The following is a 72,089-nucleotide window of genomic DNA, read 5'->3' as shown; positions in this document are numbered from 1 at the left end:
TACTATTCGTTGAATCAGGCTTTCCAAGCTGGCTCAAAGATCTGCCTTATCTTAATTAGTGTGATGGAACTTGCTTCTTTGCAAACAATACCATTTGCTGTTGCAGAAGTCGGTAGGGCTGAACTGAAAGTGGGGGCTGGAATTGTCAGCTGCCTCACCATCCAAAAGGCTAGGCTGGTGAAATTGCTGAAATGGATTCTCTAGGGTTTGTAATAAACAATGTTAACAAGCTTATTTTTATTCATAGCAACGAGTTCATCATGGTATAGTCAAGTGGTTTGTATTCGATATCTTTTAAAAACACACACATGAAGAAATACACATATGACAATATATTGCTTTACAAAGTAACATGTTAAGAGCAGAGATTTGCGACAAAAAAGTAAATAATGAAGGGAAACACTCTTATTTAGAATAAGCAAGAATCTGTTTTCTCCCCGCGCCCCGCAATCAGGCATTTCAAAGAAGGGGAGGGCAGATCTGGAAGAACACTGTTGCCAATTGCAGCACCATAGCTGTATATTTGCTTATTCTTCCTGCCTCAGAAGTATATGTATGTCATGGCCAAGAGTCAAAGTGCTCTTGGCCATTAACTCTTATTCTGCTGCAACATCATGGCACAAACCTACTTACATATGTATATATTGTCTTTTCACTTGTAGGTTGCTTCATGTCCCTTTGGGGAGAAAAGTACCCTTATAATCTTGTGTAGATTAAAATAGCGCATAATACAGATTTTTTTAGATGGAACTAGGAACTTTTAAACTGCTTCAAAACAACCTGAAACAACTCAAAAATTTCATACAGCTGTTGCCGCTCTGGCCTGGTTGAGAGGAGAAGGACTGGAGCAGATGCAGTGTGGTCATGCGAGGCTGCCCGTGCTGTGGGTGGAGAGGGGTGTCGAGCTGTTGGCTGGGGATGCTTGGGCCCGGTGGGGAGCATTGCCCTGAGTGGGGGTTTGACCTCACCTGTAATTAGGCTTTGTGCTGACTTACAGAGCTGATGCAACCTCTGGTGAGCTTGCATGATTGGTACGTGTATTTAGGGAAGCTCAGTGAGCTTGCTCTGTCTGCCTGTAAGGATTGTGGGTACTGTGAGACTCACCGTCCGGGTGGCAGCGAACACTGCTGGTGTTGATCCTGTGCTACTGTGCTTGGATCGTGCTGTGTATACTTACTGGTGTATACTGTTATCTACTGAAGTGTGTACTGATTACTGTGTATGACCTTGGCCTGGCAACAACTCTGAATATTGGATACTGTCCTGGTAAATATATTCTTCCATTGCATACAGTTGTCTCTCTTGTCTATTAATTCCTGTGTTTGCCTGTACCTCTCCTTCGGTGTCTTCTGCTGCGTGAAAAATTCTCTAACAGGTTTGCCGGGCACTGCCCTGGTCAGGACGTGGAAGACTGGAGCTGATCTCTACCGCGAGTGGAAAGAGAGGCGGGGAGCCGCTGTGCTGGGAACAGCGCTGGTTGGGGTGCCTGAACATTGTGGTGACAGGAGGTCTGCCCTGTGGGGATATTTACCAGATGTGCCCCAGCGCCAGCCACAAATGCCACCCTGAAGATCATTTGAACTGTCCCTTACCATTCTGCTTCTAGCCTCTATTCAAATGGCAAGGCTGGAAAGTTCCTGCCACCCCCTCCCCCCGGCTTCGTCAGATGTTCACACAAGGGTCTTGCAATACTTCAAATAATCGTGGTCAATATATTAAACATTCCGAGTCAAGATTGCTGGCTCTTCTCGGGATGTCCTGCTCTGTTGGATGCTGTATTGACCTGAGCACTGAACTTCCCCAGGCTTTTAGTCCTGGGGGATTTCAATGTCCATGTTGACGATGCAGCATCCTTGCAGACTCAAGACCTAGTGTCATCTATGGAGACACTAGGACTTGGCCAAATTGTATCGGTTCCCACTCACCAGGCTGGTCACCCGCTAGATCTGATTTTTGGCACTGGGAGAACAGCAGATTTTTTTTTCATTGTCTTTTCTAAATTAAGCTTTTTATTAAAAAAAATATACAAGAAGTGCCGTCAAATATTCACAAAATCTTAACCCTTTAATTGCCCCCTCCCCCAGACAAAAACCTATAATAACACATCTAAACCATGATACTAGGATCAGATTCAGACAGGCAAAGTTCAAGAAGTAGATACAATATGATCAACATAAAGCTGCAAAATCAACTCCTTACACAGAGAATACATACTGACACATTCAAAAGAGGCTCAGTTTACAGAATGCATGGAAGGCACAGGGTGAACTAACTTCCCAGAAAAGGAGAGTGAAGGGGAAAGGGGGAAAAACAAACCAAAAAAAAATATACACAATAAAGACAAAATGCAGTAAAGGAGTGTCACTGATTTTAGAAAAATATCGGATTATGATAAAATTGGTTTTTGGCAAAATGTCAAGGTCAGAGAGGTATGTAATAATAGGAAACCGTAGCTTAACGAAGGCTTCCTGGGACTGAGGTGTGTGTGTGCTGGAGAACAGTAAGAGGATATTTTCCCAAGTATAAAACAGTCCCAGAGTCGGATTCTCCGGTCATTAACTGAGGGCATTGTGTGGCTTTTCCAATGTTCTGCAAGGGCCAACCTTGCCACTGTTAATAATAGCGCAAATCTTTCCATTAAGATTTTATTTTGCGGCTTTCCCAGTCACCAACCTAGGAGAATGGCTTTAGGCAACAATGGGAGTGACTCTTCAGTAATCTTGTTAATTTCATGAACAATATCTCTCCAGAATTTATTAACTGTGGGGACAAGACCACCAAGTATGTATGAAATCCCCAATCTTTCCATGCTCTTTCCAGCAACTCTGCTGTGCAATTGAGAGAGCTTGGCAAATCAAACTCTCCCTCCCCCCCTTCCTCCCCAAGGGAGGAGCCTCAGCCAATGGAGAAAACAGAGACTTTGTTCTGTAGCTCCTGTGCTATTGAGCAAGCCTTGCAAAGCAAGCTGTTATGCATAAGGAAGCAAGAGAGAGGGCAAAGGAAGCAGATGACAGCCAGTTGTTTGGGGGCCTGATAGCAGCCTTTCGAGGGCTTGATTCAGCCCTCGGGCTCCATGTTTGACACGCCTCTTCTATCTTGTCTTTGAAAAAAGCATGGTAGAAAAAAATACTGGCAGGTATTATAAAGACCATAATCCATTTCCTTCTATATGTGTTGTCAAATTATGAGTCCTTTTCAGATGTTACATTTGGAGGTATCCAGCTGCACATATTAGGAGTGCATGCTACCCATAATCCTTTGATGTATGAAGCTGCCATTTTTATTAAACAAAAAACAGACTGAAAAACCCCAAGACGACAAGAATTCCAGTAAATTCAACCAATATTTCAGTAAGTAATGTTCATAATCTCTTCAAAAAGCACAATGTCGCGATATAAACCTCAGAAACCATTCACAATATTAAGTACGTACTAAACAGCTCCACAAGCAATCCTCTGCTGTACAAAAATACATCCATGTGGTCTCACAAAAGTTGCTCTGTCAAAGAAAACAGTCCAAATTAGTCCAAAATATGCCTATGTTCCAGAAGACTCCTCCCGCCACTCCAGACTTCGAAAGTGTAACAACAGCTGAGCTGAACTGGTGACTGGTAACATCTGGTTTGGAATATCTTAGTCTTCAACTAGCATCAATCCCAGAGCAATATTCCCACACCTGGAAACATCCTCAAAGGGGAATAACATTTAAAGAATGGAACACCTCCAGCCTTCCATCGGACAATAATAACTTCAGTTCCTTCTTCTCCTAGGCTTAGCGATTGTGGATATTTAATATGTTTGGAGTGAAGGCAGCATAGTATAGCCGGATCTCATCAGATCTTGGAAACTAAGGAGGGTCAGTACTTGGATGGGAGACCATGAAAGAAAACTCTGAAGAGGAAGGTAATGGTAGCCCATCTCTGCTTCTCACTTGTCTTGGCTCTTTCTATGTTCAATTTAAGGTGGTACTTAAATAGTATTTTGAGATTTAATCCTTTAAAGCTCCTTTTTAAAAAAATGATATATGAAGCGTTCTTGAAGTATTACAGTGGTTTAGTTGTCAAAGAGGAGAAAAACATGTACACATCAGTGGGGCTATTTTATCATGTGGCAACATGGTAGCACAGGTTGCACAAGTAGCACATGTTGCCAGGCTGGCATTTTGTCAGCTTTGCCTGGTCAGGCAACTTGCTCCCTACCTCTCCAGTGGTGGCCTTGCCACAGTGGTCCACACAATGGTCACCACAAGGCTGGATTACTGTAACACGCTCTATGTAGGGCTACCCTTGAGGCTACGCCACCCTGAGCCAGTTTGGTGTAGTGGTGAAGTGTGCGGACTCTTATCTGGGAGAACCAGGTTTGATCCCCCACTCCTCCACTTGCACCTGCTGGAATGGCCTTGGGTCAGCCATAGCTCCGGCAGAGGTTGTCCTTGAAAGGGCAGCTGCTGTGAGAGCCCTCTCCAGCCCCACCCACCTCACAGGGTGTCTGTTGTGGGGGAGGAAGGGAAAGGAGATTGTGAGCCGCTCTGAGACTCTTCGGAGTGGAGGGCGGGATATAAATCCAATATCTTCTTCATCAGGGGAGGGTGGGATATAAATATAATAAATAAATAAATAAATAATCTGGAAATTACAGCTTGTCCAAAATACAGCAGCGATTATATACCATTGACACATCGCCATACTGTACTTTGCATATTGTTTTATCTGCTTAACTATTATTAATTTATTTCCTGTTTTCAACCTGTTGCTATGCTTAATACAATGTGCACTGCCCTGAGCCCTTTGGGGGAGGACAGTTCAGAAATTTGATTAATAATAACAACATGGAGATATGCAGCTTAGGACAGTTCCAAGAAAGCAGCTAATCATTTTCAGTCCACTATATTTGTTGTTCTTATTGGCACATCAAACTTGGAAGTCAAATTCCCTGCTTTGGAATTTGATATTTGTATCTTCTCAGGAAGAACTTCTCCTAGCATTTGGTAGAAGTGAAGAGGAAGAAAACCGGGGGGGGGGGGGGGGGGACCTAATGCATGGTTTGTTGCTATTTAAATAATTTTACATTTATTAAACAAATAAACAGTTACTTCAGATTGGCCCTTATATCTGCCACAGAACTTTTAGAGGACAGATAATGAAGATCTGAGATGAACTTTACTTGCTTGCTTTTATTAGGAACAATTATAGTGTGCTACTATTACACTTGGAATGTGTGGGGGAGCACTATACCAATGCCCTCCCTGACAGATGAATAAAACTTTGTGCTACTCAGGATGTTTTCTGTGCGCTTTTTCCCCATTATCAGCTCAAACAACATGGCACATGCATCACTGGACCCCTGGCTTCTGACTAAAAGCAAAGATAAAACACCTGAGAAGAAAAGGTCAAACATTATAATGTTGTATTTGTAAAACGGGGTTCTTTTTGTTTGGAAGTGAATGTCATCCTCACAAGAAGTTAGAAAAATGAAATGTACTGGTTTGTATTGTCATCATTATATGGTTAGTGGCTCACAGGAGAAGCCTGGTGAACGTGCAGGACAATTGGTCCTCAGTTCACCAAAGCTTAAGTTAATGACAAAATGGCTACCATGAGGGGGCAATTACATAATGGTGGGAGGTTCTGAGCTAAGTGTTTCTGAATACGCACAACGCACTCCCTACAGCAGGAGCCACATGCAGCTCTTTCACACATGTTGTATGGCTCCCGGAGATTGAGGAGGAACTTAATGCAGGCTTACTCTCAAATAAGCATGTGCAGCATCACGACCTCAGTCAGTCTCTGAGTGCCGACTCATAGGCAGGCAACTATTTCTGCCATGTGTGAAGCAGGGAAAGAGGTGGAAATAGGCAGGGTTGCAAGTTCTTCTGCTTCACCACAGAGGTTGCCTGGAGACCTAGAAGGGAAGGAGAGTGCAAGAACCAAGGGTACTACTGGAAGGAGGGAGGGAATTAAATAGGGCAGACACAGGGTTGCACCTTACTTTCATAGCTCTTGTAGGAGCTGTATTTACTAACCCTGGTGTCAAGGCAAAGAGAGCTGCATAACGATGCAAATGGTAGTCAGTGGTACATTTGTTTCCTTCTCCCAACGGTGCCAAAAAATAATTCCCTAACCTTTCCCTATGCTGGTCTTATGGGGACTGTTATTTCTAACTTTCTTTTAAAGAAAAGTCTCCTTCTAGCATGACCGTGTTGTAAAGTGCACACATACTGAAGTATCTTTCTGCGCAAAGGAAGTATTAAGAGTTTTAATAAAGACATGTGTAATATTTCTTCATGTCTTGTGGCTCTCAAACATTTAATTGAGAGCCACAAGGCATGTATTTTATGTGGGTCTTATGTCTGGCAATTGACCTCTTTCCTGTAGTGCCGTGACCTAGCCACAGTAACCCATGCAATGGTTACCTCCAGGCCAAACTACTGTAACTTGCTTTACACTGGCCTGCCCTTGAGACTGACCCAGATGCTCCAGCTGATCCAGAATGTGGTGGCACAAGCCCTGATGGGAACGTCATGGATGTCACCTATACACTGGCTTCCAATGGAGCACTGAGTCAAGTTCAAGGCTTTGGTGCTGACCTTTAAGGCCTTACGCCAACTCATTTCTTATGAGGGCCGGATCTGACATAAATGAGACCTTGTCAGGCCGGGCCATTCAGATTTTCGTTTTGTTTCTCTAGTCATATGAAACAGGAGCATGTGTGATAACCATGGTTCTCCATACATGTGTGCTCACCGTTGCATGTGAACACACGCATGCGTGTACAGATTCCATACATGCAAATAGAACCCTAGATTTTTTGGGAAGGAGGAAGTATATGCTTGTTGCTCCTTTGTACACAAAGCAGTGATGGCCTGACTAGGGCTTAAGAAAGCTACAAATGAAGAAGCCTCTAGTTTGAATTTGGCTTCTGCTTTGAACTCCCAATGGGTGATCTTAGGCACACCATTCACTCCCTACCTGCAAAATGGGAATAAAAAATAAAGACCTACTTTACAGAATTGTTGTAAAGATTAACAAAATATTATATATGTGAAGGGCTCTGAATGCTCTAAAAAGCTATTTAATTGTGAGCTATTATTAAAGGTCGGTTGGGGTACGCCACAGACTTGAGATTTTTCCTGGCACATTGCCCAGATCCCACTCAATGCACATTGACAAGTCATGTATACTTGTGTTTTTTTATACCATGAAATTGAATTGTGTTTTCACAATCAATTTCACTGAATCAATTCACAAGGTGCATAAACCCAGCAGGGAGCCTGTATCTGTTTAGTACCTGGGCGGTGACCTCTTCTCCATCATTTCAAAAGTGCTTGTGCCGAGTTGACTGCTTCAATTACATCTTATAGAACAAAAGCACATGTGGTCTCCTATAAGCAGGTGCAACATAAATATAAACTTATTGTGCTGCCTTTCCGATAAGGAAGTAAATGCCCGTTTCCTGATCTATTATTCCCAGCATCAACTGGAATTTAAGAACACAATGCAACTGATATTGTCTACAGCCATTCACTGCTACTTCAGGCTGGGGCCTCTGTGTTTGTGTTTTTCCCCATACCTAGCAACAATCATGAAAATGCCATGAACCTTATTTTGTAGCAAACAACAGGTGACATTTTTTTCCCACTGCAGCTACAATTTAATACTTGGTCAGATGTCAAATATATAAAAGTATCTATTTGCATTCAGCCATCTGAAGTTAAAAATAGTATACTATTTCAATATCTTTAGTATTCATATGTTTCTCATATACATTCTCATATACATCTTTCTGGAAAAGACACAACACATACTTGGATGATTTGGTGCACTACTAGTGATGTCATAGTCCAGTGGCAGAGCATCCACTTGGCATACAGAATGTCTCAGGTTCGACTTCCTGTTCCGGCATTGATTCAGCAAGGTGGGGGGTATAGCTGCTCTTGCAAACTCCCTGAATTGAGCAGATTGAAGAGTATCCGAATGTTTGGATACCAGAGGAGACTCCTGGGAGGGGGGGAACCCTGACAGCATGGGATGCGACATTCCCAGGGATTTTGCCGGCGGGTGAAGCCTGGTTCTTTGTCTATCCTAAAGCCTCACTGCCACAATCACCATTTTGTATGGCACTAGCTGTGTCCACCGGTAACAAAATACTTTCTTCTAATCGTCTTTCTACTTCAACTAACCAACTATACCTTGCAAGTAAGTCCTATTATAGAACTAAATTTGACTGTTCAAAAAAAAAAGGGGGGGGGGAGGCTAAAAGATGCCCCCCCCCACAGAGAGGCTTCCAAAATTAAAATAACAAGCTTATAACTACTGTCTATTTCAAGTAAAGGGAATTGGGCTGAATATATAGTATATTGTTGTGGACAGATCTGGTTGAAAATTAAATAAGTGATAATTGGACTATCAAAATACTATATAAAATTTGATCAAAGGTGGAAGGTGACTTTATATGAGAAGACCTGGATTTCTGGATTTTCAGTCTGGCACTCTGAACCTATTTTCTGATTTCTACTATCGTACTTATTATAACTGCAGGGAAGATGATTCACCAAACAGAAATGAATAAGTCAAAAGATTTTATGGTTAATAAACTTTCCATATGGCAGGGAATTGGTCTTTTAGCAGAATTGGTTAAGGAGCACTTGGGAAAACTCCTGGAGAAAGGTGAAGAAATGGAAAATATGGAAAATTTAAAGCAGAACTATGATATTTTAATTCCAAATTGAATGGGTAGCTTGTTTTGGCTTGGTGTGATTTTCTGCAAATCTCAAAACCATAATGAAGTTTTACAATTTATTGTTAAAAATGAGGATTTTTAATTACTCTAACAATTTGTAAAACTTTTTAAAATTTAAATACATGCTAATATAAGTCTAAAAAGTTAAGCTGTTTAATTAGAATTTGAAGTATTGTAGTTAGAATTACAATGCATGATTCCAAAAGTCCTATTTGTCTGTCTTGGCTGAATCATTGGATAAATGATTTGCAGTGTGTGAGGTGTGGGTTCAAGTCCCGCCTCTTCTTCCTTTTTTCATAGAAAGGTAGCAATGATGTAGCTGTGTGTTCTGGTGGTAGTGGTGGTAGTGTGTGTCCCCTTTGCCTCTTTGCTTCTCAGAGCATTTTTTAATTCCTGTGGTCTGAATCTCTGCCTGGAGGAAGCCCTGGAGGTGTCTTGGTGTTATAGTTGAAATAGCACCCTGACCTGGATAGCCCAGGCTAGACTGATCATCAGATCCTGGAAGCTAAGAAGGGTCAGCCTTGGCTAGTATTTGGATGGGCACCCTCCAAGAAAAGCCAGGGCTGTGATGCAGAGTCAGGCAACGGCAAAGCGCCTCTGAAACCTCTCTTGCCTTTAAAAAAGTCCAGCTTGCTACCTAGTGGTTCATAATGCTAAAAAGAATTAGAACTTCTGGCTGCCAGACAATCTTAGGATCCCCTAACTATTCTACACCCATTGCCGTATGATAATTATTAATTAATAATAATAATAATAATAATAATTTTTTTTAATTTTGAAAAGCTTTATTAATATAAAGTTCAAGGTACAATAGTGATGAGACATCAACAGATGTGTAGCATGTACCAATATAAAATAGGGAAATGGAAACATACAACGTTAGCTATTAAAGGCTAATTACAACATTAGTTGACATGACATCAAAATAGCATGGTGTGAGTCATTAGGGTTCCTGCTGTCCTTCGAGACTTTATCAATAAAGGGACACCATCTGCACATAAAGTCTAGGGAAGCGGTTTGGGAGGAGCAACGATGATCCAAATAAAAGGTAAACTTATCTAAGACAAAATAATCCCACAATTTCAGCCACCATGCCTGTCTCGAAGGAGGAGTTTGTTGCTTCCAAACCAGGGCAATTGCGAATTTAGCTGCTACGAACATGTGTGAAACTAGTTCTTCTGTGTGGTCAGGAGCGCGTGAGGCGCCTACAAGGTTCAGAAGAGCGTACTCTGGCGTGAATGGTGGAGAGTATGAGGTGAGGGCATGCACTTCTTGGTAAATTAGCCTCCAAAAGCTTTGTATGACGGGGCAGAGCCACCAGGAGTGGAAAAATGTGCCTCTCTGGCCGCAGTTCTTAAAACAGAGAGGTGAAGTAGAGGAAGAGTGTGATAATTGTGCTGGAGTCATATACCAGCGTGTGAGAACTTTAATGGCTTGAAGTTGCACATTTAGTGCCTTCGTTTTATATATGGAGGAGCCCCAAATAACCTGTCACTGCTCCTTAGTTAGCTCGGTGCCCAGATCTCGGAATAATAATAATAATAATAATAATAATAATAATAATAATAATAATAATAATAATAATAATAATAATAATAATTTTTATTTATATCCCACCTAGGCAGGCTCAGGGCGGCTAACAACAGGTTCAATAAAATCATACAATATACATTAAGTTTAAAATAGCATATGAATTATACAATAATTTAAACAACACTTATTTGAATTATACAATAATTTAAAACAACAATATCTAAAACCATCCCAATTGTCTGATCATTCCATAATTAATTTAATTTAATAGCAGCGGTGATGTTCTTGTTCTTCGTGTTATTTTATTCATTCACATAATGGCAGAGGCCACTAAGCAGGATCAATTTGGCGGATTGAGCAGCCATCTCTTTGTCAATCGTCTACGAAGGCCTGCCTAAAAAGAATGGTCTTGCAGGCCCTGCGGAATTGGTCTAGATTCCGCAGGGCCCACACCTCCTCCGGGAGCTGATTCCAAAGGCACGGAGCTATAACAGAGAAGGCCTGTGCTCGGGTGCTCTGTAGTTTTACCTCATTTGGCCCAGGGATAGTCAGCTTGTTCTTCCCTGCTGACCTCAGTGCTCTTTGGGGCTCATATGGGGAGAGACGGTCCCTCAGGTAGTTACTAGTTATCATTACTAGTTGAAGTGGCTGCATTTCTTTTCTTTTGGGTCCCTACGTCAAAAGGGAGAGAGATTTTGAACTCTCTCTCCACAGACACTTACTACTAATCTCAATTAATGGAATTGATTCATCTAGCAACAAAATTCTAACACTATTTAGCTGTGAAGCCTTCCATACATGGGGATTTATTAAGCTTCAAATCCTTGAACATTCACCCCAAATTGTTCCTCTGTCACTAAGTCGACACGTTCCAAGGATCTTGAGATGTGGCATCAATTGAGGCAGCTGCTGGTGTATCATAAAGACCAAGAACAACCAAATAATGTATCTGAAGCCCTTTGAACGTTCTTGCTAATTTGTGAAATGTGCCACAGGATTGTGATTCCCTTCTGGCACCATGCCCAGGCTGCTATGTTGCCAAATCATTCATACTTGTATTTTTACACACTGTGAAATCAAATTGTCTTTACACAATCAGATTCACTGTATCCAGTCAAAGGCCCAATGAGAAGACTGTATCTATTTACTACTCAGAAAGTGACTCCTCTGTCATTCCCCTGAAGACAGAGTTGCCTGTCTTAGTTACAGTTTATGGAACAACAAAAAAGAAATGTGTGTGTTCTTCTACCATCCACCAAAACATAAATACAAACGTGCTGGATTACCTTTCTGATAAGTATATAAATGCTAGTTGCTCAGTCTATAATTTCCACTGTCATACTTTTTGTAAGTAAAAGCAAAGGTTTCATTCAGAAACACAATGAAAGTGATGCTGCCTGGATTAATTCATTGCTACTTCAGGCTGCAATTGTTAGTGTTTGCATTTTTTAATATCTGGCAACAATCTATCTCTTTGTGAATACCCTAACACCCTGCTTCATGGCAAATAATATGTGACATTCATAATATTATCAATGCAGTTCAGCCATCAGTCAGATGCCATTTTTGTACAATCTATTTGCATACTACTATTTTTTTTTATCAAAGAACAAGGGAACACACTGTATTATGCAGGCATTGGTTGGAACTTCAGACAAAATTCTAATTTTGCATTGTTAAATCATGCTTCAGAATATATGTTGGCTTGGGTGGCCAATCTATTGCCTTAATATATTTTACTGTATTTGTAAAGTGAGATTTTAAAACTTAAAAATCAAACAGAACATAGCCATTTAAATCCTATTTAAATTTTTTTAATGATCTTAGAGCCCAATATGCATCATGTGACTCTCAACATGTTGTCCCAGGGTTCTTCTGATCTGCTTTTGACTCAGACAGAAATATGGCAGATGAGGGGGAAATAAATCCCATTTGTCTGGATTGGAATCAGGGTGTAGAGGGAGAAGGGATTTAATTGTTGTCCCCAAACAGCCCAGAAGGTGTTAGTCACTCGGGGGGGGGGGCACTTGGAACACACATGCAGCACCACAACAGCGAAAATACCTCCCTGGTTAATTTCAAGTCTGAAAAACCACACCAGGGTAAGGCTGAAGCCCCTTCTTCCCTCGGAGAATGTCTTCCACCATTCTCCGAAGTCTGCTCAAATTCATGTTTGCTACATCAGTAACACTGTCCAGCCATCTCATCTTTTGCCGTCCCGTTCTTCTTTTGCCTTCTGTCTTTCCTAGCATCAGGATCTTCTCCAGGGAGTGCTTCCTTCTCATTTGGTGGCCAAAATATTTTGAGTTTCAGCTTCAGCATCTGACCTTCCAGGGAACAGTCTGGGTTGATTTCCCTTAGGACTGACTGATTTGATCTTCTTGCAGTCCAAGGGACTCTCAAGAGTCTTCTCCAGCACCACAGCTCGAAAGCATCTATTCTTCTGCGCTTGGCCTTCCTTATGGTCCAACTCTCACAGCCATACATTACCACTGGGAATACCATTGCTTTGACTATACGGACTTTTGTTGGCAGGGTGATGTCTCTACTTTTTATTATACTGCCCAGGTTCGCCATAGCTGTCCTCTCAAGGAGCAAACATCTTTTAACTTCATGGCTACAGTCACCATCTGCAGTGATCTTGGATCCCAGAAATGTGAATTCTGTCACTACTTCCATGTCTTCCCCGTCTATTTGCCAAGGTGTGATGAGGCCAGATGCCATGATCTTAGTATTTTTGATGTTGAGTTTCAAGCCTACTTTTGTGCTCTCCTCTTTCACCCTCAACAAGAGGTTCTTTAGGTCCTCCTCATTTTCTGCCATTAGAGTAGCGTCATCTGCCTATCTGAGGTTGTTGATGTTTTCCCCGGCAATCTTAATTCCAGCTTGTGCTTCTTCCAGGCCAGCATTCCGCATGATGTACTCTGCATATAAATTAAATAAGCAGGGTGACAATATACATCCTTGTCGAACTCCTTTTCCTATTCTAAACCAATTAGTTGTTCCATATCCCGTTCTGACCGTTGCTTCTTGACCCTTATACAGGTTTCTCAGGAGACATGTGAGGTGGTCTGGTACTCCCATCTTTTTAAGGACTTGCCACAGTTTGTTGTGATCCACACAATCAAAGACTTTAGCGTAGTCAATGAAGCAAAAATAGATGTTTTTCTGATACTCCAGTGCTTTCTCCATAATCCATTGAATGTCTTCCCTCATACCATGGTCCTAATCCAAATTGGAATTTTGTACAATCTATGACCATACAACTGATTTGTGGCTGTCTGATTCAAAGTCAGATCAGAGGGAAACTAGACACTACATGAGCTAATGGACCATACTTGGCCTGCTGGGAATGTCCCCTTTCCTCTGTCCCCCATCTTCCCTGATCCTGTATCTGTTGTTTTGGAATTAAGAAGAAGAAGAAGAAGATATTGGATTTATATCCTGCCCTCCACTCCGAAGAGTCTCAGAGCGGCTCACAGTCTCCTTTACCTTCCTCCCCCACAACAGACACCCTCTGAGGTGGGTGGGGCTGGAGAGGGCTCTCACAGCAGCTGCCCTTTCAAGGACAACCTCTGCCAGAGCTATGGCTGACCCAAGGCCATGCTAGCAGGTGCAAGTGGAGGAGTGGGGAATCAAACCCGGTTCTTCCAGATAAGAGTCCGCACACTTAACCACTACACCAAACTGGCTCTCAGTGCATTACTTTCAAGTCCCAGTGCATTACTTTCAAGTAAGCATACATCCACTTCTTTGCAATTTCTCTTTGAGGTTGTAGCCAGAAAGGCGTGCCTTGGTATCCAATGCATGAATCTTAGAAGCAAACAGATCACAAAAGTGCCCATCCAACCGGCTTTTCCACAGGTGAAGAAGGGAGGATAATATTCCCTTTAACCATGAATATTGCTATCCTGGGAATTATCAGACTTGCATCCACAAGAGCCATATGGGCTGAGGGCTGTAAAAAGAAGATAAATTGGTTAAATTAAGGGGGGGGACTATGCCAGCATCAACCCACTATTTTCGATTACAGTACATTCCTAAGCAGAGTTACACTTTTTTTTTTAATATGTATATTTTTATTATTAATACATTATCCGTTTCTCTACATGGTTTCTGATATCCATTTTACATTTACCCCCAACCCACCCCCCTTAGTCTATACATCCTTTTCTTCTTCCAGCCAGGGACAAAGGACTCGAAGCTTCCACTGAATGTCCACTCTCCTTTCTTCCTTCGCCCATTTCAGATACGTCAGCCACTTTTCTTTAATTCTTGATCTTCTTTCTTCCCATGATTCTTCTTGCAACATTATAGCGGCTATATCTGACTGGACAAAATCAAATAGGTAGTTATGCCAAGTACTTTCCTTCCATTTACTTTTATCCTTCCATCCTGCCGCTATTACCGCTTTACCCGCTGATATCATTGCTTTTAGTAAATGTTGGTTGTTCTTCCCTATTTTTTCATTCCCTAATAAACTCATCTGCATTAGTTCAAAGTTAATTCTCGGCTCTACCTGAAAGAATTTCTTTATCATTCCCACTACCATATCCCATAGTTTCTTGGCCTCAGGACACTCCCACCACATGTGGGAATACCATCCCTTTTCTTTCTTACAGTGCCAACACTTAGGGCTCAACTCAGGAAACATATTGGCTAAAGTAGCTGGAGTTCTATACCATTTGGTGAAAAATTTCAATTCCATTTCTCTAACCTTATGTATTTTAACTTTTTTTAAACCTTCCATTATCTTCTCCCCTGTTCGTTTCGTTATTTGGCCTTCTAAACTCCATGACCGTTGAAGGTAGCTTATTGCTCCTTCGTTACCTAAATTCATGCTCCTGTATAGGATGCCTACTAATCCTTTTTTTGTTTTACCCATTAATTTATAAAACTTTTCCATAGGTTCTTCTTCATTTAAGTTACTCTTCTCCACTTCCTTCTTAACTTTAGTATACAATCCTGTAGCCTTAAGCCAGTATTGTATTCCTACGACTTCTTGAAATTCATGTAATGGTTTTAACTTATCTAGTATTAACAAATCTTCTACCCTTCTAAATCCTTTAGCCTTAAGTAGTTCGCTCCACCTATGCTCCTTGTCTCCTTCCATCAACATTTCTAATGGCGTCCATCTAGATACCCGATTCAGCCATTTCGGTTGCCATTTCTTCCAAACATTTAGCCCATTTTTCCTTGGTCCCACATTTAAATTAAGTTCCTTCGCCCCCATGTTCGTAAAGATGCCATGTTTTCCTACCCCATTATTAGCTTCATTCTCAAACCTTATCCATTTCTGGTCCCCTTCCTTCTCTATTTCTAATAATGCTTTAAGCTGAAATGCTTCATAATAATTGACTATATCTGGGACTCCCCATCCAAGTTCTGATTTATGATTGTATGCCAATTTTTTTTGGAAATCTAAGTTTCCTACTACCAAATATCCATTCCCTTATTTTAGTGTTCCAGTTAGTCATTTTTTGCTTATCTAACTCCAATGGTATCATTTGAAAAAGGTACGACAACCTTGGCATCCAAAACATCGATACACTCTTTATTCTAGTGGTCAGGCTCATCGTCCTTTTCCCCCACTGCTGCATATCCCTCTCTATTTTCTCCCAGATTTTATTATAATTTCCCTCCACTATCCTGTTAATATTTTTATAAATTTCTATCCCTAGATATTTAAATTTCTTAACTCCCATCCCCATATTAGTTATCCTATTAATCTCTTTCCTTTCTTCCAAACCAACATTAAAGTACATTATTTCAGACTTTCCCATATTTATTTTTAAACCTGATACTGCTTCAAAATCTTCTAAAATAATTTTCGTTTCCCTAATGGCTTCTTTCAGGTTAGATATTGTCATGATTATGTCATCTGCAAATAAATTGATTTTTATTTCCTCCTTTCCTATTCTACAGCCTTCTATTCTCCCTGAATTCCTAATCCTTTCTGCTAGTTGCTCTATCGCCATTATAAACAGGGATGGGGAAAGTGGACACCCCTGCCTCACACCTCTCTCAATTGGGAGCTGATCCATATGTTCGTTGTTTACTCTTACCACTGCTGACCCCTCCCTATAGACCTCTTGAATGGCTTTTAAGAATAGTGGCCCAATCCCACACTTCTTCATTATGGACCATAAGAATTCATGGGACAGCGTATCAAATGCCTTGTATACATCTAATTTAAGTAAAGCAAGTTGCCCAGGACGTTTATGGTACAATACATTAAATATATCCCTTATAGGATGTGCAATACTCCTATTCTTTACAAAGCCATATTGATCCTCTTTTATTATATGAGGTAATATGTTCCTTAACCTATTTGCTAAAACTTTAGCGAAAATTTTGTAGTCCTGGTTAAGTAAACTTATTGGTCTATATGAACCCACTTCCCGAGGATCCTTCTGGGGTTTTAATAAGCAGAGTTACACCTTTTTGAAGTCAGTTCTGTTAAAGGTGCAGTGTTAACATGGCCAGGGCCGGTGCATAGTAGTAGGAGGGGTAGGTGGCTGCCTAGGGCACTACCCCTTACTCCCCTTGCCTCTTTCCCTTCCTGGGAAGGTGCCACTCGGCCACAGTACTCTTTGGAAACTTCCTTAGAAGCCCCTGAAGAGCGTGGTGTTTTAGCGCTGCCCGGCTGCTTTCAAGCTGAAAGCGGCTGCCGCACACTTTGGAGGCTTCCAAGGAAGCCTCCAAATAGTGCGGTGTTGTAGTGTTGCCCAGCCACTTTTGGGTTGAAAGCCGCCAAGTGGCACCTTCCCATGAAGGCGCCTCTTGGCCGCTTACAACCCAAAAGCAGCCAGGTGCCACTAAAACACTGCACTATTTGGAGGCTTGCAAGGAAGCCTCTGAAGTGTACGGCGGCTGCTTTTGGCTTGAAAGCAGTGCAGGGGGAAAGCAGCGGAATAGCAGCACCCTTGTGCGCCACCCATCGCTCTTTCTTCCCACTTGCCACCCTGTGCAATGATGTCACTAGTGATGTCCTCGCGCCACATACACACAAAATGAACTTCGGTAAGGTGGCTGGGGGTGGGTGGGTGGGCACAACGCAGGGGTCTGCCTGGAACAGCAGAACTCCTAGCGCCAGGCCTGAACATGGCAGAGGTCAGTTTTAAAATACAAATTAGCAAAGATCAGCAACATTTCTAAATAGAGACAAAAAAACCCCCTCCAGTATCATTATAACGTGGAACCCTAAATACAGCCACGGCCTTTTACCAGAGACCATTTTTGCTTAGGGCAACTGTTCCTTTTAATGAATTTGAGTGGTCAGAGAGGTTTAATGAAGCAAGGTGCCTTAGCAATACAAACGGGCTTTAGGAACTGAAAAGAAAATCATCCACAGTATGCATAAAGACAGTTTCTTGCATCACTGGGTGCTTCCTCCAGCAGCAGCCATTCCTAACAGCTCCAGGTCCCCACTTACTACTGCTTTATGTTCCTTTTTATACTTTTCAGCCTGTTTAGGTGAAGCCACCCAGTAGAATACATAGCAATCATGCTAACTTGGGGTCAATAGATGCACCTGAAACTACCTTTAACAAGGCTGAATGAGTAGGAAGAAGTAACCCGACAGACATTTTGGTTATGGAACTCATTGCCTATATGTTTGAACACCATTCCTTAATCCTCCTCAGGGGTTCTTCTATGTTGGCATGGTATATAGATCCAGGAAAAATCAGCAACACAGACTCCATCCATTATAGGCCCTCATTCATCCACCCTCAAATCATGAAGCCCATTCTGGTGAGGGGAGTCCATTCCTTGCTTTTCCTGATTTCTTTCTTTTTTTTTACTGGTCTGTTATCAAGTCCATCTCAGCTGTGTCTCCCCCCACTTTTCCGGCTCTGAAGTGGAAAAGAAAATGACACAAATGGGAACAGAGATTTTAAAAGAGAAAACGACAGACAGGTGCACATAAACTGTCGACAAAAATTAATTACACAAATAGGAATTCATCGCAAGACTTCTTAGGATGGGTAAATAAGAATTGTGGGAAAGGAAGAATTAAACAGTATCAAATGGATACAACTAAAGAAATCGTTATGAACAATGGATAAGGAAAATTGAGCATTCGTGAAAAAAATACTAGGTATAAATTAAATAATTATTAAACTAAGAGTTAAAGGAAGGAATGAATAAGAATTAAATAAAGAACTAAATAGAGAGTTCCACCCCTGTGTCATAGCATTAAAAAAATTGTGCAAGAGGGAAAAGGAGAACATTAAGAATCTTGTGTGAAAAGCAAAGCAAAGAAATTTGATAAGAATTATAGGGAGAAATTTCCTGATTGAAGATATATTCTACAAAAGGGAACCATTTTGCAGTGAAATGAGAAGGAGCAGGAAAGGAGTCAGAATGATGTAAGTAGTCAGTGATTTTCTCCATTGTAAAGTGTTCCCAGACTTTTGTAAGCCAAGCAGTTGTGGTGGGAGCTTTTGATGCTTTCCATGAGGAGGCAATAGAAGTTTTAGCTCAGGGGTGTCAAACATGCAGTCTGGGGGCCAAATCAGGCCCCCCAGAGGGCTCCTATCAGGCCCCCAAGCAACTGGCTGTCATCTGCTTCCTTCTCCCTATATTTTGCTTCCTTCTGCATAACTGTTTGCTTTGCAAGGCTTGCTGGGTGGGCCAGCTCTGCCATACATACCATGTGTAATATTCTAACATTGAAATGTTGTGGATTTTTTCATATTTAGAGAGTTCTCATAATCTGAGGCCCTAAATTACGCCTTACATTGTTCATCTAAATACAGTTCTGATACTAAGCCAGACAAATGCTGCTTATGTAAATACTGACAAATTTCACGTTTCACATATTTTAGCACAAAGATATTAACCTCCACTTTTCTCTAGGGTCCTGCAAGCCTTTGTTTTATGTTCTTCTTCATCATTCTCCTGATTCCGGCATGATCAGCCCTATGAAAGGACAAGAGACACAGTAGCATTAGACTTAGCTGACCAGCTTGGTATCATGAATAATGTATAGCTAATGGCATTGTAAAAAGGACAGTCAGCAGACAAAAGTTGGCATGAAAATGGATTGCCACATTATTCTATGCTTGTAAAGAGTTTTCCAGCAGTGTTTGAAATGTGATGCTTGCAAATGGATTGTTTCCCAAAGGCTATGAAAAATCAGACTCAGAAGTAAATATATTCCACGACGGTTTATTTTCAGAGAGGGAAACAAAATTCAGCTTGATGGTAGTACCATGAAACCCTGAACGAAAGAAAACTCCTTTTAAAAAGTGTATGTACAAGTTTTTTTTTTATTGTCCTACATATCTGTAATTTGAATGCAAATTCAAGAGAATCTCCATATTTTTGTGACAACACTCTTGGGTGGGTGGGGGAGTATTCTGTAGCATGTAATAGGGAGAGAACTACAGTGTGGCCAGCAGAGTACAGCAAATATCAAGGAAAACAAGTTAATTTAAGCTGATCTAGAAGTACTATTTTTAGGTAAACAGGCTATCTTCACTATGACTTTCTTACCAAAGATTGTTCTTTCGGTCAAAGTTGTCCGATCACTACTTTGTAGTGCCTCCCAACTTTTAAACTACATGATTTGAAAATTTGGTCTTTAAATTCATTTTGTGCATGGATTTTCATTGTGATCGAAGATGCAGGAGTTATGGTGATAGTGATCCATGATAGCAGTCAATGCCCTGCCCAGCGCCCCCCCCCCCCCCGCTGCCTCCCATCCTCCCTCTGCTGTGTTGTGCTCTGGCGCATGCACGCCCCCCGAAGCTCACCGCAACAAGGCTGACTCTACTGGCTTAGAGTCAGTCACGTGTTTTTTGAAGCCAACGCGGGAGGAGGTTTCTCCCCTCTCCTTTCTGGAACTGGAAGTGAGGGGGAGCAAAGGCTCCTCCAGTACTGACTTCAAAAAATGTGTCATGACGGGCTATCGGGACCACAGAGGAACTATTACTAGCACAACAGAAAACCTCTCTCCGTGCAAAAATTACAAAGCAACTAGACCAGTATATGTCAACACTCTTTATTCAGTATCAGATTCAAAATTCAATATAAATAATATGTCCATACAAATCATAAGAAACCATACAAAAAATCACCATCCGCCACAAACCACTCTTATTCCTACTGACTCTTTGGTGAACAACGTCCACAACAATTGATAGTCTTAGCTGAAGTCCAACGCTCATAAAAACTTGTCCTTAAGTCGTTTCGAGGCTTAAAGCTCTTCTTCCAGGGACCGTCTGTTGCCAGTGTACTGTACAGTAGGTAAGTAATATCAAGATATACCTTCGGATATTCTGTATGTCTCAATTCATTTTGCCTTTCTCATTCATTCATAATGCATTATGCTGAAATATCTCTGCTAATTTCATTCACATCTGTTCTCCAAATTCAAAAAAAGGGGGGCTGCCTCAAAGCCGGTAGGATCCAGTCTTATCGCACTGAGTGGAGGGAGGGGGAAAGTGTGGTGGAAGGGTTGGGGATGGTGGCAGCAATGGTGGCAGTGGTAGCAGTAAGGGAGGAGGGGGGGAGAGGCAAACAAGATGGTTGCCTTGGACACTGGGAGGGGAGATCCCAACTTGATACCCCACTCCCGGTGCCTTAGGCAACCGCCTAGTTTGCCTAGTGGGCAAGCCGACCCTGATAACAGTAATAGAAGATGGGGACCTATCTTACATAGGTTCATATGTAGTAAAATATTATCTAGATTACATTATCAATGTAATTGTGTCAATTGTTTTATTGATTTTATAGATTGGTATAGTTTTGTACCTCACTCTGAGTGTCTGGCCATGATGGAAAGGTGGCTTTAAAAACAGTCTAAAATAAATACAAATAAAGATTGCATACCATTTTTTCATCTTGGATCAGTGTTAAATAGCATAATACTTAAAACTGAATTTTGGGAATAGTAATGAAATAACTATGACCACAATAACAGTGGACCTTTTTTAAAAAAAACACAAAAACCTGAATATATTTCTTCTTTCCTCATCATTAGCCACTTGTTATGAGACAATACATAATTTACAAGGGTTGAATGTAGAGAATCACCTGTCATAACTTCATTTTGCCTAGCTCCCAGAGAATTAAGGCCTTAAAGTCAGCAGTAGAATTTTCTAATTAGAAACACAAACACACAAAGCAGCAGCCCCATCACATGGAGGAGGGAAAGGGGAGGGGATCTTCTTAAAAAGGATTTCTCCTTCTCACTGGTGTGATCCTGATAGAACTAATTTCATTGTGACATGGTTTTATGTGGTTATGTATATAGGAGTGGCCTCCCTTTGTCAGCAACAGAGTCATTTTCCCCAGAGCTTTCTCATTGTGAAACACCAACTGGCGGGAGTTTTGCATTGTTAACCCTTATTACTATGAGAAAAGGAGGGGGGGAGTGAAAGACAAAGTAATCAGAAATAGGGAAGATCTTATCTTTATATTTTATCACAATTGGATTCCTAGGAGCCTGGGGAAGAAAGAAGGACATTGAGGCTTAGGCAGCTTCCATTTATATCCCATTAGTATGTATCATTAAGATAAGGTCTTGGTTTTGCACAATATGCATCAGTCGCTACATAGGCTGTCCATCATTTATATAAATTAATTCATGTATAGCTTTTGTATCAGGCCTTTAAAAACATTCTCTTACACTAAAGAATTTGATGCTTAATGGTGAATTACACCATATGAACTATGGCAAAACTAAAAGAAAACCCTAAGCATAGGAAGCAGAAATATGGAACAATTCAATTTGATTGGAAATCTGCTCCAAAATGTTCACCTTTTAGGTGAAATGTGAACTCACAAAATACTGTTGACTTCTCTGGAAACAGGTTGGATAATTAGACTATATACTTAAGACATTTTAAAAAAAAAATCATTGTTACATTTATGACTGTATGATACACCAAATGCTTGGAACACCCTCTCTGACAAGATGTTCGGTGTCACCTCTCTCCCTCTAATTTTCTCCTCTAACCAACCATTCAATGAAGTTTATGGTTTCACCCCTAATCCTCGTTCTCTTAAAGAAGCCTAAAGAAGTGTCAGCATATTTGTTTAAATTCATTGTTTCGACCCTTTCTGGTTCTTCTCCTTCCTTCTCATTGAGATTGCAAACTTCTCCAAAGTAGGACTTGGATCCCACATTCCAAATAATTAATTGTAACCATTTTCTCTTTTTTAGTATGTTTCAGTACTTTGGTCAAATATGTTATAATTTTAACAAATACATTGTATGATGTGTATTGTACAAATTTAAACCACTGAGGAAGGCCTCACAGTCAAAATATATTTGGTGTACATGTATTTGATGTTGTTATTAACTTTACCTGGTCATGGGAAAAATGCTTGCCAATATGTGACATCCTGATGTGTACAAGTACAATTTTACAAAAATAAACAAACTTTTTTTTCTTTTTTTACTAGAGAAGGTACCTATATAGAATCAAAGAATTGGAAGGGACCTCAGGGTCATATAGTCCAAAATGATGCTTTTTTGGCATCAGTTGGAATGAAATGGAGTTGATGAATTTTTTTAATACACAGTTTTTAATGTTTGATTAAAAATTCTTTGATTTAATATGTTAGCTTTTCTTCTTTTTTTCAGCCTGATTATCTGGTTTGTTCTGGATTGAAATGCCCCTCTTTAGTTTATTTTTACTTTCCATCCTGACAAACATTCACACTAAAATACCATCACAATATGTATGTTGCCCCCAAATCACTTCCTATGTATTGTTTCATCCAAAATACTTGACAATAGAAGAAGGTTCTCGTTCAGGAGCAGAGCCTTGATAATAAAAATGCTTCAGGCTGGTTTCCTTGCTGATTCATTTCAGCCGTAAGTTGAAACCATGGTTTAATCAAACTTAGCTGATTGTCTGAATGTGACCCACTCCACTAGTTAATTAGGGTTCGTCAAACCAGAATCTGAAACTGTGTCTTGAAGTTGGTTTATTAACCATAGGCAATGTGCTGTCCTAAAATTGGCTATCTTATATGTATAATTTGCTAATGGTGTTGGCCAAATAGAGCTCTCCCATTGACTTAGGGGTACATTCCATGCATTCCACAAACCTTTGGCCCATCATGGCTCAGTCAGTGTCTCTGGCCTCCCATTGGCTGACTCCTCTGCCCCCGCCTACTGCAGCCCTGGGAGTGTTGAACAAATCATCAGAACAGTCTTTCCTCAGAGACAGCCACATCTCCAACTCTTCTCTGTGTCCTTTCTGTCAACCAGTCTCATGAAAGTCATTGCTGGCAACAGACCTCTGCTGCCCCATCAACAGCCCACACAGATGGCCTCTAGCACACACAGCTTCTGAAGGCCACAGAAATAGCCAGGGAGCCACTGCTGCCATAATGCAACTAGGCAGCAAGGCCTCACCCTGTTGAGAGCATTTCCTCAGAACCATGGCTGCCGCCTTTCCTGTCACTCTTTCTCTTCCTCCTTCCCTCAGCCTTGCCCCTAGCCAGAGGCTTGTAAAAGGAGAGGCCTCAGGTGAATACAATGGGATACAGTTATTTTCTCGAGGCTGGGGAGAGAGATCTGTTGTCTGGAGTTCAGTTGTGATTCCAAAAGATCTTCAGGCTCCACCTTGAGGATGGCTACCCTAGACCTTGCAGCACCCTCTAAGTAACTTGATGCTACCAGGCTGCCATGATCTAATTAGGCCTGGCTGCTTGCTCCTTTTCAGTAGCAGCCCCACTCTGATAGCCACTGTGACTTAGCAGTTGCCAACTACAGGTTATGAAATTCCTGGAGATTTAAGGGGTGGAGCCTGAAGAGGGTGGAGTTTGAGAAAGAATGGGATAGGTACAATGCCATAGACACTACCTTCCAAACCAGCCATTTTCTCCTGGGGAATCACTGCTGCTAATCTCCAGGTGAGGGTTACTCATAATTACAATTGCTTTCCAGATGGCAGAGATCAGCTTCCCTGAAGACAATGGCTGCTTTGCAGTGTAGACTCTGTGTCATTATACCCTGCTAAGGTCACTTCTTTGCTGTCTTTGCACCCACCCAAGAGAAGTCATTCACTCCCCCACCCCTCTTCAGGGGAGCTGATGTCTGTCATCTGGAGAGTTCATGGTTTAGTCTCCACTGTGGAGAAAGACTGTATTTTCCCTAGATAGAGGCTGCAGGGAGGGGGGAGGAGATGGAAAGCTGAAGTCAGATCAATTCTCCTACTCTATGGTATACCATAACACAACCAGGCCAGGCCACCACCCTCCAAAAAGTAAAAGAAAAAAAGATCATGTCAGAAGCTCACACTGATGCTAAATTGCACAAGGCAGAATATGACAGGAAAAGGCAGCAACAATACACTGTAAACAAAAGGAATGTTGAGCTTCAGTGTCTGTGTGATGATCATCATGTCCCTTTGTTATTCTGACTGGCAGGACTTAATTAGGCCTGGCTTCGTGCTCTTGTTCAGCAGCAGCCCCACCCCCCCATGACAGCCCGTGTGACTTAGCAGTTGCCAACTTCAAATTGGGAAATTCCTGGAGATTTGAGGACTGGAGCCTGGAGAGGGAGGAGTTTAAGAAGGAGTGGGACCAGCCATTGCCCCCTGTGGAACCATTGTTGCCAATCTCCAGGTAAAGGTTGGAGATCAATCAAAATTACAACTGCTCTCCAGATGGCAGACATCAACTCCCCTGGAAGTGGGGAGGGAGTGAATGCCCTCAATCAACTGACTCTGCAGCTATCGACGAGATTACTCCCTGGTGTTCTCTTCGTCCCCATTCTTGATTGGCGCCATGGTACACCCCAGAGCTACAATCAATGGAACAGTGACTAAGACAATTAGAGAGGCAGTGGCGGCGTACTCATGATGAAGTGGCGAGAACATCCTATAGGTCATTTTTGCAGACCTATGAGATGGCAGTTCGGGCCACAAAGAAAGCATACTTTACAACCTGGATTGCATCTGCAACCTCATGCCTGGCACAATTATTTAGTATAATTCGGTCACTAACAATCTTGTCACAAGGTAAACCAAATGCTAGGGAATTGGAAATAGGCTGCGAGGCTTTTGCGAGTTTTTTTGCCGATAAGGTATCGTCGCTCCGACATGACCTCCCCGCCACACTTGATACAGTGAGTGAACTCAAGGCACCAAGCATATATTCTGGTCCTTTTTTGGATTCCTTCATTTCACTCAGCCTGGAGGAAGTCGACAGGACCCTTGTCACTGTGCACCCTACCAACTGTGGATTGGATCCGTGCCTGTCTTGGCTGGTGAAAGCTAGCCAGACAACGCTACGTGACCATTACAGGTGATTATCAACAGATCCCTCTTCGAAAGGATCTTTCCCATGCCTCTTAAAGAGGCTGTGGTTCATCCCGTCTTTAAAAAGCCATCTGCTGACCTGACCGAATTGGCAAACTATCGGCCGGTGTCAAACCTACCCTTTTTGGGTAAGGTCATAGAGCCAGATGTAGTGACTGAGTTACAGGGGTTCCTGGATGACACTTCTGCACTGGATTCGTTCCAGTCTGGCTTTCGTTCATGTCACGAAATGGAGACGGTTTTGGATGCCCTCATAGATGACCTCCTGCGCCATCTGGACCAAGAAGGCTCAGCGGTGCTGCTATTATTAGATCTGTCAGCCGCATTTGATATGGTTGACCACCAGCTACTGACTAGCCGCCTTGCTGACGTGGGGATTTGGGGGTCCACCTTGCAATGACTGGCCTCTTTTCTCCAAGAATGGGGACAAAGGGTGGTGATAGGGGAAGAATCGTTCCAGAGGCACCCACTCACATGTGGTGTGCTGCAAGGGGAGGTTCAATCCTCTATGTTATTTAACATCTACATGCGTCCCCTTTCCCAGATTGTCAGGAGGTATGCGCTAGGGTGCCATCAATATGCAGATGACACCCGGATCTATGTATTGATGGGTGGCCAATCCAACTATGCCTCGGACAATTTGGACCTGGCACTACAAGCCATGACATCCTGGCTCAGACTGAGTCGACTGAAGTTCAATCCAACGAAGACAGAGGTTCTCTATCTGAGTCATGGTGGCCCAGGAAAGGAGATTCCCTTGCTGGCCTTTGACAGGGCACCACTAATACTGGCCCCAAAGGTCAGGAGCCTGGGCATGCTCCTGGAGCCCTCTCTGACTATGGAGGCCCAGGTAGCAGCCACTGCCAAGCCTGCATTTTTCCATTTGCGGCAGGTAAAGCAGTTGGCCCCTTTCTTGAAGCACCGCGAATTAGCAATGGTGATCCATGCTATGGTCACCTCGAGAATAGACTACTGTAACACCCTCTACATGGGGCTACCTTTGACTCTGACTCGGAAACTGCAGCTAGTGCAGAATGCAGCAGCGCGGTTGCTAATGAGGCTCCCTCTATGGGAGCACATTCAACCCGTGCTAAAAAAGCTGCACTGGCTGCCTATTGTGTACCAAATCCATTTCAAAGTGTTGGTATTAACCTTCAAAGCCCTATATGACTGAGGACCTGTCTATCTAAGGGACCGCCTTTCCCCCAATACACCCAAGATAGCACTGTGTTTGGGAACCCAACATCTGTTATCCATCCCTGGACCAAGGGAGGCCAGACTAAGCTCTACACGGGCCAGGGCCTTCTCAGTGGCAGCACCGACAGTATAGAATGATCTCCCAGAGGCTACAAGAGCCCTGCAGGACCCCTCCCAATTCCACAGGGCCTGTAAAGCCAAACTCTTTCGACATGCCTACAACTAATGTGGGATGAGGCTGCCACTGCTACTATCTGCAAGACCACTACAGATCAACAGGAGAACTGAGATATCTAAATAAACTGGCTGTGTAACAAAATCTCTTTCATAGTACCAAATGTTTGGTTTTTAAAATTGTTTTTATATATTTTTTTAATTCTTTTACAATCATAATTTAAATTGTTTTATTATGATAGTTAGCTGCCCAGAGTCTGCTTGTGGAGTGTGTGACATATAAATCCAAAGTAAATAAGTAAAATTTTAAAAAAAATTCACTTGGGTGGGTGAGAAGACAGCAAGGGTGTGGGGGGCACTTGCCCAGAGCCTCTTTCTAGAGCCAATTGTATTTTCCTTCACAACAGGCCTTATTCCTAGTATACATAAGCCCTTTGACTTCAATGGGTTTAGAACTGCTCTGTCTTTATTTTAACTTGGCTTAATTCTGTCTTGTTCCTCACTGCTGTCTTTATGTATTTCCCACCAGAAAAATGTTGGGCCATAGCAAAAGTGATGAAATAAGTATTTGTTGAGATCAAAAAGGATTCGAATGATTATCTACAAGTTACACTCCAGTTTCATAACTAACTAGTTAAAATAAACCATGGTTTTGTGTTATACCGAAACACAAAAACTCATTTCACACTAGGCTTGTTCTGGGTGGAAAGCCATTTTGCCCCCCGCCTGTCTCTCTGTTTTTGCACAAGCAGCTGCGGAGCGGCATGTTGGTGCACCACTTTCCCACATCAAGCAAGATCCTCTTACAAGTGGTTTCTGCTTGCTGTGGGAAATGCGGCACACCAACTCGCAACTCCATGGCAGCTTTTGTGAAAATGGAGAGAAGTGCCAGGGGCAAAATGGCTCTCCACCCGGAAATTGGTCAAAGTCCGTTGTTATTGATCTACAACACTGATGTTGAGTCACTTCCAATATCCAGCTCTGTACCAAAATGTCTGGAACAGCCTGGACCAAATAGTAGCAATCTGGAATTGTGTCAGATTTCCTAAACATCATAAGCATCACCATACCCTTCTTAGTCAATTGCCATAAATGGATTTAGAAGGGTATAACTTTGCTTAGGACTGCACTGTGATCCTAACCATGTTTACTAGAAAGCGAGAGCTGAACTGACAATATAGCAATAGCAAGTATTCAGAATATGTTACGTACATCATCTGTGTAAATCTTCTAGTCCTTGCAATGATAAGATAGGCCAGTGGAAATGTGTGCATTTTGGCATCAGTTGGGCCCCTATTCACTTGAATGGATAGGGACAGATCACTTGAATGGATAGGGGCATTTCTTTGAAGGCACAGAGCTGCCTACTTGATTGAAATGATATTTTAAAGATAGAAGTGGTTCCTGGGCATATTTGAGTTCCTGCGCATTCATGGAAGCAATAGTGTTGAACTGTGGCAAAGGGTGAATGCATTTGGAATTGAGATGTAAAATGATAATAAAGACACAGGAGTAGATAGCACCTTCAGCTTTTGTGATTCTCTCTCCATTGTGTTTGAGTTTCAGCTTTGCTTTCTTTTTGAGTATAGTGGGAATCTGCAACCCCTCTGAGACAGGAACTCTAATGCTTTCCATTTGCTGACATTTGTCTGAGCAGCCAGAGGATTAGATGTGACACTAACATCATACTTAATGTGAAAAGATTTGTCTTTATAATTCAGTTGCATCCCTTATTATGTCCCCCTACACTTCATTTCTCTAAAACGGCTCAGTTTAAGGAATAAGATAAAGGCAGATATTTCGGTGCAGTGTTGAACTGTGTCAAACACCAAACAAATTTAGAGTATTTGGGAGATGCTGAAATAGTGGTCTGAAAGAAACTGGTTGTGTGTAGTTGACTAAAGCAGATTTATTTTATTAGTTATTTAGTTGATATATTTTTATCCTGCTGTTCTCCCCTTTGGAAACTAAAAGCAATCTACAAAAAAAATTAAACAAATTTACAAACCCAGGATAAAAAAAAAAAATCCAAGCCAAAATGTAAACAACACATTCTGGGCTGATGTTCACCAAGTCAATCTGACTGGCCAAGGCCACAGGTTGAAGTCCGTGTCCTAAGAAACATGGACAAAGAGCCCTTAGTCTCACCCCCCAAATGATTTCAACGGCACTAGCCAATTTTCAAGGATATTAAAGTCACACCATTCTGCCCTTAACAGATATCCAAGGGGAGCCTTTTTTTTTCTTTTTAAGCCTTTGATTCCATTACTTTCCTATCGTATTACAGCTACTATTATTGCTTTGATCATCTGAATATTCCGTTCAATTGTTCTCAATAGGAAACATATTTCTATTTGTGAATCCCTCCACTCATCCAACTCTGATGAAATTCTCCGAAGTTGTACCCCTCGTCAGGAGGGTCCTCTCTGACAAATAGAGGGTGGGTTGAAGAATGCATTTCCATTTGCAATCAGTTTAAAGTCACGGGGAGGCATGTCAGCATTGAATGTGAGCTTTTCTTCCTCCCCTCCACCAAAGATTCTCAATGCCTATGTCTTAGTAAAAATGACACATACAGTCTTGAGCAGTAGCACTCACTCCACAGCTTTCAGAGAACTATATTCACAGTTATAATAAATTAAAATAGCCCCATTTACTTTCAATGCTGGCATGAGGTCTGGACCTCAGGGATACCCACAGCTCACCTGTTCTTCTGGTAATGGCTGTTTCAAGGTGGGAAACACCTGTCAAGCATAACCCCCACAGGGCCTTGGCCACTTACTTGCCCCATGTTTCAGGAACCATGCTGGGAAACAGCACTCAGAAGAGCATGTGGCTCCTGAGAACCACTGGGTGAGAGGAACATATTCCAGATCCCTGTCTCCTGCAAACTCAAGAGGGTCCTTTGCTGTGCTTGGTTCGTTTCAAACCATTGCTCTTCCCAGACTTATGCTATCTTCTCTGGCAGCAGCAGTTCAAGAAGAGATGTTTCCAGATTCCCTCAGAGCCACTTAACCAATAACTGGATCTTCTAATGTAAATAATGTGCTCTACTACTTGAAATATGTTCCTGTTCATTCATTTTCTCTCTTTTGGGATGGGGAAATAAATGGCACTCTGGAGTAGTATGAGCTTTCTATTGTTTAGTTAACCCAAGATTTTAGGTTCAGGGACTTTGGGGATTACTACTCTGCATTACTACAACTGCTCTGGATTACTACTGACAAGTAGTAAATGCTTGTGTTTTTTTTGATCTTCTGTAAAGTTTTATGACAGAAGGTGACTGACCTCATTACTGCGGGGCACAAAAATAATATACTTATTGCATTTTACATTCTACTCTGGGTATGATCTTCTTCAAGCTCTCCGTATTCATGATGACTCTAATAGAAATAGACGTTCAGTCAAAAGACACTTGCTTTCACCTTCTACTCCTGATCAGTCTTCAAAAGCTTCCCTTCAATCTGCTGAATCGCCAACGGAAGCTTCCTCACAAGAATCTAGCCCTTAAACACTCTGGAAAAGGGTTACATAGAAGATAGATTCATTGAAGATGGATACATAGAGAGTTGCTCATAGCAGTTTTAGTCTGGTTATAGTTACTGTTTTATTTATGCTCTTAAGGTGGTGGGGAGGGAATTTGGATTTTCTTTGTCCCTCTTTAAAGTGCTGGTAGGAGTTTGTCTATATTCCACTACAGAGTTTAGTGGTCAAAGACAGACATAGCTCCCAGTATTTTATTTTTTAATTTTAATTTATTATTTTAACATACTTTACAAATTTTATCATAGGATTAATTGTACTCAACTTTAGAAGTTCTATAAATATATTGCTATTGAAATATATAGAATATCTCTTCTTACTGTACTCGTAGTCAACTTTTTAATATTTATTAACTATTTAATATTTAATATTTAGCATTCTTATTAAGTGACTTACTTATTTACTTATTGCATTTTACATTCTACTTGAAGTGCTGTTGCTTCTGTATTATATAGCAAATTAATAAGATTAATTTGAAATTAATTACACAAAAATAAATAATTAATTTTAGAAATTGATATTGATAAATTTGCTATGTTTTTAAGTAACAGGAAGGTTTATTTATTTTACTGCTTAAATATTCAATTAATTTGCATTACCTGCTTTTATTAATTGTAAAGTGCAGTTCGAATTGTCATTTATTTAAGAGCAGGGAACTTTATCTCATTGAATTCAATGAATATTTCTGACTTTAATTTATTGCACTGTACTCTTGGTTCATTACTATTTATTTTTTCAAAAAATTAAATATCTGAGTTCTGAGTCAAATCATAAATAATTTAATAGTTATTATTTTTCATACTTATATATAATTATTTAAACTATTTAATTTGTATTATTCATATAAATATATATAAATCTTGAAATTATCTTCAGCTGTTTTTATTATTATTTTCTAAGTAAGGGAAGGGAAGAAGGAAAGATCAATTTTATACTCAGAGGTGAGCATTCTCAGATTATTATTTTTTTAAAAAAAAAATCCTTTTAAGTAGATATTTTGTAAATTTTTTATATCCTATTTACAACAATGGATGCTTCGCTTACATTTTCATCTGTTAATATTAGAGGCCTTAACAATTTATTAAAAATAAAAAGGGTCCTTCAATTCATTAAAAAATAGTTCCCAAATATCTTATTTATGCAAGAAACTCACATTCGCTCTAATGATCACCCGATTTTCAATACACCTCACTATCCTTTACAATACCAAGCTCCAGGCTCTTCTCAGGCTAGGGGAGTTGCCATACTGTTCTCATGTGAAACTAATTTTATACTGGAGGATTCCCAGATTGATCCTTAAGGTTGCTATCTTTTTTTGAAAGGTACCATTGAAGACAGACAATTCACTTTTGTATCAATTTATGCCCCTAACCAAATCCAAATAACATTTTTGGATTTGGTTTCCCAATCATTATTAGCTTTTCAGAAAAGTGATTTAATAATTGCAGGTGACTTTAATTTTATCGCTAATGGTAAATTGGATAGAACTTTTAAGAACTCCATGTATGATTTTATTGTATTGCACTTATATGCTGTGAGCCGCCCTGAGCCTGCTTGTGCGGGGAGGGCGGGATATAAATAAAAAGTATTATTATGGGTTTTCTAAATCTGTCTCCTCAAACACTAAGCTATCCAAACTGTTTGAAAAATACTATCTGCATGATACCTGGAGACAAATAAACCCATTAGCTAAAGATTTTACCTATACACAATGTCTATACAAGGATAGATTATATAATAGTATCGAACAAAACCTTAAGGTTGTTGTCCTCTGCCAATATTGGTCCCAGACATCTAACAGATCATGCTTGGTTAGATTGCTCTTTAAATATAAGTTCATTATCAAATAGTCATAGAAGGTAGTCAAAGGGTAAATTTATTTTATCAAATAATACATTAAGAGATAAATTAACAATGGAACTCCAACATTTCTTTAAAAATAATTCCTTTGCTGAAATATCACCTGATATAATTTGGGATACAATGAAGGCTGTGATGAGGGGAGTTATTATATCACTGATTTCAAATATAAGAAAGTAAAAAGAAAAAGCCAAAGCAGAAGTGATGGTTCGTATAGTTTTACTTGAAAAATTGCACAAAAAAGTCTGAAAATAAAAGGACATATTCTAAATTACTGGCCAAATGGAAAGTATTGGAATCTTTGGAGACCACTCAGATTCAAAAGAATCTTCTGTTTTTGAAACAACATTGCTGGCAGAGATCAGGAAAGTATACAAACTACTTGCTTGTCATGTCAAAGATAAAAAAGCATTCTTTAGCAGTACATTCAATTAAAGATTCAGAAGAAAATTTAAAAAATTTACCTCAGGATATTTGCTCTGTATTTGCTAAATTTTATGAAAAATTATACAGTTCAAATAATACTGCAAGGGAGGATATAGACACATATTTAACTTCAAAAGGATGCTTTAAGCATCTTTTTTGGATTCATAGAGACTTGCTTGAGGCAGACATCATGCTAGAAGAACTTGAAGATACAATCAAAAACTTTAAAAACTAATAAATCTCCTGGTGTGGATGGTTTACCAGCAGAATTTTACAAGGCTTTTAATCTGTCTCTTGTGGAACATCTGTTAGTTACATGTAACAACGTTTTTCAAAAGGGTATAATTCATGCTTCTTGGGGAAAAAAATTGATTGTGGTCATTCCAAAAAAAGATAAAGATCTTACTGACCCTGCGTCATATAGACCAATTGCATTAATTAATAATAATGCAAAAATTTTCACATCAGTTCTGGCAAACAGGTTAAAAAGAATAGTTAATGTTTACATTTTACCAGATCAAACAGGTTTTATATTTTATGCCCAATAGATCTATTATATAACGAATCAATAAGGGATAAGAGTTTTTTTGAAGACCTTATGGGTATTTCAGTTCCTTGGTTTAGATATTTACAACTTAACAATTTGATTGAACATCTCTCAGAAATGGGTGTTTTGGCCAGATCGCGGTCTGCTTTTGAACAACTATTAGCTCTGCCTTCCTCCTGTATAAAAGGTCTTCTCTTTAAATTATATAAAATCTTAATTATGTCAGACTGTGGGCAGCTTCTTGGCTTTCAATTCGCCTGGAATGAAGACCTCTTTAAAGACATCCCTTCTTCTTCATGGCTGAAGATCTGGGTCTCTTATGTCAATTCCACTTCTATCTTTAACACATTCAACTTCAGTTCTTTAAGACTATGTTGAGATGGTACCTTTCCCCCTGATGGCTACATCAAATAAACCAGCATATCAGTCCACTTTGTTGGAAAAATTGTGGGTCTCTGGGAACATTCTGCATTGCTGGTGGGAGTGTCCAGTTATTTCTCAATTCTGGAATGATATCACTCAACAAATCTCCAAAATCAATTCACAGTCATTTTCAATGACTCCAGAATTAATGCTCCTAAATTTGTGGGATGATTCTCCTCATACAGTCTTGCACAAAGAGTTGGCCATCATACTTATAGTGGCAGCAAGAATTACTATTGCTTCAGTATGGAAATCTCCTTCACCTCCTTCATTAAGAGCCTGGTATGTTAAAGTTTGGGATCAATTTATCATGCATAAAATTGCAACCTTTGTGAACCACAACTTTTCAAACTCAGAAAGTACTCATATCAAGTTTAGATCTATCTGGGCCCCAATTTTAAATTTTATGTCAGAACAATGTATTCTTCCTTCCAACTGCACTTAACATTAACAGTTTGTGCTTACACCCAAAACCCATCTCCTGGCCCCATTCTTTGAACAAACATAGAACATTATACTTTTGTATCTAGCACCTGGGAAACATTTAACTCACCCTCACTACACAATGGAAATCCCATCAAACTGTTGTATAAACCACTTAACACACCCAGCCATACCTTCAGGTAAAGATCAAAGGCTTTAATTATTAATTTTTTCAGGGGTAAAAGTTATGCTTCATGTATGTTTTTAAAATTTTCTCTAAGACAACTTTTTGTGACTTGTTTAATTAAAAAGGCAAGTAGAAGACAGCTAAAGAAAGACCACACTAACCCAATTTAATACTTGTTTAAAACCTGGCATTGTAAAATCTCTTTCATGCCATGAATAATTAATACTCTGCCATTTCCTTCCTCTTGAAGATCTGGATCCTTAGAATTCACTCATCCCCTCCAAAAAGCTATACACTATTCATAAGCCTGCAAATCTCCATTACACAAGTTGTCAAGAAGTCTACAATTCCTGTTATGCACTACACTGTTGAAATGCATGTACGGTTATCCAGGTTTGTGTGGGCTCTGGGTGACAGTATAACCAAGCCCCTTTCCCCCTTTGGTACAGCCCATTTCTCCTCCAACAATACACTTTCCATTTGACCCCTCCCATTTTGCTCGGCCTTTTCTTCTTCAATCATTCTTTTCTCCCTTTTGCTTTGCCTTCTCTAGTGAAGAGAAACCATGCCAAACTGTGTCTCCTTAGTTACTTTTATTTGTCTAAAACTAGAGAGAAGAAAATACTCTTTCTCCAGTCTCTTCATTGAAAATGAGAAGGCCAATCCACATCCATCAAAAATGTTTAAGCAACTGAACAGTCCCAGAATATGAATATCTTCATTTGGAACCATCAGACAGAAAGACATCACTCAACATTAAATCAAATGAGCTGTAACTTAGCTAATACAAGAAAATGAAACTCATATTTAATACTGGGAAATGCATCATTCGGCTTTTTAAACCAATATTTATATATTTGATACAACTAATCTATAAACCTGTTGGCCATGGCCCACACATACCTGGAACTGGCTCTGGTTTTATACATGTGTACTATTTAAAGAAAAGATTATCTTTTAAAAAACTGTAACTGCCTTGAGGGCTCTAATTGGGTATAGAGCTGGCAAAGTATATTTTTGGCCTGTTTGTATCCATAATGATCCACAGTGTGCACCATGAGAGAGCACCTTTAATGCATCAACAAGTTGTGGTAGCTGCAGCAAAACTGATTTGACAGCATCTACTCCAACACATAGTACTCCAAGATGTCTAAGACAGAGCTTTCAGGGTCAACTTTGGCCAATGTTCTAAGGCCACTTCCCAGCATTTTGATGCTCCAGAATATATATGTGTGTGTGTGTGTGTGTGATGTAATGATACAAAAAGATCCCTTTGCCTGACTAGGATTGCTTGTAGCATACACCAATACTAGATTCCAGTTGTGAAGAGAACAATGTACAAAGAATGTCTGGGATTTTGGGGAGATTCCCCCCCCCCCCAAAAAAAAACAATGGCTTACACTCCTTTGGCACCAGTATCACAGATTGGCCAGAAATATTGGACACCAGTAATCCATATTTTTTTCTGTCACATGCCCAACACAATACTTGTAAGACCTTTTCCTATTGAATCTGTGACCTGAAGAACTTTAAAAAAAAATCTCCTTGTCTATTGATTTGTTATTAACAAAAAGAGGGAGAGTCTGTGTCATTAGAGTGGGAAAATTGTCCCTTGGCATGTTGATGGCAGCTTAGCATCCATTATCATAAATAATAAAGTTGCAATTTTCCACTTTACTGTGGTATGAAGTTTACAGTGTAAGAAAAAATCCCCACCACAATTATTTCACAACAGGGGTGGGACTCGGCATCTGCCCCACCCTCACCCTTACTGCTGATGCCAGCTCTGTGGTTATCAAGGGGCCACCATGCACCAGCAAATCCACAGTGTGTAGCCTACATTTCTTATAATGTAGAGGACATGAACTACAGATATGTATGCATATGTGGACTCAACCACACTCTGATGTGGGTCAGAAAATTCCAGAAAAAAGCACATTCTGAAATTCCTAAGTTAAGAGCACATTACTCCAGGGATTTGAAGCAGCATTAGGTGGTCACATATCCAGTGTGGATGATTTTCCTCTGTTGGCAGTGAACAGAACAGCGGCAGCAGCTATCTGTAGCCCTTCCTTCCTGACCAATGGAAGGAGTGTCAAGCTGTTCTTTCTCTGGTATGGACTGAGCAACCCAAGGCTATCATATCATGTCTCCATTCCAATTGTAAAGGGCTAGTCAGGGGAAAAAAAAACTCAAGAAAGGTGTATAGTCATCAGCTTGGATAAAGTCAGGGTGTTGACTTTGCTGTTGATAATTTGGAGAACCAGGATGGTAAAAATAATAATGATTCAGAAATCGCAGTAGAAGCCAATATCAATGGTACAGCTTTCTCAGGTTTTTTTGGGAACTGACTTCAATGGCCTATCTGAGAGATAAGTTTTGTAGAACCACTCAGAAAGATTGTACACATTCAGGAAACAATTTTGTTACAAGTTGAATTCTCAGTATATTGATGTGATGTTGGAATGGCATTTTGTTTTGATAAAGTATGTGGCATTAATAATAAAGTATGAAGATGCTGAAGCTGAAGCTCAAATACTTTGGCCACCAAATGAGAAGAGAGCACTTACTGGAGAAGAACCTGATGCTGGGAAAGAGAGAAGGCAACAGAAGAAGGGGACAGCAAAAGATGAGATAGCTGGACAGCATTACTGATGTAACTAACACAAATTTGAGCAGACTTCGGTGGATGGTGGAAGACAGGAGGGCCTGGCATGACTTTGACCATGAGGTCGTAAAGAGTCAGATTCGACTGTGCAACTGAACAAAAAAAGTCACTATATGGAATATATATGGAAAGACAGAATCATTGTAGATAATTTAAAATTATGAAGCATAGGGCTGGATCAAATGATGCCCTTCCATTCACAAGAGTAATCTTCTGTTCATCTGAGGATCCCTTCTGTAATTCTCTCTCTTCATAAAAGGCTTCTTTTATAGAGAGAGATAACCCTCTTTCCATTCATGGAATAGTCTTTCATTAATACAAGAGCATTTTTGAACCTAGTTAATTTTTTATTTCATTTTGTAAAGTTTAACTCTTGTTAGCAGTTTCTTTTATGTTATGAGAAATGTTGGTTAATTGGGTGTTCTCCTCCTAATAACAAGAAAACAAAAGCGAAAGCAAATTACAGCAGCAATTTTCCTTTAATTACTTATTTAGAAGCTTACGTTCTAAATAAAAAATGGTTGGTCTTAAAGGTGAAACTTGACTCCTGCTTTGTTCAACTGCTTCAGACCAACACGGCTGCCCGCTTGGAGAGCCAGTTTGGTGTGGAGAGCCAGTTTGGTGTAGTGGTTAAGTGTGCGGACTCTTATCTGGGAGAACCGGGTTTGATTCCCCACTCCTCCACTTGCACCTGCTGAAATGGCCTTGGGTCAGCCATAGCTTTGTCAGAAGTTGTCCTTGAAAGGGCAGCTGCTGGGAGAGCCCTCTCCAGCCCCACCCACCTCACAGGGTGTCTGTTGTGGGGGAGGAGGGTAAAGGAGATTGTGAGCCGCTCTGAGACTGTTCGGAGAGGAGGGCGGGATATAAATCCAATATCTTCATCTACCTCACAAAGGTGTCTGTTGTGGGGGAGGAAGGTAAAGGAGATTGTGAGCTGCTCTGAGACTCTTCGGAGTGGAGGGCGGGATATAAATTCAATATCTTCTTCTACTTATTTACTAACCATGACTAAAATCAAGTATTTTTATTCAAAATGGATTCCCCGCTATCATACATTTTTTCTACCTATCATTGTTTTCCTGTCCACATACACTATGCATTGCATCCTATTTCAGTTCTCTGCTGATGGAAGGGATTTCTGTCAGCAAAGCAGACCTCCCCCCCACCCCTGCCACTGATGATGAAGCTCAAAATATACCCCCAAATGCCATTCCTGGGGACAGGGGAACCCCCAAAATGGTATGAGGAGGAATGCAGAGGTGTGCAGTGGGATGGAAATCCCTGAATTCACCACCCCCCTCTATTAGTGGAAATTTCCACTGGGTCAATGTCTGTGCCTACAAATAGTATCACCAGAGTTGGTTAAAGCAGGTTGCACACATTCAACAAGAGGCTTAGGGCCTTTTAAAAATTGCCTTGCTTATGGCAACAATCATAGCATCTATTGAAGCTTTAACCAAAACAGTACTTGCAAAAAAGCTGATTTAACCAATACAATTAAGGAAGAGCAGCTTTTCAAATGATTTATTGGGATCCCACATCTGACAGTCTTAAAAGATTCTCATCCCTTTATGTCTTTCCTTAAAGATTCTCTTGCAAAAACCAAAAAATCATTAGTTCAGATCAAAACTGATAGAGGTCCTGCAAGACTTGCAGGGGGGGAATCTTATCTCTCCCCGCCCCCGCTCCATTGCTGAGCCAGGTGTTGTTCCAGGCTCCACCACCAAGCTTAGAGATCGCTGGTGGTGACAGTGCCCAGGAACCACTCCAAGCCCAGAGCAGTTCCCAGAGTCCTCGATCGCCATGGCCAAGCTCAAAGCCTCTCGCAGCATCTGTTGCTTTGGTGGCCAGACCTGGAGTTGCACCCAGCATCTGCCACCACTGTGGCTAGACCTGGACCTGCTCCCAGCGTCCCCCACAGCAGCTGCTGGACCTACGGTGGCTCTCAGCATCCTGACACGGCCAGGAGTGGTTTCTTGCAGTGACTGTAACCAGCTCTTCTAGAAAGTGTATTGTCTGTGCAGACTTCTTTTTTTTTTTTTAATATGGAGGGAATGGAAACACCCAATGTTTTTTTTTTTTCTTTAACATTTCAGATTTCTCTGCAAACCTGAAGAGTCCCCCAAGTTTGCAGAAAAATACATTTAGCATCGATGTGCCTCTGTTCCATGGATTTAGGTATCCGCAGATAGATGACGCCTCTGTTAGATAGATAGATTTACAGAATTCTGAGAAACTCTGTAAGTAAGGAGAAAACGTTAACTCCTGTAATTCATGGGATGCTCATTGCTTTTCGGTTTACTTTAATTCATGCATCCTTTCCCACTATGGATTTAAGATACATGAGATGATGAGAGGCGGCTCACCAGCCCAGCTTATAACTCTTTGGAAGCTGCAAATGGTCCAGAAGGCAATTGCCAGATTGCTGATAAGACTGTCCTGGTCAGCACCTCTATAGCACCTATCCTACAGTGGCTGCACTGGTTCCTGATTAGTTTCTGGTGCCAATTCAAAGTGTTCGTACTTGTCTTTAAGGTCCTAAATGGTCTGGAACCTTCATACTTTCAGGACCGCCTCTCCCAGCATGATTCTTCCAGTCTTCTCCAATTTTCTTCTCGGTATTTATTGAAGGTCCCCAGTCCACAAACTGTGTCAACAAGTAGTGGTCACTATCCTGTGAAACCAGCTGCTCAAAGAGCTGTGTGCCTTGCGGGTCCTTTCTGTGCTCCACAGAGCTTGCAATGCTGCTCTTTTTCAGGTGGCCTTTGGGCGATTGTGACCCACCAGGCAGCTGGTACACTTCAGCTGTGTCTTCATCATCCATGCATCTGATCCTGCTTGATAGTGGATATAGTTTAATGTGGATAGATTTTAAAAAAACTTTATATCTTTGAATTGTTCTTATTACTATATTTTACATGCTGTTAGCCACCCCAAGTCCCATTTGGGGGAGAAAGAGCAGGATATAAATGTGATAAACAGATAAACAAATATACCTCTCTGGTTGACTGTGACGAATTGTTCCAGTGCAGTCATTTATGATGTCTAGGAATTTCGTTTCTACAGCATGACTCAAGCACAGGTTTAGTCAATCAATATGAGGGTCTTCCCATATAATAATATTATCTGCTTTAGCCACCTCCCTTATTTCCTTCTCCATCTCAAGATCAGGCTCTAGGGTTTGAGCAGGTGGGCAATAGTACACCTCCACTTATAAGTAATTCTTAGGGTCCAGTATTTCCGCCCATCTCACTTCTGTTGGAGAGTTAATTCCCCTTATTTGTTTTCTAACCTATTTGATTCTATGCCTTCTTTGATGTACAGCACAACAATAATAGAATTGTTACTTAAGTATTGATGGCTTTAATGTCTTAATGTTTTAATGTTAACTTGATGTTGTATTATTGATTGTTTGCTTTTAGATGTTGTTAGCCGCCCTGAGCCTGCTTCGGCGGGGGAGGGCGGGATATAAATAAAATTTTACCTTACCTTACCTTAACAATACCACTAATCCCTCCCTCCCTGTCCTGCCTATATAGCTTATGCCTAGGAGTGATTGTATCTCATAGATTTTCCCCATTTTACCATGTTTCCGAAATACCTACTCAGTGTTCCCCCTAAGTTGAGTTCCCCCTACGTTGAGCTCCAGCCCTGAGCCTGCTTCGGCAGGGAGGGCAGGATATAAATAAAATGTTGATTGATTGATTGAGTTAGTGTGAGCTAGCTCACAGCTTTTTAGTGTCCAGCTCACCCATTTTTTGTCTTAGATCAGGAAGGGTGGCCCCGGAGCAAACAAATTTATGCAGTAGCTCACAATTTTAATGCCCGTAGCTCCCAAAGTAGAATTTTTGCTCACAGGTCTCCACAGTTTGGACGGAGCATTGTACCTACTGTATCTAAATTGTCATTGAACACCAAGCGCTCCAGCTTCCTCATCTTGGCTCAAAGACTTCTAGTACTGGCATTGAGACACCTAAAATGTGTTTCCCTCTCCAGTCACCCTAGCCTGTCTTGGTCCCTTGGTCACCACACATGGCCCTCAGTCACCATTGTGCCCTCATTCCAAAGTTCTATTATGCTCCTGTCCATATTACCCTGAGGGTTTATTCAGCCATCCCTTTGGACTGACTTACCTCGAACCAGACACTCCCCAACTCCTGTTGGCTTTTGCCTGGGATTAATTTAAAAGCTGGTCTGACACCTTTTTGATATTAGTCACCAGCAGCATGGTTCTCTTTTGGTTCAGTTGAAACCTGTCTCTCTTTTTTAAAAGGTTTGGCTTGTTCCAGAAAAAGTTCCTCAGTGCCAAACAAATCTAAATCCTTCCTCTTGGCACAACTTTCACATCCACACATTGAGACCCCTGATCTGTGCATGACTAGTTGGCCCTGTGCATGGAAGCAGTAGCACTTCTGAGAATGCTTTGAGGTCCTGGCCCTTAACTTTCTTTCTAGTAACCTAAATTTTTCCTCCAGGACCATACAACTACATTTCCCAATGTCATTGGTGTCAACATGCACCATGACTGCTGACTCCTCCTCAGCACCATCGATCAACTTACCTAGATAGCATGTGATGTCCACAACCTTCACACCAGGCAAGCAAGTCACCATACAGTCAAAATGCCTATCAAAGATCCCACTCTTCATATTCCTAATGATCAAATCACCCACTGTCAGAAGCCCACTTCCCTCCAGCCCCCCCCCCCCCCAAGGGATGGGAGGATATGAGAGGATATCAGCCTGTCACCCAAGGAAGGGGTTCCTTCTAAGGGATCACACCCCACCTCCTCAGACTGATACCCTCAGACTAATGCCCTCTGACTTCAAGACTCTCACTCTTCACAACATAAGAAGAGCTGTCAGCATAGGAGTGGGACTGTTCTGGTAATTCCCTGAGGGCCTCTTCCCCAAACCTCTCTCTCTGCCTCACCTTCTCCAGGTCAGCAACCCTAACCTCTAGGAAATGAACCTGCTCCCTGACAGCCACAAGATCCATGCTGCAAGCACACACCCAAGATTTCCACCCAGTGAATAGATAACTGTACATGTGGCACTCTTTGCAAGACATTGGATAGCCCCTGCTGGCTATCTACTTTCATAACTTGTTAGTGGTTTAAAGGTATCCTGAGTGATTCAGTGTTTTCCAGCCTAATCTCTAGGCCACGAGCCCTTTGATTCTTGCCCTTTGGCTCATGCAAAAGGCACATGATTCTGCCTATGGGGAGCCTTACTGTTCAGAGGTCCACATCCCTCTGCTTCCCAGCAGCAACAGCAGAGGGTGGAGCCTGCCATCGACCCCAGGCAAACAGACCTTGCTTAATGAGCAACAGACCAGACAAAAGACCCAAACACCACTCTCCAGCAGGCTACGAATACCCACTCATCCTCAACCTTTTTCCTCTCACAAAGCAACCTCAGTTAATGCTCCCAATTAGTTTAGCACCAAATAGGCAGCCGTGTTGGTCTGAAGCAGTAGCGCAAAATAGTAGGAGCCAATTGCACCTTTAAGACCAACTTAGTTTTACTCAGAACGTAAGCTTTCGTGTGCATGCCCTCTTCTTCAGACGAGGAATGAGGTACAGTAAGCAGAGCCACATATAGCTGGTGGGGTTTGGAATGCCATGTGGTACGAAGTTAAAAACCAACAGGAGAATAGAAACAATTGACCAAATTCAGAAAACCTTTGATCTGGGTTGAATTAGCGTGGGAGACCATAAAGCAGTAACATGTCAGAATGTGAGAATGCCTGTTAATTATTCTATTGCTAATAAACCTGGGTCAAAAAAGAAGGTATTTCTTTCCCAGACGTTTTTCCTGTCCAATTAGTTTAGCAGTTCAGGAAAGGCAAAAAACAAAAACATCCTCCCCCCACAACCCCCCCCCCCTCACCTTCCCAGCAGCTCTCTCCAGGGTTTTCTCCACCCTAGCCCAGTTCAAGGTCAGAACTGTCATACTCCTGGGATTACAAGTGACCTCCAGACCGCAGAGGTTGCTTCCCTTGCTGCAAACATATTTAGTGAGTTGTTGTCGTTGGCTGTTTTGCTATTCCACACTGACTGATGAGGGCCCATCCCAGGCTGCATTCAGACTGGCAGCTCATGACAGCAGCCTTTCAGCTTAAAAAAAATAAAAATAAAATAGCCATCATAGTTTGAGAAGCCCTGCCATGAGCAGAGGGCACATGCCCAGCTGCCGAGAGATACATGGGCTGCTCATGTGCTTGTAGGGTGCTTCCATGGTATGCCACAGCTGTTCAGACTGCCCAGAAATGAGCCAGGGAAGTGCTCCAGTGACTTGCCACTGGGAAGTACCCGGTAGCTTTTTGAAGTGGCAGAGAGGTTTGGGAGGTGAAGTTAGGGTGTGTGCATGACGGGGCCCAGATATACGTGTGCAAAGCACCATTTGAATCCTGGTGTGGGGGGTGGCTGTGTAGGCCCAAATCACACATCTGAATGCAGCCCCAGTAGGGTTGCCAATCCCCAGGTGGGGGCAGGGGTTTGGAGACCCTCCGCCCCATTTCAGGGTCGTCAGAAAGCGGGGGGAGGGGAGGGAAATGTCTGCTGGGAACGCTATTATTCCCTAGGGAGATTTATTCCCATAGAAAATAATGGAGAATTGATCCGCGGGTATCTGGGGCTCTGGGGAGAGGGGTTGTTTTTTGAGGTAGAGGCACCAAATTTTCAGTATAGCATCTAGTGCCTCTCCCCAAAATACAAGCCAAGTTTCAAAAATATTGTACCAGGGGGTCCAATTCTATGAGCCCCAAAAGAAGGTGCCCCTATCCTTCATTATTTCCTATGGAAAGAAGGCATTGAAAAGGTGTGCAGTCCCTTTCAATGTGAGGGCCAGAACTCCCTTTGGAGTTCAATTATGCTTGTCATAGCCTTGATCTTGGCTCCACCCTGAATGTCTCCTGGCTCCACCCCCAAAGTCTCCTGGCTCCACCCCAAAGTCCCCAGATATTTCTTAAATTGCATTTGGCAACCCTAAGCCCCAGGGTACCTTTTAATTCCCTCACCATACTTTTTTCATGTACAGAATATATGCTGGAAGTTAACTAAGGTAGAGAGAGGTTACTTTCAGACTATGCCAGCCGTGCTGCAAGATGATGAAACATTGACAAGGTATTAGCAGAGGTCCTTTCGGTAAGAGCTTCTAAGAAGAACCCACTAAGGCATTTCATCCTGAACCTAGTTAATTGAGAATGTGGAGTGATTATCCCCCAGCACAGTTCTTCTGCAATGGCAAGAGGTCACTGATGTGGTGATAATAAAAAGCTTTCATTGTAGGGCAAAACAAGAAAGAGGTTAGCAGGGCTCCTTTGTTGTAAAGCTGGAGGGGGGAAATAGAAAACTTGGGTTCCAAAGAACTCTGTGCAGAAAAGAAAATGTATCACTTTTTAATTCTCCTGCATAAAAGTAGCAGCAGTTCTTTTTTGTTCAATAGCCACTTGTATTCATTGTGGCAGTAAAACTAAAAGCTCCCTAAAGCCTTCTTTTAAGGAGTTCATTAGGAAGCTGTTAGTGAAGTTTCATGTATCTTTATTGCCACTGCAATCTAATGGAGACAGACCATATGTGGAATCTGAAATTTGGGGAGCGCGTTTTCAGTGTGATACACCTTCACTGGGCTGTGGTTTTTTTTAATTGCCTGACGTGCCTGATACAGATTCTCGCCATCATATTTCAAATATATGTGCTGTACTAGTTTTAACTGTTTCTGAAGTATCAGGGATTTCACCAATGCATGGCAGCACAAAGCCTATTGGACAGCCGCATGTCACATGACATCAAAGAGATACGATCATTGCTAAGTATCGCACTATTTTTTTTTAATGTAGCATTTACACAAAACTTTTCCTGAGTGTTTCAAATGATTATGATACATCTTAGTGACTGTTATAATGGCTTTCCTCAACAGCAGTCTAAATAACTCCCCTACTACATAATGGGTGTGTGTGTGTAGTGAATAAGGAACAGTGGTTTGTCAATGGCTACCCCATCAGTTGGAAGCCGTCAGATCTGACTTTGGAACCCCACATCACAAGTTCCTGACATGGCATTGTCCTATAATATAAGATCCTGGGAGTAAGCATCAATGAATAGCATGCGGTTTACTTTTGAGTAGACCTGCATAGGATTCCTCCTTCACAGATTACACCCCCAACAGTTCTGAAGTGTCTGAAGAAATGTGCATGCAAGCCAAAGCTTATAACCAGAATAAAACTTTGTTGCCACCGGACTTCAACTTTTTTCTGCTGCTTCAGAATAGTAATAATAATAATAATTTAAAAAAAAATTATTTATACCCCGCCCTCCCCACCGGGGCAGGCTCAGGGCGGCTTACAGGGTGTGGCAAAAGCCATGTTGAACAATAAAACAATTTTACATTTCTATACCATTTAAAATTTACCATTAAGTTTACATAATATAAAAGTCTAAAATCAATCTAAAATAATCTCATCTTATTGCTGTCTCGGTTATATTGATGTTAGTGATGGCATGGTGAACACAGCGACCCCACCTGAATTTACCCTAAACAGTTGTCCATGAACTTAGAGGAGTATAACTCCACTTAGGATTGCAACATTAGTTGTTTAGTCATTAGGAAGACTTATCTCCATTTATGAAAAACTGAAAGAGCCCCTTGCCTCAGCCTTAGCTTCTGAGGTCTGATGAGATCAAGCTAGCCTGTGCCAGCCACATCAGGTCTTCTCCAGACTGATTATAGCATTCTCACCTCTGCACTGAAAGATAACCTTTAGTTCTGGATTTCCAGTTTCCCAGTGTTTATGGAGGTAGTGATTTCCCCCCCCCCCTACTGGAGTGCAAATGATTCTAAGCCAACAGAGTTAACAGACTGTCCAGGGTCAGAGGCAGAGACAGTTAACAGACTGTCCAGGGTTTTACTCTCCCTCCTCCCCCTGTGGCTTCCATTCCATGCCTGGTCGCCTTCAGTCTCATTGGACACCACTGTTGCCAGGTTCGACACTGCATAAGCCTTCTCTCCGCCTCGCTCACTTGGTGAAGATCTCAGACAAGGGGGAAGGAATATGAAGCATGGATGCCACAGAGCACCCCAGGCTCCCCAACAAGAAGTGAATCCTGACCTTTTTCTCAGAGACTGCCAGGCTGTGGTCACCAGGGGATGAAGTCAGGGTAGCAGGGGGGGAGGAGAAGCTTCAATAGAGGCTAACAATCAGTCTGGCAGACTTTGCTACTAGCAGCAATGGCCTGGTAGGAATAACTGAGGCAAAGGATCAGTCAGATCCCAGTCCAGAGGAGCACCAAGGAAGCAGGAGGCAATGGCCCAGAAGAAGGCAAGGAAGAGGGCCAATTAGGTTGTAGAAAGCAATTTAAAGGGGTGATATTCCTGTCCCTAGCTAAGGTAAGGTTGCCAACTTTGAGTCTGGAAATTCCTAGAGCTTTAGGTGGTGGAGCCTGGGGATGGCAAAGTTTGGGAAAGGAAGGAACCTTAGTAGGTATAATGCCATAGATTTCACCCTCTAAATCAGCCATTTTCCCAAGGGAAACTGATATCTGTTGTCTGGACATCAGTTGTATTTCTGGGAGATCTCCAAGTAGTATCTGGAGGTTGGCAACCCTAAACCCAGGGCGCATGCCAGGTGCTGAGGGAAAGGTCTGGATACGGGGGTGGGGCTAACTGTGGAATTAGGAGGATATTTAGAGAGGGTCCAATACCTGGCCAGGTGGGAGACAAGGGATATGTGTCTTAGTTAAAGGAGCAATCCCTCAGGAAGAAAAGGACAGGCTTAGATGCTGTAACTCTGTAATCCCATTCGCTCCTGTTTTGAGAGTTGGGGAACTACAAATAGGTGGGACATGATGATGGAGGACAAGGCAGTGGTTCCAGCAAGGGAATACCCTCACACAGACACACAGTGATCACCCTGACTACACATGTAGAAAAATTCCCTCCACTACACATGTAGAAAAATACCTGATTGTAGATAAATCCTTACAGTACTATCCTTGCAGAACTATCCTGCAAAGGCATAAAGGCAGCTGTGGCATAGTTTGATTGAATGCATGAGAAAAGAAACTCAGGTTAGCATATCAAAATTTAGCCAATATTTTTTTCCAGACATTTCATACTAGGAAAGTCATTTCCTTCTTGTTGATATTTTTAATGAGCTATAGATCTGTTCCATTAAAAATTAACAGTTGCTTGTTTTATATCTTTAACATGTTTTACATCATTCACATATAAATGGGTGATTCCTAGATGGCAATCCAATATTAAGAAGACTTTGCTAACGCTGTGTTCTATTATGTACCACTGTGAAGTTATCCTAGATTCTAGGACTGTTCATTATGTTTTAATGTTGGGAAAGGTAACATGCTGTCACTCACCTCCAGACACAACAGAAAAGGAATATTGTTTTGTCACAGTAAATGTAACATGAAGTGTGTGCTCACTGGGTCAAAACTAGAGCAAAATCTCTTGAGAAAAGTCAATATGGTGTTTTCTTCCCAGACCTGTCTTCTGTATACTATGCCTCAGTTTCCAATGGCAGCCAAAGCCCCAAGTCTGTATTGGCTCTTCAGTGTGAAGGGTACTCACTTATAAAAGGATGTGTTGACACTTGTTCTGTTTGAGTTGGCAATTCATCATTCCAACTATTATCTTCAAACAATGAAAATCAGAGAATTGCAATAAAAAACCTGTTTGGGACTCTATGATCTCACCAAAATAATTATAAGGCTAAAGTAGAGTATGCCTCTCTTGTGGCTTTATCCCACACAACCATCCTTGAAGGTCACTACAAATTATTGTGTCATTCTTCCCCTGACTTTTTGATTTGGTTTACTTTTGCTTTCTCTTTCTCAGTTTTGAATGTCTTAATATTTTAAAAGCTTTGAACAAACATTGAGCAAAGTCAGATGGTAACTGCTGCCATGGAAAAAGTATGTTATTAGAATATAAGTATCAATTATCTCAATTTCCAGCTGTGCAAACTACAGATTCATAGCATCTGAAGAACAGAGAAGATTTAAATATGTCCTGAAGTTCTCATGTTCAGTATGCCTTCCTCATCAGTCTTCAGTCTGTACATACAACTCATCAGTGCAGGAATTCCACTCAAACTTACACATATGTTGCACTACATACGGAACCCTTTGAAGGAGTATGAATTGGATCCAGCCGGCATTTTCACTCAGTCTCACCTGATCCCCCTCCAAAGTGGAACCAATGCATTAGAAATTGTGTGGTTTGCCCACAGCTTTTAGTCTCTTAAAATCATTCACTTCTGTGAGGATGGCACAAACAGCGCCCTGGCAGCCAGTTCTGGGAAGCTAAAACAACCATGTTATGGCGGACTGGAGAAACCAGAAGCTATGTCTTGCCACCTTCAGAGTATACAGAGGTTCAACAAAGTGGGTGGTGGTAGTGAGGGCATGTGCAGACCTCCGAAGTATTAGCAGGAGAACTCAGAAACTGCGATCTCCAGACCCAGGAAATTCCTGGAGATTTGGTAGCAGGGAAGGTAGACTCAGGAAAAGAAAAAGCTCAGTGGGAATGTGATATCATAGACTTCACTTCTGAAGTTACTAATGTTTGTTGGCTAGAGAACTCCATGCCCCACCTGGAAGTTGGTAATGCTAAATCTCAGGCATCATTGATGATGATGTTATAGCTCCAACTTATGACTGCTCTGTGGTGGTTCAGGTTCTGTCTGGAGGGTAGGTTTCAGAAGGTGGTACTGGGGACTGCATGTAAAGCGCGGTGGACTAGCCATTACTTGAAGCTGATTTCTATAAAGCATCACAGGATCGTTCAGACCAGCAGTGGAGGAATGGAGTAATGCTGCTTGCATCTTGATGTTGAGTGATCAGGCAGCTTTGGAGAAAAGGACTCGTCCCACTTGCATCTCGCTGTTTGCCATCCAGACCACAAAGCCTATATTGGGTTTTCTTATCTCCCTGTTGTTTCAGCGCATGCGCATAAATGGACATCTAGTCCCATACCAATGCCATCCCATCTGTGTGTGATCAGACATCCAATGACATGTCAGATTTTTAATACAGAGCAAACACATAACCATCGCCCTGGATAACTGCAACAGATGGACTCCGCTTTCTCAGTTACGGTTCATCCAATTTTGATCAATTAATGTGATGCATCATTTTCAATTGTCCTTCAAACACTACACTTGACCATCTGATCTCATTGGTCCTCCTCGTATTTGTCAAGATTTCTTGCCTCAATTTGAGATAGTAATAGAGACAAATATGGACAACTTGGCTGCCGTGCTTGGTTTGGTGGCAGACGTGGTGACTGTGCTATCCACCTGTATGTTGGTTTTCTCATATTACCTTTGGGAATCCATGAGTGTCAGGAGAAAGAGGTCAGCCACTCTATGCAGCAAACTTGCACATCGGTGGATACGTCTAAGGCAGCATGCTTTCCAGTGCTACGTATAAAATCTTTTTGTGGGACATCTAGCGGAAGCGGGGGTGCACCGGAGATGGTGGTCCTACCCGCATTCAACTGAGTAGTGGAGGGTATTCACTACTCATGTGTGGGATAATGAGCAGTGGATTGAGCACTTCCGGATGTCAAGGTGAATGCATGTTCCAATGCAGCCCAGTGTTGTCTTCAAGATTTAATTGTTACTATTGTCTAATACGGCAGCAATCTTCCATGGTAGAACTATTGGGAGGTGATTCTTGTTCTGTTCAACTCCAGAGTGTTACACTTGGTCATGTCCTGTGAACATTCCTCGACCTTCCCCCACCGTGTTCCATGTTGGGCGAAACAGCACACATTGAGGCTTTAGGACCACTACTCCTGTTTGTGCTGATTATTCCCCCCCCCCCCAAGAAAAAAATTCCATTGGCTCTAGGCTACCATAGTCATACACCCTGTTTGGATTTTTTTTGAGGTTAATGACTCAAAAACCATACAGGGAATGCAACTCCAACATTACTTCTAATGGAGAAGAAACAACTAGAGTTATGGATGGTGACGGTCATACTTCTAAGGAGGCAACCTGGAGTGCATAGCTTCCAGAAATATGACATGAGTCAGTTTGAATTGTGAAAGTCATAACTTGGAATACATGTTCTCTCTAAGCTGTGCAGTCTTGTGAGCCTTAATTCTATTGTAAGCGGCTGGCCTTATAGTTCTTATCTACTCCAGATATTACTGTGCCCTGGGGCCACCATTTCTGAGACAAGACAGAGAGGTTTTAGCTGTAGGCTATTAATCCTTGAGCTGGCTTGAGGTTGTTCTGCTTAGAGGTAACAATGTTTGGCAAGCATTCTGAGATGGACTGTGAGCTGGCATGATGTTCATTGACTCCAGAGCATGTCACAACTGTGAGGCATCCATGTTCACCTTACAGCGATGATCTCCACTAATGCTTGGCCAGAAGTTCCTTTCTTGCTAAATGAATCCTGCCACCACCACCCGGCTATAAGTGCCAGTGCTGACTGTTTCACTTACTTTGCAGGGATACTTTTAGTTGTCTGGTGCAAGAGCTGAGACCTAGCAACAGAGCACAGAAATGTGTCAGCCCATACCTACTGAGGAGAGGGTTGCAATTGCAATTTGGTGGATGGCAAACATAACCTGCTACAGGCTCGTGGCTAATCAGTTTGGCCTTGTCCGCTCTATGGTGGCGGGAATCATTGTGGAGGTCAGCCTGGCCATGGAACAGGAGCTGTTTGATCATGCCATTTGCCTTGGCCCATATGAGAGGGTAGATGAATGCACTGTTACACGATGATTGCTCTGATTGTTTTGGGATCTGTGCTATTATGCCGCTAGTGTAAAAAGCCCGGAAGAAATTATGTGTTCTGCCAGGCAAAATATCTGTGTAGATGTTACGTGGACCGCAAAGCTATAGGATGCAAAAACCAAAGGGTGTCATGGACTAATGCTCACACCTAGGGACAGGTAGTCCGCTAATGGAAGCGGTGCTCCTTGCTCAACCGTTACAAGGATACCTTGAGGTGAGCTGCAATGTCATGCCAATTCCTTTCCACTATCCTGTTGGTCACCAGCATTTCAATACATCACATTCCATTACTACCCATGTTGAGAACCTTTGGTACTGGTTTTCCATGCAGGTGACCATTTTAAAAAGACATCTGGAGTGTTGAGGGGACTACCATTGACTGAGATCCCCTGGCAGGGCTCTCCCAACAAACCTTTCTTTGGAGGGTTTCAATGCTTTTTCATCATGCTACATTAAATGAGTAACACATCTATAAAGCTCAGTCACCACAGGCTGTGGAACTCTCAGTGTCCAAAGGTTAATGATATGTCATTTCTCTCCTGCTCTCTTTTTACACATAGAATATGTGAGGCTTCTCAAGCTTGGGATTTCCACAGTGCATGGGGGCACTGGATGGATGCCATATCCTGATCCAGGCAGCAGGAGGCCAAGCTGAGGACTACATTTTTTCTCAATACTGCTACAGAGGATAATGGACCACACCGGACGGTTCACTGATGTGGTGATTGGGTACAGTGGCAAATGCCATGACACTTAGACCACACACCCCTGATGTAGCCAATCCTTTTAAGAGCTTACAGTAGACCCTGTAAATTCTTGGAGGATCGACTACATAAGAAGTGTGTAGCCTAATATGCTCCAACCTGATGGACCTGATGGATGCAGATGAGTGGGTGCCCTGGAACCTCACACTAACGATACAAGGTGTGCAGCTGCCATTACTTTTTGGTGACATAGCCTACCCTTTTCGTTGTTGACTAATGACACCATACAATGGTCACCTTACTCCTGAGCAGGCACAATACAATGCGGCTCACAACAGGGCTTGTGGTGAGATGGAATGTGCCTTCGGCAGGTTGAAGGCACGCTGGCATTGCTTGTTCTCCGCACTTCCAGTGGAGATATGGAACATTAATGCAATCATTGCATTGTGTGTGATTCTGCACAACTTATGTGAGGCTAGAGGTCATAATGTGCCCTTCTTACCAGAGGATGCCCCACCAGTTGTTGTGCCAGATGAGGAGGAAAAAGATGATGACATCGTTGGCAAGAGGCAGCTGGAGGAGGACAGAGTGGTTCGCGCTGTGCTCATGGCACATCTACAACATGTAAGGAGAAGAGTCGCCTGACTGAAATTTCCAAATTTGGCCCTTCCTGCAACTTCAACCTTGGGTGTTACTGCATGGATGTTCTATCTTACATTTCCAGAGCTGGCACGTGGGAGTAGGTGGGATAGGTAGAGTCATGTTTGGGATCAATAGAAGGCGACTGTTGCCCATTTGATGACCACAGTCATCTCCATTGCCTTCCCTCCATTGATAGAATTTTAGTCGGGGACACCTATTTTTGTGGATTGTAGACATGGGAGCCCTGGTCTCCTGAGCAGTGTGAACTTGGTTGCCTCTGCTTCATATTCTGTGTCATGCTACAGGGGCGAATAACAGCCTCACTATGTAGTATTGCATCCAGTTCTTCAAAATAGGGGCAGGTCTTCCTATTCATCCCAGATTTAGCGTTTGCGGCTATAACCTTTCTGTACTCCATCCTAAGGGCTTTCACCTTGGTTCTGCACTCTACTGCCATTCTCCTATGCCCTCGCGCCGCCATCCCTTTTGCTATCTCCTCATACACATCAAGATTCCTGTGGGACTGCCTAAGAGCCCACTGCACCCTGCTCTCCCCCCATACCAATATCAAGTCTAGTGTCTCCTCTCTTCTCCAGGACAATCCTTGTACTCCAGACATGTTCTCTGCTATCCCATACCAGCCATTTAGTGGGAAGGTGGTTAATTGCTCCTTGAATTAGAAGCAGTAAATAAAGTAGTCCCGGCAAGCAACCATGTATCCGGGATCATCTAGGAACTAATTTGTGTATGAGCTGTTTAGATTTAAGCTCGTTTCTGCAAGTCACAGTGTTTCCTGAACTTTGAATAAGCAGTTATTGGACTTGCAAAACCTTCAAAAAGTAAAGTTTGGGATACAAACGGTTTTAAACATTAGCTCATGCACATGTCTTGTTCAAATGACAGGACCGTTATGGCTGGGGGAGGCAGAAAATACACAGACTGGCAGTATTGTGCGTTGTGGATTTCTGTAAATCAGAGGAAAAATGGAAAACCCCACAGACCAAAGAAACCCGATTGTATGCCGTGTCATCTGAGAAGGTCCGGACTTTCTCTGCTATCAAATTAGTGTGGCATTGATCCAGGGCAAGACAGGATGACCCTGCATGCCACACGTCTGGACGAACATACTAAATCCGTCAGCGAGATGGAGTTGTGTTGCGATTAATGGTATGTCTGACCAAACCCTTTGTTTGCAAAGTAACAAACTGATCACAGCAATCTGTCATGTGGTCAGAATCCAGCTCCCTCCGGCTATGATGTAAAAGCCCCCAAATCACATGAAACAGCTCAGCTCGATGATTCTGTGCGGATCCAGTAGTACTGAAGAAATATTACCCTTTCACCATCATCACTGCCACAAAATAGAATCTAATGCAGGCATTTATGTTGTTTTTTTCAGTCTTGATCCAAGTTTTCCATCAGTGGTGGTCTAGCTATCATCACTTTCATTTAATTGTCATCAGTTCTCCAGAAAATCAGGGAGACTTCTTCCATCTTTCGCGGGAGGGGAGGGAGAGGTATTTAGGAGTGATCGTGTCAGCACCCTAACCTACCTCTCTATTCCAGAGAGCAGTCAGGACCTCAACAGAATCATCATTAGCTGAGTGGGAAAATCCCACAGCAATGGTAGGAAATAGTCAGAATCCATCAGGTGCATGGAGCAGACCATATTAATTGGTCTACCACACCTGTGTAAGAAGGGGGGGATCCTTTAGCCTAAACATTTGAACCAATTTAGGTATGTAGTCTGGGCTGAATGATTTGGGTCTTAAACTAATCTCTTCTATAGACCTACAGTTTTGAGTTTTTCTTTGGAGAGGGAATAACTGTTGAACCGTTCTGTGATCAAGATCACTACTAATTAATAATTCTCCACACTTCAGCAAATGACAATGACAAAATTCTTTGGAGGACTAAGGTTAGGGCTTTTTCTGTTTTAAAATGTAGATGTCCCCATAGTTCTAAATGGAATAAAATGTCAGAGGCCCAGCTTTAGTGTAGTTTGAAGATAACTGTATGGAAATGCCTGGGAAGGCATTTGATTGTTTTGTAAACTTTCAGATGTGCACAACTCTCATTGATTCCATTTAAATTACACGGAGCATTGCAACTATCCTATTACTGAAATCTGTGATGTCATATAACATAACCTATATCATCCACAGCAGGACACCTGTGTACTTCTATGAAAATAGGACACTTATTTAACAGCCTCTGATTTCTAAAAGGGCAGAGAATAAGCAAGAAAACACAGAAAGTGATCCTTATATAAACGCACCATGGATGCAAACTATCTTTTCCTCCCTCAGGAAATATGAAGCTGGTTATGTTAGTTTCTCCAAGAGATGACATAGTTTGTCACAAAACAAGATGACATAGTTTGTAAAAAAAAAAAAAGCATTATTAATTGACTGATAATTGCCCTGTTTCTTGAATGTCCTCTTCAAGTAATGCTTAGAAAATTCTTTATTTAGAATGCTGGGCATGTGGAATTATTCAAATACTCCACAAGTTCAGTAAAAGATTTGCTGTCCTATGGTATATTAACAATGAACACATCAAGGCATTTGGTTTGTCATTGGTTTTTAATTCACAATGGGATACAGTTGCCAGCAATTCCTGGACAAATATTAGGGGATTTTGAAGGCAGTAGCTGGGAAAGGTTAGTTTCAGGAAGACATGACATTACTCCACTTTGATGCTCTAGAAATTTCCCCTAATTTCTATGGTAAAGTATATAGAGACATGAGGAAATTCCTAGAGCAACACTATGGAAGCCATTCTTTGGCCATTTTTCCTCCTGTTCATCAATTTCTTGAGGGCAGGGATTGGTGCCAATTGTAGGGATTTATCTTTTGTTGGTGGACAAATAGCAATCATACAATGTCATTGTATTTATCTTATATGTCCTAGAACAGGAGTCCCCAACCCCCAGGCCATGGACTGGTACTGGTCCATGGTCTGTTAGCAACCGGGCCACAAAGTGAGGCAAAGACCTTCACCTACTGCTCATTTAAAAATTTCCGTGGGAGACAGGGATGGAGTGTGGGCAAGGGGGCAGCCTGGGGCAGAAAAAACCATAGCATCCTCACCCCCATCAGTTGATGGAAATATTGTCTTTCACAAAACCAGTCCCTGGTGCCAAAAAGCTTAGGGGCCACTGTCCTAAAAGATCAATTACAAAGTTTGTAGGACCTTTGAAACTGGAACAGAGGGGGGAAAGACTTCTAAAAGGCTTCTCCAAGGTTGGGAACAGAGGGTGGTAATTGATGAGTTGGTTTCCCAGTGGTATTCACTGGAATGTGGAGTGCTGCAGGGAGCAATCCTCTCACTGATGCTGTTCAACATCTATATTCATCCCCTTGTCCAGCTGGTATGGAGGTATGGGCTGGGATGTCACCAGTATGTGGATAACACCCAGCTCTATCCGTTGATGGGCAGCCGCATGGATTCTGCCCCAGAAGACCTTGACTGCGTGCTGGAGGCTATGGCTGGGTGGCTCAAACAGAGTCAGTTGCCAAAGGTCAGAAGCCTTGCCCAGTGCCAAGGGTCAGAAGCCTTGGAATGATCTTGGATGCATTGCTCTGTATGGAGGCCCAGGTCACAGCGGTTGCCAGGTCTGCCTTTTGCCATCTTTGGCAGGTCAGGGAACTGATTCCTTACCTCTCCACTCAGGATCTCACCTCAGTAATTTATTTATTTATTATTATTTATTACATTTGACTTATATCCCGCCCTCTCCGCAAGCGGACTCAGGGCGGCTCACAGTATCATCTACACAATTAAACCAATAAAATATATAAAACCATAATTTACATTTTCCAGTTTAAAAGCATATTACAATTACAAATTTAAAACCATTATATAGTGCTGAATCCATATATTATAAGCGGCGTTAAATTCCAAGCAGTGATCACCGGATTTCTATGTGATGTCCGGTGGCAGCCATCTTTTCGTCAAGCATCAAAGGCCTGCTTGAACAACTCGGTCTTACAGGCCCTGCGGACTCATGCAACAGTCACCTCCAGGATAGATTACTGCTGTTCATTGCCCTTGGATCTGATCTGGAAACTCCAACTGGTGCAAAATGCCTATATGGGTGTGTATCCAGCCAGTGCTCTGCCAGTTGCACCGGCTGTCAGTTGAGTACTGGTCCATTTCATGGTGATGGTGTTGCCCTTTAAAGCTCTTAATGGCCTGGGGCCAGCATAACTAAAGAACTGCTTCTCCCCATATACCCCCCCCCCCCCCCGGAGAACTTTACGCTCTGCTGAGCAACATTTTCTGGTTGTCCCTGGCCCGAAGAATGTCTACTTAGCCTCAACTGGGGCCAGGGCTTTTTCTGTCCTGACCCCTGACTGGTGGAACAAGCTCCCACTAGAAATCTGGGCCTTGCAGAACCTGCTGCAATTCTGCAGGGCCTGTAAATCAGAGCAGTTCTGCCAGGCCTTTAGTTGAGGCAATGGACATCACTTAACACCAATATTGCTTCCCTGTCACATGCTGGCCCACTTTGGAGTAGTGACTGGCTATGATTACTATCATTTACTGTTAATGTTCAGGGGAAGGCAATGGCAAACCACCCTGTAACAAAAGTCTGCCAAGAAAATGCCATGATGTGACGTCACCCCATGGGTCGGTAATTACTTGGTGCTTGCACAGGGAACTACCTTTACCTTTTAGGGACTAGGATTTTGAAATGGTTGCCATCTGAATTTTTAATTAATTAATTGGTTTGTTTGGTTTTATGTTTGAGTTAGTTGTTTTAGAAATTATGTAGTTTTATTCTTGATGTGACCCACCTTAAGCTTATCTGGGAAGAGCAGGATAGAAATGTGAATGAATGAAGGCTTGAAATGTTTTACTTTCTCTCCCTTCCACATCCAGTCTGATGATGAATTCTATAGAACTTAAATGATTGCTCACTGTTTTGTGTCATTTTTGGTTTGTCTTAATAAAATGTACCAAAGGGATTTTGCTTATGGATTGAAAATTAACACCATCTCACTTCATCAATTATTCACGATTTGATTGAACTTGTGCATAATGGAAATGCAATAAGATTTTTTTTGTACTGTAATATAATTTAATAACACTTATCATTTGTTATTAAAAATTAATACATATACATTACATTTTCTCCCCCCTCCCCCCCCTTTTGGTGATCCCCGGCAGTGTATTTTAATTAAATTGCTAAAAAAATGTAATCAATTTAGTCTATTTAAGAATCTTCATAAAAAAGAAAGTATCATAAAGCAAAAAGAGAAAAGGAAAAAAAAAACATATGCTATAATTATAATCCATCTTCATCGTAATCCTTTAGTCATTATCAAAAGAACGAAAAAAGATATATTCGAATAGTCTTGCTTTTTTTACTGTAATCCATTTAACGTTCCTTTAGAATTTAATCATTGTCAAAGATCGCCAAATAACCCTTAATATTCCATTGTTTTTCAACATATTTTTGAAATTTTCCCCACTCTTTTTTGAACTTCTCTAAATCATGTTCTTTTAAGATTCTTGTAAACTTGTCCATTTAACTCCAATGCATAACCTTTAGAGTCCATTCCCACTTTTCTGGTATTTTGTCTTGCTTCCACATCTGTGCATATAATGTCCGAGCAGCTGAAAGCATATACCAAAGTATCGTTCTATCTTGTTTTGGAAATTTTTCTATTTGTAATCCCAACAGAAAAGTGTCTGGTGCCTTCTTAATATTATATCCCAACATTTTCGAAATCTCTTGCTGAATCATTTGCCAAAATTGTTTTGCCTTATCACAAGTCCACCACATATGGTAGAAAGATCCTTCTTGTTTTTTACATTTCCAACATCTGTCCGACACCTGATTGTTCATTTTTGCTAGTTTCTTAGGTGTCATATACCACCTATATAACATTTTGAAACAATTTTTTTTAATGTTGTAACACGTCGATATTTTCATATTCTTCCATAAGTATTCTCATGACTCATCTGTATTTCCTTATTTATATTTATTGCCCATGTTATCATTTGAAATTTAACTACTTCATCTTCTGTAGACCATTTCAATAATAGTTTATAAGTTCTTGAGATCAATTTTTCATTTTCACCAAACAGCATTCTCTCCAATTCTGTTTGCTCTTGTCTTATTCCATCATTCTTAATGTCCTGTTCAAGCAAACTCTTAATTTGTTGCAATTGAAACCAATTATATTTGTATTGTAATTCTTCAACTGATTTTAATTCCACCTTTCCCCCACGTATTTTTAAAAGCTGTTTATATGATAACCACTTCTCTTCTTTAGTATCTGAATATAATTTTATTACTTCTGTTGGCACAATCCAAAGTGGTTTCCTCTTGTCTCCATATCTTTTATATTTTGACCAAGTATTTAGCAGGTTGCTTCTTATATAATGATGCGAAAAAAAATGCATCCATCTTATTTTTCCCGTAGTACATGTAAGCATGCCAACCAAAAACATTTCCATGACCTTCTAATGTTAGTAATTTTATGTTTAGTAATGTCATCCGTTCCTTAATCCACACCAGGCATACTACATCATGATACAACTTTAAATTAGGCAATTGAAATCCTCCCCATTCTTTTGCATCAGTCAAAATTTTCATTTTAATTCTTGGTTTTTTTCCAGCCCATATAAATTCTGAAAGTTTCCTTTGCCATTTATTAAATTGCTTGTTGTCTTTCACTATTGGAATTGTTTGAAACAGGAACATAATTCTCGGTAAGACGTTCATCTTAATTGCAGAAATTCTGCCCAGCATAGACAAATTCAATTTATTCCATTTTATCAAATCTCCACCAATCTTATGCCAAAGCTTCTCATAGTTATTTTTGTACAGATCAAGATTTTTTGTTGTTACTTCCACACCTAAATATTTTACTTTAGAGGTAACTTCACACTCTGTTAACCTCTGTAGTTCTTCTTGTTTACTTTTTGACATATTTTTGCACCAAATTTTTGACTTTTCTTTCTTTATTTAAAAGCCTGCCAATTCTCCATATTCTTGTATCTTACGAAGCAACAATGGTGGGGTTTTCATTTATAAACATTACATCATCTGCAAATGCTCTGTATTTATAAGAAAAACCTTTCAACTTCAGTCCCTCGATCTCTTTGTCTTCTTGAATTTGCATTAGCAAAACCTCTAAAGTCATTATAAATATCAATGGAGATAGAGGGCAACCTTGCCTTGTTCCTTTACCAATTATCATTTTTTCCGTCAAATCTGCATTTACACAGAGCCTTGCTTGTTGTTCAGTACATATTGCCTTCACCATTCTTATAAAGTCTTCTCCCAATCTCAGTTTCTCATCACTGCAAAGATAAAGTCCCAATGCACATTATCAAATGCTTTCTCTGCATCTGCAAAAAATAATGCTACTTCTTTTTCAGGATGTTTCTCATAATATTCAGTGATGTCTATAACTGTTCTGATATTATCTCTAATTTGCCTCCTGGGAAGAAATCCTGCTTGCTCTTCTTTAATAAAATTGTTCAAATGCTGTTTAAGGCGTTCTGCTAAGATTTTGGCATATATTTTATAATCATTGTTAAGTAATGAAATTGGTCTATAGTTTTTTTACATTCGTAGCATCTCTGTCTTCTTTCGGTATCAATGAAATTACTGCTTCTTTCCATGTGTGAGGGATTTTCTCATCTATTCTTACAATAGTCATCAATTTCTGAAGTTTTGGTAGTAGCGCCTCCACGAGGACTTTATAAAATTTTGTCGTAAAGCCATCTGGACCGGGTGCTTTCCCTAATTTCATTGAATTAATTGCTGCCTCTATTTCTCCTTTTTCAATTTGTTCATTTAATACCTTCTCCATATTTTTTGTTAAGGGGTTTACTTTAATTTTCTGTAAATATGCGTCAATTTTTTTTCTATCCACCTTTTGACTTTTAAATACCTTGGCATAATATTTATAAAATTCTCTTTTAATTCCTTTCTGATCAACAATGTCCTTACCTCCCAAAAAAATGTTATTAATGACTTTATTCTCCCTTTTTTTTATTTGCCAGGCCAAATATTTTCCAGGTTTATTTGCTCCTTCAAAAGATTTCTGTTGAAGTCTTTTTAAGTTCCATTCCACTTCTTTATTCAACAAATGTCTCAATTGGCTTTGTAATATTGCAATCTCCCTTATTATTTTCTTTTTCCCAGGTCGCTTTTTAAACTCCTCCTTTTTTCCAATTTCTTTCTAAATGTCCATCATTTGCTTATTTTTGGCTCTTTTATCTTTATTGTTCAGTGTAATTAAGATGCCCCTCATTACTACTTTATATGCATCCCACACAATTTGAAATTGAGTGTCCTCATTTTCATTTATTTGAAAGAAGAATTTAGTCTCCTTTTCCAGAGACACCACTACCTCCTGTTTCTGTAGCAAATCTTCATTTATCCGCCATCTTAGAGTCTTTTTCACAGGTTTTGCAGACCACATTATTGGATTGTGGTCTGCCCCTATTTTAGGAAGAATCTCTATTTTTTTTTGTTAAAAGTCCAAGATCTTTTGTAATCCATAACATATCATTTCTCGAGAAAGAATTATGCCTTGCTGAAAAGAAAGTATAGTCAGGTTCTTTAGGGTTAAATTTCCTCCATATGTTTCCAGACTTTGTTTTACCAAATCAAAAAATGACTTTGGTAGTTTCCCTTATTTTTTCCCCCAGATCTGTCCAAAATATTTTTGACTGTTCCATTAAAATCTCCCATTAGCATAATTTGCTCATACGCCACTTGGTCTAATTGTTGCATAATGTCTTTGAAGAAAGAGTCTTTTGCTCCATTTGGGGCATACAATCCCAATAACAAAGTTCTTTTGTAATTCAGCATCACTTCCACCACTTTTTTTCTCCTTGGTCAATGAACAAAATTCCATACCAAATTGTTTGTTCCATAAAAATTTGTAATCTGTTTGTTTAATGTGTACTTCTTGTGGGCAGATTATATTACATTTTTGTTTCCCAATCCAACGAAAGGTTGCCCTTCTTTTTTGTGATGAATTTAGTCCATTTACATTCCAAGATATTAATTTTGTAATCCATTATGTTTTTTTATTCTTAATCTGTACCCCCAAATTCCTTATGTTCGTCCAAGAACTTTGTCATTTCCTGAGTGCTTGTAATTGTGAATCTCTTTCTTTTCTATCCAGTTGCTGCTGGACCAGTGCAGCTCCCACCCTCCTCCAACTGCTAGAGGTAAGTGCATTCTCTGTACTCACCCCCCCCCCAATATTTTTTTTTTAAAAAAAACACTTTAATTTTTTCTACACACCCGGGGAGTTCCCCTAAGTGTGCAGTAAGATCTGCTTAGCCTCCATGTGGCCATGATCTGAGGATTTAGCTATCCGCAGATGGGGGCCATGGGTGGCTAATAGTATATAGATGGGCTGGACCCAACTCTGTTCTACGCTAAAGCAAGCCTGGCAGAGCAAGCTTCCTTCTCTAGGAGCAAGGCTCCTCTCAAAGTAAAATGGATTTGTTGGATCTAGTTCTATAGGAATATATTCGAGAAGGCAGCTGACAGCAGCCCCATGTAGAATACTCCCCCCATGCCTTGTTGACTCACCATGCAGAGAGAGAGAATAGACATGAGAATGCTGACCATGCCCCCTGCCTCTGTATGATTGCCTGGCCATCTGCAGAGCACACCTGTGCAAAGTAAGTAACCCTTGAGGTGCCTGGTCTGCTTCCCTGGGCAGAAAATTGGTGTGCAGGGGGAATCACCTGTACTGGCCTTGCGAAAATTCATATCAATATGCAGAGAATGTTCCTACTGAGAAGTCATATGAACATATGAAGCTGCCTTATACTGAATCAGACCTTTGGTCCATCAAAGTCAGTGTTGTCTTCTCAGACTGGCAGCGGCTCTCCAGGGTCTCAAGCTGAGGTTTTTCACACCTATTTGTCTGGACCCTTTTTTGGAGATGCCAGGGATTGAACCTGGGACCTTCTGCTTCCCAAGCAGATGCTCTACCACTGAGCCACCGTCCCTCCCCTTCCTAGAAACAGCTTTTGTATGTATGTGTATGCATTTCCTGTCAATGATACTGGAAAACATGTATGGAATTCATGTAAAAGTTCATAATGAAAACCACGTAAATGCCTATTTACACAAGGTTATGTTTTGGAGTCAGTTTCTTATCAAATTCATTTTGGTCAAAGCGAAATTTTAAGAGAGGAGGGGCAGGAAGGGAGGTTTCCACAGAATTTCATTTTGTACATGCTCAGATACAGGCAATGTCATCTCAGCCTTACCTGTACTCCTATTACAGCACCACCTTATTGTACCTATCACATCACCACCAACCATGAGGGCTTTTACAAAAGAGTGCACTGGCTTCTCTTCAAAGAGAAATCAAATAGAGACGAAAGAGAAATCCTTCATTTAAAAGAGAAAAAAAAAAAGAACAAGAGGAATCAGTGATTAGATCTAACAGTGAGTTTTGGAAAAAAAGAATTCCCCTCCCCATCAAAACACTAGCTTCCTCCTCCCCCCACATCATATTGTAAGCAGCTGTCGCCCCATGAACGGTATATTGGAAGAAAGCTCTTCAGATGCCAGGGAACTTATTTCTGAGCACATGAGACCTCAGATGTGATGACAAGGTGGGACAGTGCAGAGGCAGGAGACACTTCTCCAGCCCAGTAGCAAAAGTACCTACAAAGGTGATTGGTACAAAGTTTGAGATGAACTTCAATAAAAAGATAAAGCTGATCAGATTAATAATTTGTCATTCAGAGGAATAGCTATGCAGGATGGTGGACTGGGCTGAGGAGGGACGCAAGGTTGAAAGTGACTCCTTTCTTCAGCAGAGATGTCCTTGCAGAAGAAGGAGCCGTGACTTCATCTCCTTGTCCACTCCAGTCCTGCAATCCACACAGGTAATCCTCAGCACATGCCCTGTGATCCTACAAATTATCTTTCAGAGGGACAGTTGGGGGTCCAGGAACGGAGAAATCTAGAAAAAAAAATCCATATTGCCCCCCCAGTCGGAAGAACGAGACAACGCCATGTGTGGGTTTAAAACAGGGCAACTTTATTGAACAACAGCCTGGGGCAACCTAACGCTAACCGGGCAGGCGAAGGGAATCCAAACCCTTCCCAATCCGGATGGGGCGAGCAACCCAGCCCCCAGCAGCAGCCGGATGAAACTAGCTGCTGCCAGGCCGGCCGTGGCCGGGTATTCCCCCCTAATGGCTACAGCCGCCCGCCCAGGGCGGCTCGCCAAAGAGGGGTGACCCTGTAGCGGGCAAAACAGCAGAGGGCCGTCGAACCCAGCTGCCGTTCGTCCCCCGCTACTTCCCTTAACCGGGAAAACCGTGGGTGCCCACCGGAACAAACCTGAAATCCAGCCCCGCCCATAAAGTTACCTAACACCAAAGCACCCAACCTCGAAGCAACAGTACAAAGTAGGCGAAAAACATCCCAACTAGAGCCAATCAGTTGAGATGAAAAAATTCCTACTTGGCCCCGATAAACGGCGACCGGAGAAGCCTGTACTATTGCCGGGTGGGAGGGTGGGCCAAAACGGCCAGCAGAACTGCGTGGCCGCAAGCGTGGTCGGGCTTATCAAGCCCCCAGCGACCACGCCCTCAAATCCCCGGATGAAGAGGCCGTTGCCTCGCTCCATCCGGGGAGGCAAAAAACGGCCCCCGCCCTAAAGCCGGCTTAAGCCGGCGCGGGCGGGAAGGGGCCGCATTGCCCCCCCAGTCGGAAGAACGAGACAACGCCATGTGTGGGTTTAAAACAGGGCAACTTTATTGAACAACAGCCTGGGGCAACCTAACGCTAACCGGGCAGGCGAAGGGAATCCAAACCCTTCCCAATCCGGATGGGGCGAGCAACCCAGCCCCCAGCAGCAGCCGGATGAAACTAGCTGCTGCCAGGCCGGCCGTGGCCGGGTATTCCCCCCTAATGGCTACAGCCGCCCGCCCAGGGCGGCTCGCCAAAGAGGGGTGACCCTGTAGCGGGCAAAACAGCAGAGGGCCGTCGAACCCAGCTGCCGTTCGTCCCCCGCTACTTCCCTTAACCGGGAAAACCGTGGGTGCCCACCGGAACAAACCTGAAATCCAGCCCCGCCACCACAATGCCAAGCCTCAGCTTAGGCACTTGGGCCCACCGGCTGGCCCAACGCCAGCCGAAGCCCCAGCTGCAGGTCCAATAAAAAAGCCCTGTTGCCGGTTTCAGAGAGGTGGACACCGTCCTGCCGATACTGATCCGCCCTGTAAGACCTGATCGCCGGGTGCGGAAGATAAATGCCCAGGCCCCGCGAGAGCGCCCTCCGGACCGCTCTATTGGCCTTACGTCGAGCCCTCTCGACCCCGGCAGGGTTCATGGCAGCTCTCCACACCCGGCGAGGGAGGATAGCGGACCAAATGATCAGCACCTCGGGCCACCTGCTCCGAATCACCTGGAGGTCCTCGATCGCCTGACGTGACAGGGCCCTCCCCTGCACCAGGCCCAAATCGTTACCCCCGAGGTGGATCAACAGAATCCGAGGCGGAGGACCACTCCTCCCCCGGAATAACAGAGGCAGGAGACCGTCCCACCGTAGGCCACGACGCCCCTGCCACTCCAGGACTGCCAGCTCACTAAGGCCCAGCTGCGAACCAAAGGGCGATCGTCGAGCGTAATGAGCAGCCCAAAAAATCATGCTGTGGCCGGCGATCAAGATCCTCGTCCTCTCGCCCCGCACCACAGCACCTGCAACAGAAACAACAGATTAACACACGAACATAGCAACCACGCCCTCAATGGGAAATGGGGCGAACATAACCCTTGTATGCCGAGGACCTCCAACGACCCACTCTCTGAATGGCAGGCCCCGGATACCCCATTGCCGCCGCCGTGGATGCAGCACCAATGCGAAAAGAATGGGTCCCAAACCGGACACCCCAAAGACCGATCTTGCCCAAAGCTCGGCTCGTAATGGACCAAAACTGAAATTTGGTCAAAGGCAACCCATCCCTGTGTATAAACAAAGGGCCACTGCTGTCGCCACGGACGGCGATGTATTCCCTCAAGGCAGCGACCGGACAAATGTCACTATCGTGGCATGAACCCAACGTGATGCAGGTGCCCAACTGCTTTTGGTCAGTCTTAGACCTGCGTACAGAAATAATAACACTGTCCCCTTGAATTTTTACGTCAGACGACATGAGGGCCCGGTCAGAGCCATCCTTTCGCGAGCTGACGACTAATTCACTCACTCTGAGTGCCCCGAAGAAAGCGATCATTGCTGCCGCATGAAACAGCGCCGCTTCAAAACTGGAAACACAAACTGAAGGCCAAACAGCCCTCAATCCTTTCAAGACTGAGGGTGACAAAGGTTGGCGGGTGTCACGCCGGGGCCCCTGTTCCCGCGTCCATCCCTCAAGCATCTTGCGCAACCTAAAGTCGTCGGACCTGTCCGGTAAACCCTTAATTTTTGCGTTGAACGCCAACGCCGCCAACTTGGTCCTGATGGTCTTAACGACTAACCCCTTACCTTTTAGATGCACGCAAAAGTGCATAAGATGCGAAACCGGCACTGGCCAACGATTGGCCAACCCAACCTGCTCCCTAAAGCTCCGGAACTGGTCCACCGAATGCTCGTAGGCCTTCCGGGTGGAAGGCGCCAATGCCAACATCATTGCCCGGTTGGCCTCGAGTCTCCAAGCCGCCACATCTCTGGGGGCATCCGAGCCGGCAGGAGATCGGCCTCTGGTGCGAGAAGGCGGAATCGCTCCATCTGCCGACGAGACAGGGCATCCGCAACTCCATTGCACACACCGGGCACATGCTTAGCAAAAAACAGAACATTCAACCGTAAACAGTTCAAAACAAACGCCCTAACAAGGCGCATAACCGGGGGAGATTTAGAGGACAGTGTGTTAATCACGTGGACCACGGCCAGGTTGTCACACCAGAAGTGGACAACGTGGTTGGCCAAAGCCGGACCCCATAACCGAAGCGCCACAACAATCGGAAAAAATTCCAGAAAAGTTAGGTTGCGGCAAAGGTCGCTCTCCAGCCAACCGGCAGGCCAGTCCTCAGCGCACCAATGCCCCCGGAAATATACGCCGAAACCGATGGAACCCGCGGCGTCGGATGTAACCTGCAACTCGGCCTCCAGCCTAAGCTCGTCCCGCCAAAAGGACACCCCGTTGAATTCCTCCAGGAATTCCTCCCACACTTCCAGGTCCAGTCTCATTCCCAGGGTCACCCTAACTCGGTGGTGGGGCCGGCGCAGACCTGACATACCGTCACATAAGCGCCGCAAAAAGGCGCGGCCTGGTGCCACAACCTTACAGGCAAAGTTCAGGTGGCCGACTAACTGCTGGAGCTCCACTAGCGACAGCTTGCGCCGGCCCCGGGCGGCCACCAGCATCTGCCTGAGCTTGTCAATTTTCTCCCGGGGCAGCCTGGAAACCTGATGCACAGAATCCAACTCTATGCCTAAAAACGTCAACGAAGTAGCTGGGCCCTCAGTTTTCTCATGCGCGAGCGGGACACCGAGCTCCGAGGCCAAGTCCAAAAAGGACTGGAGCAGATGGGCACACTGGCCTGTCCCCTGGCGGCCTACAAACAAAAAATCATCCAGGTAATGGGCCGTGGAGGCGGAACCAGCCCGCACCCTCAGGGCCCATTCCAAGAAAGAACTAAAACGCTCAAACGCAGAACAAGAGATGGCGCATCCCATGGGAAGGGCGCGGTCCATATAGAACTTACCTTCAAAAACAAAACCCAGGAGCTCAAAATTGTGCGGGTGCACCGGTAACAGCCGAAATGCCGACTTAATGTCGCACTTCGCCATCTCCGCGCCCAAACCGCAACTACGCACGATCTTGACTGCCTGGTCGAAGGAGGTATATCTTACAGTACAAAGGGAGTCAGGAATGGCGTCATTCACCGACCCACCTTTTGGGTAAGACAGGTGATGGATCAGGCGAAACTCCCCGGGGGCCTTCTTAGGCACCACCCCTAAAGGGGATACCCGTAAATTGGGAACCGGGGGTGAGTCGAAAGGACCTAGGACCCGGCCCTCCCTGCACTCCTTCCGGATCTTGTCCCTGACCACCTGTTCCATGCCCCGAATGGACTGCAAGTTCCTGGGCATACAAGGGGCCCTAAGACCCTGAAACGGGATCCGAAAACCAAAATTGAAACCATCTAACAAATACGCCCGATCGCGAACTCGTGGATAACCGGCTAGCAACTTTCTAAGAACCGTCACCCTGATGGGGCTGGGGCCCTTTACCAGCGGATTGTGCACTGGAGCCCCCACCGGCCCGCTTGCCCCCAGCTCGGGGCTTGGTCTTATTGCAAGTAGACAAGGAGTGGGAACCGCCACACAACGGGCATTCATGTTTATATTTGCACGGCTTCCTGTTACAGCCACCTTGGGACGAGAAATCCCAACAGACCAGCCGGGGTTGAACCGGCTGCCCCGCTGATGAGCGGGTACCTGAAGCCGTGGAATGCCTACTAACTAGGTGGCCGCTATCCGACCTGTCGCCGGCATTAGGCTTAGCCGGGGACATCAGCTGTAACCACAGCTGCTGATGGATGTGGTCCCAAGGGATGCCAGGATTAAGCGCCGCCCTCATGCGGAACTCCTCGTCATACTGCAGCCAAGCAGCGCCAGAGAAGTCCGTGTAGGCCTTATAGATGATGTCAAGATACTGAAACAGCGGCGCCGCCCGGGCGGGATGCGCACGGGCGATAACCCCAGCATATATGAGGAACCCGGGCAGCCAATTGGCCCAGCTCCTCTCCACCTTGCGCCGCTTGATCTTTTCTTTATCCTTGTCGTCCAAGTCGTCTTTGTCCTTCTTCTCGAGTTCACGATATAGAAGGCCAAAGACGTCGACATATTCACCGCGCAAAATTTTTTCCCGCGTGGCCGTTGTCAGATGATCCCCAAGAGGCATGGACGTGTCACCAAAAGGGCGACAATGAAAGGGCACTGAGCCCAACTGAATCGGGGGGCAATACCAGCCCCCCCACTGCTGCACTGGGGGTCCCCCTACTGGAAAACCAGCAAATTGGTGACCCCAGGGGAGAAAACCCCCCGAGGGTGACTGGCCAGAAGAGCCCCCTGCAGCTGAAGAAGGATTAGGGGCAGCAGACCCGGGCACCGTACCCCAAGGCAAAATTTTCCCTTGCCCAAACGAGCCATCTGGGGACGTAGCATTAGGCGCAAACATCTGGCCCGGCAAGCCCCCCTGGGTGAAAGTACCATAATGACTGGCCATACCCGGCGGATACCAGGGGCTGCAAGCGCCCCAAGGCCAAGCACCGGAATTACCAAGCGGGCCATGCTTACCATCAGAATCCAGAAAGGCCGGAGCCCCGCCAGGGGTGGAACCGTCTGCACCACCCGGACAAGCCGGTCCTGGGACGTTACCTTCCTCCCCGTCAGAGCTGTCGTCATGTGGCTCCTGACCCGCTGCATCAGAAGGCCCTGGAAGGGCAGCCATCTCCTGCAAAGAAGAAAGCCGAGCCAGGACTTCCTGTTCAAAAGCCCTGGTAGACGTCCGCGCAGCCTTGCGCCCCCTGGGGGGGGCCGTCGCCCCCGGGGCCAAACCATGATGCCTCTCCAGCGCCTCCAGGCTGTTGACGATAGCTTGCCTGGTCTGAGCCTCCTCCTCCACCCCATGGGGGCCTCCAGGATTAGGCCTTTTCTTTCCAGACTTTAAGGGCTGCTTGCCCTTGGACTTCCCTTGTCCCTTAGGCATGTTAATGCCACACAAGAATGGACAATTTATTTCTTTATTATTATTATTATTTTTTGCCTGGGCCCCTTTTGGGGATGCTGGGGATGGAACCTGGGCTTACTGCCTCCAAGCAGATGCACTACCACTGGCCCCCCCGTCCCTGCCCACCTGAGCAAGCGGCCCACCAAAAGGAAAAAAGGCAACTGGGAAAGCTAGCTCCCCCCAAGCCAACCTTGGGAGCCAACAAGAAAGAGTGGTAATGAAAAGAAACGCTCCGTTTCCCAAACAGGAGCACACCCCCTGTGAGTCAGCCCACCCCACGCGGCAAGAGAGGAGGCCAGGCGGGCTCTCCGCAGAGCCTCCTTCCCGCGAAAAGCCAAGGGCTGGGACAAGCGGCGGTCAAAACGCCGCCCGCCGCAACGGAGGAAAAAAGGTGGGGGGGAGCTCCAAACGAGCGCGGCTCGCCGCCGCGCGAAGCAGCCGACCCCACCCCACTACCCGGGCCTCGACCTGACGCGGCCGCCGCCGCACGCCGCTCAGAACCGCCGCCTGCCGACGCTCCGGTGGATGTCAGGTGCTCCGGGATCGAGGTAGGCCGCAATCGCGATGAGCCCTGCCGACGCGACGAAGGAGGAGCCGTTTCCGACGCTTCCCCTCCAAAACGGCCAGCAGAACTGCGTGGCCGCAAGCGTGGTCGGGCTTATCAAGCCCCCAGCGACCACGCCCTCAAATCCCCGGATGAAGAGGCCGTTGCCTCGCTCCATCCGGGGAGGCAAAAAACGGCCCCCGCCCTAAAGCCGGCTTAAGCCGGCGCGGGCGGGAAGGGGCCGCATTCCATGCTCAGAGTGGTAGGATCTGCACCATTTTTGTTACTATTACATGTATATGTGGGGATCTGGTGATAAATAGTGATTTTTTGAAAGCTACCTAATGGACTTGTGGCAGACACAAATTTTGAAGAACTTTCTGCTTCATGATTCAATATCATAAGAACATAAGAGAAGCCATGTTGGATCAGGCCAATGGCCCATCCAGTCCAACACTCTGTATCACACAGTGGCCAAAATTTATATACCTCCTTTTATCCGTTCTAACCCGACTGCTCAGCAATTTCATTGAATGCCGATGAGTTCTTGTATGGGCTGCAGAGCCAGTGTGGTGTAGTGGTTAGAGTGTTGGACTAGGATCTAGAAGACCCACGTTCAAATCCTCAGTCTGTCATGGAAGTTTGTTAGGAGATGTGGCAGAACAATCCTGCTCCAGCCTGCAGGCACTATTCTACCCTGTTGTCATTAGTCAGTCTGTGCTAAGTGATAGCATGGCTTCATCAGGTGAAGAGCTATCTACAGCCAGCTCTCAGCCATTAACCGAACATTCAGCTGCAGCTGACTCTGAGCCAGAGGAGAACAAGAAGAGATCAGGTTACCAGCTGATCACAAGTCAGCCTACAGCTAAAACTGAGCCAACACCTTGTAGCTCTGGAGCAGTAAATAAGTCTTCAGAAGCCATTCCCAGCCCACCTAGATCACCAACAATCTTGCAGCACTGAGACACTTACATTTGCAAGAGAGGAGAAGTGCTAGATTCATGGCCCATTGTCAGCTGTCAGATGAAGAGATGGGTGAGTAGTTTCAAGATGACTGCCAAGGAATTGGCTGGGAGTTTAGCTCATTAAGACTTGGATATAAATTCAGCCAGGAGAAGCAACAGTTTGTGCTTGCAAGTACACTTTGTTACTGAGCCATCAACCTTGCTGCTACTGGACTGCTGCAATCTTGAACTGGACCTGACAACCAGCTTTTCTGGAACCCCTGGAGTGGACTTGTTGCCTGGAACTCCTTGACCCTAAACTGGACTCTGCAAAGCCTGCTTTCTGAAATCCCTGACTTTTGGACTGTACTTTGGTTACTCTCTGCAACTTTTGCCTCTGACCTGCTTTGCTGAACCCCAGCCCTTGCCTACTGGGGAAGCTGCACCAGTATACTTGTCCTCCAAGGTTTTCCCAACACTGAGAGAGGCTTTTCTTTCTCTTTGGTAACCTTCTGCTTCACCTGACCTCTGTCGGAATTGTCTGCTGAGAGGATCAGGACTCCCAGTTTCCCTTCCAAGTTCTGAGACTTTGGCTCTATGTCTCCTGCTGCTCAGCACCTGGTCACTTGCCATGTCCACCACTAGGGGAGTTGCCACTTGCCAACTGACTGCCCTCCTCTTCCTCCTGGCACACCTTTTAAAATAGCATGTCCAAGATGGTGGAGGTCTATGTGGAGAGCCACTACCAGCATCCAAAGTTATGAAGTATGTATTAAAAATAAAATGTTCACATGCACTCTTTTCGCACAGTACCAGAATGATCAAGGGATTAAAAAGAAATTGGTAAAATGTCCTCTGTCCCCCTCTCTATACATGCCCTATCAAATGTTAAAATATAGGACAGGCTCCTTAGCTTAGAATGTTATAGATCTCCACAAAGTTTCAGCTGTCCAGACAAACACATGGAAATGGCCTCCTCCTCCAGATCTCAGTTAAGAGTTCTGTCTGCTGCTCTGATGGACTCAGCACCAAAGAGACAGACCTTCCTCCTTACTTCCCTGGTTTTCACACCTCTCTTTCTCCACAAATTGACCAGGTCAGAGAAGCTTGTCCTGGAGATTCTTCCTGGAGACTTTCTCATCTAACAGCCTCCAAATCCTTGTTCCTTTCTTAAGAAAATAAGAGAAGCCATGTTAGATCAGGCCAATGGCCCATCCAGTCCAACATTCTGTGTCACACAGCGGCCAAATATACACACACACACACACACACACACACTCTGTGGCTAATAGCCACTGATGGACCTCTGCTCCATATTTTTATCTAACCCCCTCTTGAAGGTGGCCATGCTTGCAGCCGCCACCACCTCCTGTGGCAGTGAATTCCACATGTTAATCACCCTTTTTGGGTGAAGAAGTATTTCCTTTTATCCGTTTTAACCTGTCTGCTCAGCAATTTCATCGAATGCCCACGAGTTCTTGTATTGTGAGAAAGGGAGAAAAGTACTTCTTTCTCTACTTTCTCCATCCCATGCATTATCTTGTAAACCTCCATCATGTCACCCCTCAGTCGACGTTTCTCCAAGCTAAAGAGCCCTAAGCGTTTCAACCTTTCTTCATAGGGAAGGTGTTCCAGCCCTTTAATCATTCTAGTTGCCCTTTTCTGAACTTTCTCCAATGCTATAATATCCTTTTTGAGGTGCGGCGACCAGAACTGCACACAGTACTCCA

The sequence above is a fragment of the Heteronotia binoei genome, chromosome 8 (assembly GCF_032191835.1).
Source record: "Heteronotia binoei isolate CCM8104 ecotype False Entrance Well chromosome 8, APGP_CSIRO_Hbin_v1, whole genome shotgun sequence".
Taxonomy (NCBI): domain Eukaryota; kingdom Metazoa; phylum Chordata; class Lepidosauria; order Squamata; family Gekkonidae; genus Heteronotia; species Heteronotia binoei.
Note: the sequence above shows the minus strand (reverse complement) of the source record.